Source organism: Aedes albopictus, chromosome 1 (assembly GCF_035046485.1).
Source record: "Aedes albopictus strain Foshan chromosome 1, AalbF5, whole genome shotgun sequence".
Lineage (NCBI taxonomy): Eukaryota > Metazoa > Arthropoda > Insecta > Diptera > Culicidae > Aedes > Aedes albopictus.
In genome coordinates, this window is record NC_085136.1 from 110,090,637 (window position 1) to 110,162,725 (window position 72,089).

The following is a 72,089-nucleotide window of genomic DNA, read 5'->3' on the forward strand; positions in this document are numbered from 1 at the left end:
CTGAAATTGAAATATCTAGAGTTGTTTGAAATCAATTCCGAGTAACCTGAAGCAGAAATTCGATATTGCATACGATATCCATACTCTTCCAAGGCTACAATTACAAACACAACAACTTAACTGCTCGTCTAGCAGAGCAACGCAACGTGCAGCAAGAAGCACCATCATCCGCCAGAAAGGAACCCCTCAACCAAATTCGACGTGGGTGAACTTAAGACAAGTCTTCCCTGTCTAGCCGTTGCACGACCGGCGATCACGACGCCAGTTTGAACGGAGCACTTGAACGGTGATGACATCGCCGCGCCTTCGGTCGCGAGTCCCGTTGTCGCGTGAAAAGTGAATTTATCTTGTGCGTTCTCGCGTCTCTAATCTATTTTTACCGGTATAAAACACGCTGCGCGCCGCTGCGTTGGTTCGCGACGAAAACATTGTCAGCGCGATCGAGTGCTAGTCAGCTCACTAAAATTAAAGGAAACATGCCCCCAACCGTGATTCGGATGCCGAATGGTTCCTCTGGAGTGGGCCGTGGTGGCGGCGGTCACTTCAATGAGCCGCGCAATCGAGGCATTCGGATAGGCTGCTGTCGGGTGTGCACCTGTATTAATTTGGAGTTTTTCATGTCCAAGAATGGGATACTGAAGATTTTCGAAGTCATCCTGGGGTCGTTCTGTCAGACGTTGTTGATCCAGTTCGGGATGGACAGTGCCAAGGATTTAGGGGAGGCGTTCCATGGGTTTTTGACGACCGTGTCGGCGTGTCTGACAACGACCACGATCCTGCTGTTGTGCTACGCTATTTCGGCGCGGACGTTTCATCTGGTGCGGCAGTCGATTTTCGTAAGTAGGATGCATTCCAGAGTAACGTGACACCATGAAGATCCTAATTTCATTGCAAAACATAGTAGCAGGATGTATTTGTGTATATGTAAAAAATACTGATCATTCTTACAAAATGTATTGATGAAGATTTTTTTGCCGTTGTGAAAGAATTTGAATCTAGAACAATAAGCAGAGCTGTGAAAAATGTTGATACAGTAGACGTTCGGTCGGTGCAAACGGTTTGACTGCAATGCTTTTTAACTGCAAAATCGGTAAGTGCAACAAATTTGCAATTAGACATTAGACCTTGCCAAACATGTTGCAGTTATCGAACGTCTACTGTATCCATTGAATCGATTCATAACAGATTTGTAATTCTAGTGTGGAAACAATGATAAAGGAAATTTAGGAAATGCTTTCCGCGAGTGTGCTCGCGGCATTGAATCCATGATCTAGCAGTAATGCGTTCCAAAGTTCATTGAGAAACTGTAAAATGAACTTATAGCAAAAATTTTCGAAAAGTTCAAAGTAAAACTTGTGACACAATCTACCGATTCGTTGTCGTTTTTCGAATTACCAAGAGAAATCTCAAAACGGATCCCCGCAATCACTGGAAAAGTTGATGGTCCACCACCATAAAGAATGAATACTTGTTGCAGAAACTTGTTCTAACGAACTGCTATGGGAGGATCTGGCGGCCTTTGAAAAGAATATTCCTCAAAACTATAAAATCAAAAAGAAAATTCTTACAGAAAAAGTTAAAGAAAGTGTAGTGGGAATACATGATAAGTTCCTGATGGAATTTCTGTCCTATTTCCAATAGAATTTCTCATTAAATTTCTTGAAAATCTTTAGCGGAAAACCCGGACAAATTTTGAGTCTGTTTCTCCACAAATTATTCCCGCATTTTTTCAAGAAATCTTTGGATTGTAGCAGGAGCTTGCTATGGATTCATCCTTATTTCAGTAATCAGAATCAACTCAAGAAATTTTGACTGAAACTTTTCTACATAATCTGCCTTAAATTCCTGCTAGATTTTCTCTAAAATATGTTTCAACACTTTTGATCCTCTCCGATTTGAGTAAGTCATAATCTATGTAGGTAAAATCAAACTTAAGAAGTCCAATAATACTTTCGAATTTCGAAAAAAAAATCCAGTGATTCATCCAAGAATTCTTCAAAATGTTTACAAAAAAATTTAAGACATAAAAAAACTAACAAATCCAGAATGAACTCTTTGGCTTTTCAATTTCTAGAGTGTTGGAGTTCATATTTAATTCACCAGTAACGGTAAAATGGATTTGGACATCGTCCGCAAACATATGAATCGAACAATAACGCAGGAAATTTGGAAGATCAATAATAAAAAGAGAAAATAATAAGGCTCCCAGAACAGATCCTTGTGGGACACCTGACTTTATTGAACTAAATGAAGATAAAACTATATTGAAAAACACGGTTTGACGTGAATAAAAAAATATGGATCAATATCATGCTGTTGCTTTTCTAGAATATTTTTTTCGTGTCCGGATTTAGGTGTGAACGGCCTTTATATACAGGGGGTGGCCAAAATGTTTGGAATATGCAACTTTTTTTTCTCTCACGAAAAAGTTCAACATACTGTAACTTATCATAGAGTGCATTAAATTTTGACTGTTTGTCAACCTATTATATGTGTATCATTGGTACAAATTTGAGCTGGATTGGTTAATATGTCACAAAGTTAGAACCATTCTAGTAAAACACTATTTTTAGACAACTAATTTTTGAATTGTCATGTCTCGGAAACCAGTGAACAGAATTGAACGAAATTTTTAACGTTTGTCAACAATTTATTGATAGATATAACGACGTTATAAAATGTAATATTTTCTCACGACTAATTGAGTTATACCGGTTTGATATTTTTACCCATATACAGGAAAATAAGTGAAATTTACAATACCACTCAAAAAACACTAAATGTGTTTTTTCTTTAATCCAAACAGACTCTAATATATCGTTTAAGAGATATCTCGAGAATAGAAGTAGAAAATCTTTGAATATCAAAACATATATTTAAGAACATTGACTTAAAAAAATACATTTTTTCGAAAAAGATCCGATAAGTGCCAATCTATGATGACTTTTTTCGTCGTTCAAATAGTACCTATATTTTAATAACTTGTGAAGCATTTATATATTGTTAATAAGCGTACAAAATTTCATTCAATTCGGTTCACTGGTTTCCGAGATATGACAGCTCGAAAATAAGTTGTTTTAAAAATAGTGTTTTACGAGAAGTGTTCTAACTTCGTGAAAGATTAACCAGTCAAGCTCAAATTTGTATCAACAATTTGATGCACTCAATGAAAAGTTACAGCATGTTGAACTTTTTTGTGAGAGAAAAAAAAGTTGCCTATCCCAAACATTTTGACCACCCCCTGTAATTATCATGTAGCAAGAATAAAAGATCCCAAGTAACAATTATACTTTTGTGGCAATCCTGAAGTAATTTCTGAGATTGAATAATAAAACTTAGCAATAAAGCTCTTTGTTCTGCAAATCCGAGATTAAACAGGCATAAAATATCCATAAGACTAATCTGGCCCACTCTTCGGGAGATCTTCAAGGCTGCTTTTGAAGACTGCTTTGAAACTAGTTGTATTTATGTACTTACACTGATGATTGATTATAAGAACTTCATAAAACTTTAACAAGAATAGCTTGAGGCATGTTGATCTTTTAGCTGTCTTTCTCAAAAGTTGCTAATAGTGCATAATAAATGAAATCTTTTGCCTAAGCATTATTCAGATGCGAACTAGTTTTGTTTCATGGATGAAACGTTAAACGAACTGTGAATTAATTTTCATCAAATTGAAATGGCTAAAGCATTAAAATTGCCTGACAGATCGTTGATGACAGGGAATCAAAATTTTCCGTGCCATACCCACTTTGTCTTTTATATGCCACCCAAAACATACGAAAATTACAAAGCGCCTCAAAAATAATATCATTCATTAATATACGAAGACATAAATTTCCTATAAAAACAAAAGTCTACGCCACTTTTTCAATTCTTTCTTAACATGGCTGCCGTTCCAAGCGAACAAAACTCATGCAGCCGCCATCAATTGTTATTACCTTTAATCCAAACCACCTCAAAAGAGGGATGGAACCAAGTCGCCTTGCACGAAATCTACAACATTTATTGAAGATTGATTTTACTAGTGATAATCTTAAGGCAGATTTGTTCGTCTTAAATGAAACTTATTCGTTTTATTCAAGAGTAACAGCCTTTGACAATTGTTTGTTTACCTTTTTGGAGCTAGAAAGTTGTTTCTGTACATTTTGCGTCAGGAAGTGCCGATTATATTATAGTTTCGTGTATTTAATTAGTGCATTACTAAAATTTATTAGTATTACACTATTTAGCATGAGCATGCGAAGAGTCACAGTAAGTACCCATTTCATTTTTGATTCAAGTTGCTGTGGCCTGTGTGAGTAACTGGCTGAAGGTTGAACGACAGCAGCAAGCTACTCGCATTTTTGATTGGCTATAAAATGAATATTTCGTCGATATGACTACTTTTGAGCACCAAAACGACTAAATTAACAGTGAGCAAAAATGTTTGAGTGTTTATATTTGCATAAGAAAGCCAATTTGTTGCATAATTTATCATTTGAAATAATAATAAGATAGTTCGTTGTTTCATTATTCCGCTTAGTTCTTGTTCCAGGGTAAAGGCTCTAGCTCAAGAATTGAAAGCTTTAAGAAGTTTTTAAAGGAGAACAACTCAGATGAATTGTACTTCAATAAACAAAGCATAAAGTTTTAATAAAAATGGTTGATGTTATGTGTTGAAAATAACTTCAAATACGTGTTAAAACTTATTATAAGATTAAATGCCTTAGTGAATCAAGTTGTGTTATGCGCGATTTTCATAATTAACTTGAAGAAAACTTAAAAACCGCATACGAATGGAGATTATTTTCTCTGGATAAAAACAACTATAAATGTTTCATGAATTCTTCATGCTATGATAAAGCTTCCATAGAAATAAACAAATCTATAAGGAATTTAAATTGTTACTTGGGATAGTTCAATAAATTAAGCAATTTGTCAGGATCAGTTAGCGTGAAGAAAAAAAAATCCAATCAATGATCTGAAATGCATCCTGCAGCAGAGTTGAGTCGAACCTTACATAATCGCGGTAAGCGACAATAGAATCCGTGTCTTTTTAAAACACACGCATGAAACAAAAAACAAATGGTTAGAAACCCCTGAAATAAGTAAAAAGCTGATTTTTTTCGTAACAATTTCAGGGGAATCAGTTATAATATAATAATATAGATCTAATTGAGAACAACCAGTTAGGTGAAACAAAATAGGTTCGGCATTATCACAAACATACGATAAACTGCCAAACGTTCTTGTTCGAAGAGACGAATTCAGTAAATCCGTATTGATATCACCCAATAAAAACCCAAATTAATCCACCTACTGGTGATAGTTCTCATGATCCTTCCGTAGACGTAAGCCGATGTGTTCGTGAATCCTGAGAATACTTTATTTTAAAAAGCAAGAATTTTATTAAAGCCATCATCGAATTGTGAATTTTTTTGATGGCACATATTCCGATCTTATGTTCAACGTGTAGGCATTGTGGAAAAATATCTGACTTCGTCAAAGTTTTTTCTGCACAATTTAGGCTATATTCAATTATAATTATTAACTTTACTTAACTGTACTTTAAGACGAATCGAAATTTTTGAACGATTATTTGAAATAACTCGTTAAATTTATGAAGAAATCAAACAAAACAAAAATGCTGATCAATTTTCACAGTATTGAACACAAATTAAATGATAAATAAACAAAAAAAAAAACAATCCGCTCTGGTAAAATTCGAAATCGCAGCTTATAGTTATTTATATAACTTTTGGATACATTTTGGAGAAACTCCAGGAAACATTATTGGAGAAAAATTTTTAGCAACTCTAAGTGAAATATATGGAGAAACTCAAATCATCCTGGAGAAAATAAACCTAAAGAAACTCAATGAGAAAGTTGTGGCGATACTGCATGGAAATTATAGGAGCAACTCCTAGAAAAATGTTCTAGTGTCACTATAACAGAAATTTCTTAAACAACTGTAGAATAAATTCCTCGAGCAACAAAAAGATAACTTTCAGGAGTAACTACAAACAAGATTCCAGGATAAACTGCATCAAGACACAAAAGATGCCTAGAACGCCTGAGGATAATTTGAACAATAAATTTGAAGCAACTTATGCAGCAACTTTAGAAGATAATGTTAAAGAAACAGTTGCTGATGTCACTCAACAGCAGGTAGCAGATATGAGGACCACGAGCAGCGACGATGATGAGACCGGCAGCTCGACTATTAAAACCGAGACAAATAAACGGCGATTGACAAGGCGGAATGCAAACGAACCAAAGAAGAAATGTATTCCAATGGGTCTGCAGCACGGCGTAGAAATCGTTCGCAATAACAGTAACACTCGTGTAACTAGAAGTATTTTTTTTTTTTTTTACTTATTCGTTTATTTGGAAGGCTCGGGCGCCACATGAGCATTACTGAGCCGAAATCTTTTGTTTTTTACAATGATTTTACATTTTACAATTTATTACTGCCTTAAGCTATGTTAGTTTGGGAAGCCGAAGTACTCGCGGCTGTTTCGAGGTTAAGGATTGAGAAAAAAAAAAAAAAATTTGGAAGGAGGGATTTATGGGTTTAAAACTAAATTATTTGCTAACTTATACTAAAACATTGATGGGACAAATTGTCCATATCTGTAACGGAACCAAAAAAAAAAGGACTTTATCGGTAGAAAACGACAAGAAGAGGACAAACGGAAGGGGGGTGACGACAGACAGGGGCGAACAACAAAACCAAAAGGCGGACAACGAAAACAAGGAACGTACTACATCAAACTCTGACATCAACACGTTTCAAAAACTGGTAAATCAGGTTCATGTATTCCAAATCAAGTCCTGCCAACACTTCTCTAACGGGTTTCTGTTGTTTTCCTCGGACCCGGAGAATTTCATGCAGCTCAGATCTGACCTCACGATACTCATTGCATTGCCACACGACATGTTCGATATCCTGGTAAGCTACGCTACAGACACAGAGATTGCTTTCTGAGAGCCCAATACGGAAGGTATGTGCATTCAACAAATAGTGGTTGGACATCAGCCGACACATTACACGAATGAAATCGCGGCCTAAATCCAACCCTTTGAACCATGGCTTCTTCGACACCTGTGGAATGATGGAGTGCAACCATCTACCCATCTCTCCATCTCTCCATTTGTGTTGCCAGCTGATCAAGGTCTCCTGACGGGCCAATGCAAAAAATTCGTCGAAGGCGATTTGACGCTCGTAAATATCGCCTCCGCTAGCGCCCACCTTAGCCAGAGAGTCTGCTTTCTCATTGCCCGGAATTGAGCAATGTGAAGGGACCCAAGCTATGGTGATGATGTATGAGCGTTTGGACAAAGCACTCAAGACTTGGCGTATTCCATTCAGGAAGTACGCTGAGTGCTTCATCGGTTTCATTGACCGAACAGCCTCCAGAGAGCTTAGACTGTCGGTAAAAATGAAGTAGTGCTCAGGTGGAAGAGTGCGAATGTACTCTAAGGTGTAGTATATAGCCGCTAGCTCAGCAATGTATACCGAACATGGCTTTTGAAGCATGTAGGTGGCGCTATGAAATTCGTTGTAGACACCGAAACCACTCGAATCATCGGTTTTCGAACCGTCTGTGAAGAACTGTCTGTCCCCGCTAACATGCCCGAACTTACTTGCAAAGATCTGTGGAATACCTACGGAACGAAAAGATTCCGGAATACCGGTGATCTCATCCTTCATAGAGAGATCAAAATCCACTGAGGAGCTGTCGAAGTTTGAGAAGTTGTCACGATTGGTGTTAACCGGAGATGGGCTTACCTGCAGCGTCATGTACCAGTAGTACACACTCATAAAACGAGTTTGAGGGTTCTGTTCGAGCAGCTTTTCGAAATTTTCTATGACCAATGGATTCACAACCTCGCATCGGATGAGGAACCGGAACGATAACTCCGCAAAGCGGTCTGTCAGAGGCTGTACACCAGCGAGTACCTCTAAACTCATAGTGTGAGTTGAGTTCATGCAACCTAACGCGATCCGAAGACAACGGTACTGAACCCGTTGAAGCTTCAGCAAGTGTGTTTTCGCCGCGGATTGAAAACAGAAGCTACCGTATTCTAAAACCGACAGAATGGTTGTTTGGTACAGCCTGATCAGATCTTCCGGATGTGCTCCCCACCATGTTCCGGTAATAGTTCGCATAAAGTTGATTCGCTTTTGGCATTTCTGTATCAGATACACAATGTGCTTTCCCCAGGTGCATTTGGAGTCGAACCAGACGCCGAGATATTGAGAAGACATGCTATGAGTGATTGTCTTACCCATCAGATGGAGCGGAAACTTTGCCGGTTTGTGTTTTTTAGAAAAGACAACCATCTCAGTTTTCTCCGGAGAGAATTCGATACCCAGCTTGAGAGCCCAAGTAGACAAATTGTCCAAAGTATCCTGTAGTGGTCCTTGCAGATCGACTGCTATTGATCCCGTTATAGAAACAACACAGTCATCCGCAAGCTGTCTTAACGTGCAATTTTCCATGAGACAATCATCTATGTCTCTAACATAAAAATTGTAAAGAAGGGGGCTTAGACATGAACCCTGGGGGAGACCCATGTAGCTAATTCGTGAAACTGTCAAGTCGCCATGAGTAAAACTCATCTGCTTCTCAAACAGCAAATTATACAAAAAGTTGTTCAAAATTGGTGAAAGGCCACTTCCGTGTAGTTTGTCGGAGAGAACATCGACACAAACTGAATCAAAAGCTCCCTTAATATCCAAAAACACTGAGCCCATTTGCTGCTTTTGAGCAAAGGCAAGCTGAATTTCTGAAGTAAGCAACGCAAGACAGTCGTTCGTTCCTTTGCCTCTGCGGAAACCAAATTGTGTATCAGACAACATGCCATTCGATTCAACCCATTTGTCCAGTCGAAAGAGAATCATCTTCTCTAACAACTTCCGCAGACAAGACAACATCGCGATTGGACGGTACGAATTATGATCCGACGCGGGTTTCCCGGGTTTTTGAATAGCTATCACTCTCACTTGCCTCCAATCATCCGGAATGATGTTGTTATCCAGGAACTGATTGAACAAGTTCAACAAGCGCCTCTTAGCGACGTCGGGGAGGTTTTTAAGCAAGTTGAACTTAATTCGATCCATTCCTGGAGCGGAATTGTTACATGAAAGAAGAGCAAGTGAGAATTCAACCATCGAAAACGGCCTATCCATGTCGTCCCTATCCTCGGAAACATCACGAATTATTCGCTCCACGGGTACGGAATCTGGACAAACTTTTTTTGCGAACTTGAGAATCCACCGAGGAGAGCTTTCTCGATCCTCGTTTACCGACGACGCGTTACGCATTCTTCTCCCGACGTTCCAAAGAGTTCTCATTGATGTCTCGCGCGATAAACCCTCGACGAACCGACGCCAGTAACCGCTTTTCTTCGCCTTGATCAAGTTCTTGAACTTGCTTTCAAGGGAAACGTACCGCTTAAAGTTTTCAACCGAACCGCGTTTCCGAAACTCTTTGAACGCAGCGGATTTCTCGCGATAGATTTCTGTACACTCGCTATCCCACCACGGATTGGGGGGTTTCCTACGAGCCGAAGGACCTGGAACTGGCCGACGTTGTGCCTGCAGCGCGCTACTGATGATCAGTTCTGATAGAAACTGATACTCTTCCCGCGGTGGAAGAATTTCTACCGATTGCTCACCGTCGATAATTGCTTCCGCGTACTTTCCCCAGTCAATGTGTTTCGTGAGGTCGTAGGAAATGTCAATAGATGGAGGTTGACGTGAACCATTGGAAATAGAAACAACGATCGGAAGGTGATCACTACCATGGGGATCCTGGATAACCTTCCATGTACACTCCAGCGATAGTGAGCTCGAACAGATTGAGAGGTCTAATCGGCTGTCTCTAGGACTGCCATCTTTAGCTGGAGGTGCCACTCGCGTAACTTCTCCGGTGTTCAAAATTGTCATGTTGAAGTCGTCGCAGAGGTCATATATCAAAGTTGAACGGCTGTCATCGTACAGTTTCCCCCAGCCTGTACCATGGGAGTTGAAATCTCCCATGAGCAGCCGAGGCTCAGGCATAACCGAGCAGATCTGGGCGAGATCCCTGCGAGATATCGCAGTTCTCGGTGGAAGATATATGGAGGCAACACTGAGGGTTTTACCTCGGATTGTCACCTCACATGCGACGGCTTCGATGCCTGTCATCGGTTGAAAATCGACTCTGTAAAATGAGTGCTGCTTTTTGATCCCTAAAAGCACCCCTCCGTACGAGTCGGACCGATCAAGACGGATAATGTTGAAATCGGGGAAAGGTAAGGTTACATCGGGTGTCAGCCATGTTTCGGATAGCGCAAAAACATCGCATTGTAAATTGTTAATTAAAAATTTGAAAGAGTCTAATTTTGGTACGATACTACGACAGTTCCAGTGTAGCACAGAAATCATATCTTCGACCTCGGTGGTTAAATTAGCCATCGAAAGATACGAATGTCGCAAGGAGGGGCATTTTAGAAGCCAACTGCTTCAAAAGAGGAGACACACAAGGAAGAAGTGCTTTGACAATGCTCTTCACTGAGTCAGAAGCATTAAAGAAGTTAAGGACGATGTCTACGATGCCAGAAAGCGTAAACATCGGAGCACCAAGAGGTTGTTCCTGGATCTCCGAATGCTGTCCCTCTGGCTGAGAAGTCGAAAAAATTGGGACATCTGGGATTTTTGATGTTCCCGGGAGCGAAGGAAAGTCTCGTTCATCTTGGATTTTGAATCCAGGAGGTGAACGTTTGTTACCTTTTTTAACACTCTTAGAATTTGTCACGGTGGGTTGGGGGTCACTGCTAGGCAGATTCCGAGGTTTTTTGGTGGGTCTCTGGAGCCTCACCCGTTTCCTCGTTTCACCCTTAAAAACAAAGGGAACCCCGTCCCCGACCTCAGAGTCAGAGCCCTGATCATCGAGAGACAAAGACGAGTAGATGTTGCGTGATTCAACGACCGGAGCAGCTTTTCTCAGCATTTCGGCGTAGCTTCGCCTTGAACGCTGCTGCAACGATCGTTTTTGATGTTGTTTTCGCTGTATGTACTTCGGGCAAACATTGAGATCGTGTGGACGGTCGCTACCACAATAAACACACTTGGGCGGCGTTTTACACGCACCGTCCACATGTCTCTCCCCGCATGTTGCACAGCGAGGTTTATTGCTGCAGTACTGGGCGGTGTGGCCCAGCTGCTTGCAATTGATGCAATTCATTACCTTCGGTACATACAGCCTCACAGGTAGCCGAAGTTTGCCAATCACCAGCAGATCTGGTAATGCAGATCCGGAGAAGGTCACACAAAATTCTTCAGATGGTGTGTAAACCTTCTTCTCGCCCTCCTGGGATACCGAATGCAGTTGCCGGCAATCCAGTATCTGGACAGGAGGTAGAGAAGGGTTATGGAAACGACCACAGCCTTGCATGATCGTTTCGCAGGTCAAAGATGCGTCGGCGACCTTCCCCGAAATCTCAATTGACGCGCTCGGAAGGTAGACAAAATACTCAAGAGTAAACAACTCGCAGGCCACAATCTCATTAGCGTGTTTTCGGTCGCCTACTGTTACCCGAAGCTTAGCTGTACCGACCATGTCAATGGAGACAACGGAAGAATACCGCTTAGTCAGATCCTTGCTGATATGAACGGTGTTCAAACGTTTGCCTTTGGGTCGGAAGAAAACAACATATGGCCCGCCAAAGTCGGGAGGGTAGGCCTTGAGGCGGGGGGACGTCGAAACAGATTTACTGTTGGTGTCCATTGGAGAAGCACCAGGGGGGGCAAAGGGGTTAGCATTTAAATCGCCTTGTTGGCTCGAGCAATCCGATGCCAATAACAAAGCTTCGTTGATGCGGTACGACGTACCCCCGCCATCGTCATCATCGCCCATTGTGGCAGCTAACTACCACCACGGGGCACTCAAAAATCTTAAACTAACACTTATCACGGGGACGAAATAATAAAAAAAAACCCGGATTTATCCACCTGGTGGTGATAGTGCCTTTCTCGTCGAATATGTAGTCATGAACTTTCTGTCGACGTTAGCCAAAATGTTCCTGAATCCTGATAATACTTTATAAAGAAAAACAAACAATTTTAACAAATCCATGATCGATTTTGGAAACTTATTCATGGTACATATTCCGATGTAATGTTCAAGAGCAAAGCAGAGCTGAAAAATATCAGACCTCTCAGTTGACTGCTTGACCACCTTAACCCTGGTCGTATATTGGGGTCAGAGATGCCAGATATACTGATTTTTCTGTATTATACAGATTTTCTACCTTCTATACAGACAAGATATAAAGTAGAGAAAAATACGGAATTTTGAAATGTTATACAGTTTTCTCATGAAAGCATGAAATTTGAAGCTTTTTGCAATAAATTTATTGAAAACTTTATAAATTGTTGCTTAAACTTTAAAGAATTTATGAAAATTTGAACGTTTTCACACATGTTTAAGAAAAATAAATACCTGCAAAAGTTTTAAACTGTCAGAAAGTAGTACATTTTTGTTAGTTCCTATTGAAATCTAGGACTCGCGGTGTCTGCTATACCCTCAAATACGGCGATACAGAAAAATATGTAATGATACAGATTTTTGATAAAAATAATCTGGCATCTCTGATTGGGGTCATTATGACTCCATTCCATGCACTACGGCAGCGGGGTGAGCGTCATGCTAATGCATGAAGAAGGTCAACTCTATTCACAATCGTAGATCACTTTGTGATCTTCGCCATTGTTTTTTTCAGTACACTTTAAGCTATATTTTATTACCAAATGTAACACGATTCATGTAAAATGTGATCTTCTTACGAGAAAAATGCAGAAAATGTAAAAATTTCCATTTAAATTTCAATTGCAATGAGAAGAGCGAGGGCTCAACCAGCCGCACCCAAATTTTTAGCAGTAATTTTAGAAGCAAAAGTAGATTGAAGATTAAAAATTGATAAGGTGTTGATGCGATTAGATTTTAATTTTTCCATAAAACGTTGGTGTGATTTGAAGATATCACTTTGGTCACGATTTTGTTCTCTAGCATATTTGAAGACTTTGACCATTTCTTCACTTGTAATCTTACCCAACGTTTACAGGCTATAAAAAAAGCCACGATTTGATTTTTCGCTTTGACATTTATTTTGTTCACTTTTATAATACCGCTATTTGATGTGAAGCTTGCATGGGTTTTGGTTTTGTTAAATTTTACGTTTACGTTTGACCACTTCCGGTGGGACACCTGAAACCAATTCTGCTTGTCTCAAATGTGGTCTGAGATTATGTTCTTGTTAACTGTTCATCGAGTTAACTAAAAAGCTGAAAATTAATGTGATCTGATGCTATTTTCTTGCTAACAGTTCAACAATTTTTTGAAAAACTACGATTTTATGTATCGCATGCATGATTTTGTTTTCTTCTTCTTCTTTATCCCCCACTGGGACTTGGCCTGCCTCACTTCAACTTAGTGTTCCTTGAGCACTTTTCCACAGTTATTAATTGTAGGGCTTTCTTTGCCTGCCATTGCATGAACTTGTATATTGTGAGGCAAGTATAATGATACACTATGCTCAGGGAGTCAAAGCCTTAACCACTAGGCTAACTGGAGACTTCTATTAAATCACTTCCGAAGGAACACCCGCAACTGATTCCGAAATATTATTACAAGTTCTAGATGAGGCCCATATAGCCGAGGCGGTAAACGCACGGGTATTCAGCATGACCATGCTGAGGGTGACGGGTTCGATTCCCGGTCGGTCCAGGATCTTTTCGTAAAGGAAATTTCCTTGACTTCCTTGGGCATAGAGTATCTTCGTGCCTGCCACACGATATACACATGCAAAATGGTCATTGGCAGAGGAAGCTCTCAGTTAATAACTGTGGAAGTGCTCATAGAACACTAAGCTGAGAAGCAGGCTTTGTCCCAATGAGGACGTTACGCCAAGAAGAGAGAGAGAGAGATGTGGCCTGAGACTATTTTCTTGTTGGCCATACATCAGATTATAAAAAACGCAGCTATGGTTCAGTTCTCTTCTATATTTTACCACTTCCGGTGGGCTACTCGTCCAGTCTCTAGTTCTGGAACACTACCGGTTCTCCCAAATATGGTCTGAGATTATTTGTTGGCTATCGTTTATCATGTTACTGAATACGTCATTGATATGTTACATGTATTGGTTCTCTTTTACATTTGACCATTTCTGGCGGGACAACCGGAATCGGTTCCGTAATACACTGATATGGCTTGCGTCTATATTTTTTTTGCAACTGTTCATCATGTTACCTAAATAGCCGTGATACCTCAATCGCATGCATGGGTTTGCTTTCACTTTCGGCTCGGAACCGGTTGCGGAACACTACTGATAGTCTCTTAAAATATCTGAGCATATTTGCTTGCAAACGTTTGTTAGGTTATCAAAAAAGCCGCGCTTTGCTATGTCACATGCATGGGTTTGGTACAATTTTATATTCAGCCGCTTTCGGAAAGGAACCCGGAACTAGTTTCGGAACTACTGGCAGTCCATAATGTGGTCTTAGCATAAAAGGTCATCAAGTTGTCGGAAAATCTGTGATCTGATGTGCCGCATGTAAAAACTATGTCAAATTTTATATACGGCCACTTCCGGCGGAACTCCCGGAACCGGTTCCGCAACACTACTGGCTCAGATATGGTCTGAGTCTATTTTATGCCACAAAAGCCGCCCTTTGATATGTCACATGCGTCAATTTGGTTCACTTTAATATTTGGCCACTTCCGGCAAGACACCCGGAGCCGGTTCCGGAACACAACCGGTTCAGATATGGTCTGGGACTGTTTTCTTGCTAACTGTTCATCAGGTTATCGAAATTGCCGCAGTTTGATGTGTCGCATGCATGGGTTCGGATCACTTTTTTATTTGACCACTCCCAGCGGGTCATCCGGAACCGGTTCCGAAACTCTACCGGTTCAGATATGGTCTGAGTCTTTTTTAATGCCAACCTGTCATTGGGTTATAAAAAAGTCGCGCTTTGATATGTCGCATGCATGGATTTGGTTCACTTTTATATTTGGCCACTTCCGGCGGGACATCCGGAACCAGTTCCGAAACACAACCGGTTCAGATATGGTCTGAGACTGTTTTCTTGCTAACTGTTCATCAGGTTATCGAAATTGCCGCAATTTGATGTGTCGCATGCGTGGCTTTAGTTCACTTTTATATTTGGCCACTTCCGGCGGGACATCCGGAACCGGTTCCGGAACACTACCGGTTCAGATATGGTCTGAGACTGTTTTCCGGCTAAACGTTCATCAGGTTATCCAAAGTGCCTCAGTTTGATGTGTCGCATGTATGTGTTTGTTACATTTTTATGTATGGCCCCTTCCAAGGGTACTGGTCCGGAACACCTAAATGGCCATAACTCCGGAACGGCTGGACCGATCCGAACCATTTTCAATAGGAAACAATGGGACCAGATTCCGCGTCGAATGACCCGTCGGTCATTAAAATCGGTTGAGGTTTACTGCCAAAAAGTGATGTGAGTTTTTTTGTACACATACACACACACATACACACACACATACACACACACATACACACACACATACATACACACAGACATCACCTCAATTCGTCGAGCTGAGTTGATTGGTATATGTGAGTCGACACTCCGGGCCTTCTATCAAAAAGTTATTTTTGGAGTGAACATATAGCCTTTCCAGTACACTTAGTGTACGAGAAAGGCAAAAACAAGGGACAAAATTAACTGTACAGGGAAAGTGAGGAAAAAAAAAAGAGAAAAAAACTGCTTATATACCAAATTAAATCTAATCAAAGAGTCAGTGGAGAGGGGGGAACAACGAGGGGTAACTTTGAATACTTAGCTTTGTGGTCTGTTTTGCCACAGGCTCGACGACGACAGGTCCAAGCGATGGGATCGCCCGCACTGGGAGGAGGCGAGCGGTGTGCGGCGGTTGAACGCTCTCTGCTCTTCTCTCGGTGGGCTGCTGCTGTCGACGACGATGAGCTTGGGTACTCACTGGAAGAAGCCGATCACGGCCGCGCGAGCGGCGCGGTATGCGGGGGGTGCTGCACTGCTGTGCTCGATAATCGGTCAATGCGCCACGTGATATAATGAAAACGTGAACTTTACTCAAACTAAACGAACTTTTGCGGCAAAAATTGTGGCCTCGCCAACCGCACGCGTCCCACTAGGGATAATTACTTAATAAACTTAATCACTCGGAAACACTAGCACGAAAATAGCCACCGAACTGGAGACAAACCGGACGAACGAAAAGTTGCGACTGTCTCGAACGAACGCTCGCCAAAGAGTGTGTAACTAGAAGTAGTTCCAAATCAAAATTGAAAAAGCTTTAGAATTGTTCTTTTTGTTGTTTTTGTGCATCGATGTTTTATGCGGCCCGCAGGTCGATCCCGAATTGCAAATTTGGCCCGCGATATCATCCAGCCTGAGCACCACTGATTTACACCCTAGGAGTCTGAAATGGCATAGTCGACGGCGTGGACTAGGATTGAACCTAGTCCACAGAGAACAGACTCCAGACAAGAACAAATTTCATTCAGAAAGTTGTGTAAGGATATGAGAAACACAAATTAAAAGCGAACAAGATCAAGTAAACGGTGACCAAAGCCATATCAAGAGCGATTAGTTTTCTTATACATTTATCCACTTCTGGCGGGAATCGGTTCTGGAACACTACCTGTTGTCCGAAACTAATTTCTTGCTAACCGTGCTTATCATGTTATCGTAAGAGCCGCGATTTGGGTTTGGTTCGCCAAATATAAAATGGCTACTTTCAGCGGGAAACTCTAGAATCAACGATTTAGTCTAGAAAAATTAAGATTGAAAATTAAATTTGAAATGTTTTTTGAAAGTTTGTCCCAGCAAAAATTTCTCTTTGGACCCCTCTGCGCCACCCCTTAATATAAACCAAAATCGCTCATTTTTTACAGCTCACTTATTTCGACAAGTAGTAAAAAAAAATCATATATCGGAGAGATTTTTTGAAATTAGCCCTACCCTAGTGGGACACCCTTAACCGGTTCCGGAAAATTTACATGGTTCATTTTTACATTTCACCAATTCCGGCGGGACACCTGAAACCGGTTGTGCAACACTACCGGTGGTCTCTATCGTAATCTGAGCTGATTTTCTTGATTGAAAACCGTTCATCAGCTTATCGAAAAAAACACCGCGATTTGTTGAAGCGCATGCATGGAGTTCGGTTCCCTTCTACATTTGACCACATCCGGAGGGACACCGGGAATCGATTCCGGGACACTACTAGTTTTCCCAAGCATGATATTTTTTCTTGGTAACCGTTCATCAGGATACATTAAAACCCATTTGATGTGTCGCGAATATTTTTTTAGTTCTCTTTTACATTCGGCCACTTTCAGCGAGACACCTCAAACCGATTCCGGAACACTATCAGTAGTTTCTAATGTGGGCTTATTTTCTTGCTGATCGTACAAGTTATCGAAAAGGCCACGATTTGATGTGTTGCATATATGAATTAGGCCCCTTCCGGCCACTTCAGATATGATTTGAGGCTATTTTCCTGCTTACCATTCCTCAGGTTATTGAAAAAGCGGCGTTTTGATGTGTCGCATGCATGGGTTTGATTCACTTTTATATTTGACCACTTCCGGCGGGACACCCGGGACCGGTTCCGGATACTACCTCATCAGATATGGTCTGAGACCATTTCCCTGTTTACCATTCATCAGGTTATAGAAATAGTGGTGATTTGATGTGTCGCATGCATGGGATTGGTTCACTTTTATATTTGGCCACTTCCGGCGGGACACCCGGAACCGGTTCCGCAACACTACCGGTTCAGATATAGTCTGCGACTATTTTCCTATTTACCGTTCATCAGGTTATAGAAAAAGCTGCGATTTGATGTGTCGCATGCATGGATTTGGATCACTTTTATATTTGGCCACTTCCGGCGGGATACCCGGAACCGGTTCCGGAACACTACCGGATCAGATATGGTCTGAGACTATTTTCCTGTCTACTGTTTATCAAGTTATACAAAAAGCTGCAATTTGATGTGTCGCATGCATGGGTTTAGTTCACTTTTATATTTGGCCACTTCCGGCGGGACACCCGGAACCGGTTCCAGAACACTACCGGTTCAGATATAGTCTGCGACTATTTTCCTGCTTACTGTTCATCAGATATTCGAAAATGCCGTGGTTTGATGGGTCACATGCATGGGTTTGTTGCAATTTCATACCTGGCCCCTTCCTGGGGTACCGGTCCGGAACACCTAAATGGCCATAACTCCAGAACGGCTGGACCGATTAAAACCATTTTCAATAGGAAACAATGAGACAATATACTGCGTCGATTGAAACCAAAAGCGTTGAAATCGGATGATATTTACTATCCAAAAGTGAGGTGACATTTTTGTACACATACACACATACACACGCACACACACACATACATACATACACACACATACACACACAGATATCATCTCCTCTCGTCGAGCTGAGTCGATTGGTATATAAGAGACTTAGCTACAACACGGTGACCAAAACTTGTTTTCAAACACACGCAAATACCACCGCCATGACGATTCCGAATCATTTTGTAGCCGTCAATTCCAATCATTGCGTCATTGGCTGTGTTATTAAGCCACGTTTCGGTGGAACATATTACATCATTCGTAGCTCATTCAATTTTGTGAAGTTTCTCGCAATAAGGCTTTGAACGTTAATGCGAACGACGTTCAAATGTTCATTTTTTAATGCAGAATTCAGAACAATTCGTGGAAATATAGTGCTCAGAGAAGCCATCTGGAACATTATCCATGGTCAATGGAAGTGATCAAACTTAGCTTTAAAGAAAGTCTGCTTGAAGAAACCACCCCACATGCAATAATGAACAATGATAAGAAAAAAAACTCTTATCTACAATCATTCTGTTTTGAAGTTCAGTTTTGGTTTTAAAAAGAATCGAATATAAATATCCCAATAAATTAACGAACAGTGAAAACACCACCAGCAGTGTGTATAAAAAGAACAACAATTTGAAATTGTTTCGAACAAAAAAAAATGGAAAAGTTTAGGGTCGCCTATTTTCCCGGAAAACTCAGGTGGAAATTCTTTGTTTCCCCTGACACTACTTACTTTGAAAAATCATAACTCAAGAACGAAGCCTCATAGAAACAAGGTTTTTTTAGAAAAAAGAAAGCAATTTTTCTCGGAAATCCAAAAAAATATGAACTGGAAAAAGTTTTCCACAAAATTTTCCACAGTTGAGAAAATTTGCAAAGAAAAGCCGGAAAAACAATGTCCGAACTCGTAAAAAAATATGAAAAAAATTTTTGAGAAGGTTATTTCATAAGCTTTAATCGCTGAAATTTTTGGAATGCACTTTTTTTTTCGTTTTTGAGTTATGGCCAATTTTGTTGAAAAATGTCAAAATGTATCATATAAGTCTTTTCTTTGAAAAATTATAACTCAAGAACGAAGCATCGTAGAAACAAAGTTTTTTTTTCAATGAAAATGAAAGCAAATTTTCTCAGGAATAAAAAAAATATGAAGTGGAAAAAGTTTTCCACAAAAATTTCCACCGTTGAGAAAATTCAAAAAGAAAAGCCGGAAAAACTATTCCCGAACTCACGGAAAACTTTTAAATTTATATTTTTGAGAAGGTAATTCCATAAGCTTTGATGGCTGAATTTTTTGGAATGGACTTTTTTTCAATTTTGTGAAAAATAAGCATGTACGCATATTATATAGGGCCATTTTTCACATAATTGGCCATAACTCAAAAACAAAAAACAAGTGCATTCCAAAAATTTCAGCTATCAAAGCTTATGAAACTACTTCCTCAATAATATTTTTTTGAAAATTTCCCGCTAGTTCGGGCATAGTTTTTCCAGCTTTTCTTTATAAATTTCCTCAACGGTGGAAAATTCCATATTTTTTTTGGATTTGCTTTCATTTTTCTAAAAAAACTTTGTTTCTAGATGCTACGTTCTTGAGTTATGATTTTTCAATAAAAAAGGCTTATTTGACATATTTGGACATTTTTCAACAAAATTGGCCATAACTCAAAAACGAAAAAAAGTGCATTCCAAAAATTTCAGCGATTAAAGCGTATGAAATAACCTTCTCAAATATATATATATATATTTTTATTGATATTTATTTACGAGTTCGAACATTGTTTTTCCGGCTTTTTATTACGATTTTTCTCAATTACGGAATAAATGCTGTTATTTCATGCAGAAGGTTATTATCGGATAAAATCTAACACTTTGCTCAATGAATAAATGCATTAATTGAGTAAAATACGAGTGCTGAGATATTTCCATTTTTCCTAAGAAGGGGCATACCTGTTTACCTACCCTACAGCAGCGGCAATACCTCCTACCGGCAAAGACTTAACAACAGCATCTAGCACCAACAGCAGCAGCAACAGTTTCGTATGAAAGCATACACTGTGACTTTCAGGACTGGAAGGAATCACAGGAATAACTTAAGGATGGAAGCATGGAAATATGCATATGAAGGAAAAGATAAGCTGTTTGGAAAAGGGTAAAACTTTCAGGAATGGCTGAAATGGCTAGATTCATGGAGTGTAAATGATGGGAGTCATGCAGTAGCGTAGCCAGAAATTGTCTCTGGGTGGGGTTTTCAACGGTCAATGATACCTTTTTTGATTATTTGGATAGGGTTGAAGATGTTTAAACGGTAAGTTTTTTTATGTCGACGACTGGCTCAGCATTGGATCCACGCTGGACAAAAACGACCCCATCACGAGAACTCCGGTTTTATTTAATTTTATAGCAGCCGCTCTGATGTCCCTATCATGCCGAGTAAGGTTTTCGTTGAGAAAAACCCTTCGATCGCTGTCAAAACCCAGGTGACGTAGTGATGAGTTTCTCGTTCGTAGATAGCGGCCGTAGAATTAATATCATGCATTTTTAAATACAAACTGGCAAACTATTGGTGGAGTCGCTCCAACTGGAATCGGAAGTCTCTGCAAATGCTAAAGGTCCACCAAGGGTCGATCCACGCCGATGTATCCAAGAATCGCAGCGAGCTTGCAGAACGAAACCATCAGGTTCTCATCGGTAGCATAGGGAATGCCGGATGTCATTAGATCGCTAGCCTTCTCAAAACGATCTTACCGTTGAACAGTTTAAACAAGCTCAGTACGAACCTTCGTTGCCGCCATCGAAAGATTGTTGATGTTTGACGTACACTCGACATTCAGCGCAACTAAAACATTTTTCACTTCTGTAATCCTGTTCTCGATCTTGGCATTTTTACTTGCATAAATTTTTGCCTCATTTTTTTGCGTTTGAGATTGAAAATCACAATTCTACGCACATTTTGCTCTTAAGGGTCCTAAAATTATCGGTTTTAGAAGAATAGCGTATTTTTTCGTCGAAAAAAATTTCATGTATTTTTAGTCCCATGCAATTTTTGACAACTTTAGGCCCCTTGAGGGACCACTTAGCCTTGAGATACGGACTTAAAATTTTGACACGATTATTTTTTAGCTAAAACGATCATTTTCCGCTAACGAACATAAAACATTTCCAATTTTTACAAAATAAGGGATGGCCTAATGCACAGAATACACTGTGTAAAACGCATAATGCAAAATTTAAACTAATTAACAACATCTTCATAATCCCGCCCTTATTCAGCCTCAAGTATGAGATTGAAGAAAGGCAGCTGATTGTCTCGGAGAAACACAACGTCCACCGCGCTATTGCTCCGGTTAGCACAGTAAGGGAAAATACTGTGGAGGGTGCCCTGGTACTCCACAGGCTTCGTTTGCGATAAGGTTTTTATAAGACCCCCTAACCATTCATTCCTAGGCACGGTAAGCGTAAAGCCGCATCACACCTTGAATTAGGGGTCACCTGATTAGTGGACTCCTACTACTGGAGCAGGCGGTCCGTAGTGCTGGTGCTATTCTTAGCCAGTTGAGCTAACCGCTACCGACACTACACAGCTATCTAGGCTGATCGGGAAAAGAAGTTAATATTGGTGATCAACTTCATACGGGCCCGAAAAGCCGATTTTTGTCAGAGATTTTTCCTTCTTTTAATCATGTGCTGTTCTTTCGAGATATACTGATATAGGAAACAGTGACATGATCATTTAAGTTCATCATTCCTTATTCGGCCAAACGGCATTCGGCCAAATGACCCAGACATGCCGAGTAAATTAAAAATCTCTTCTACGACATTTTCACCGGGCCGATAAGGTACTTTGTTGACTGCTAATCTAAAGTTGTTCACACTTTGATCCTTTGCTTCGTGGTTCCGATATGTTTCGAATACTTCGGGCTTCCTTTGCGGTGATACACAAATTATGTCACGCAAAAATCGACCATTTTCAACCATTTCCATAAACTCTGAATTGTGTTCCTACACGATAGCACGATAGAATAGCCGTCCTAAAAATCTAGTAGAAAAATCATTTTTTTATCGCGACTCCTGGCTAGAGGCAAAGAACAAACTAAGGATGAAATAATTACAAGTTTTGCCATCATATCTCTTTTTTATCATTCTTATTTTTTCAACAATAACACTAAATAGCTCGCCAATAACATAAATTTTATTATTTTAAACTTTTATTTTTCTTTGAATAACTAAGGAAAGGATAATAATAAATAATTATATAACAGTGTATAACTCAATTGTCCACGGGGTCTCTGCAGTAGAATCTAGCGGGATTTCAGAACTTCTTGCAGAATTCCTTCCGGAGATCTCCAACAAAAAATTATCAAAAAATCTTTTTAGAAATTTTCTTTATAAATTCCTAGATGTTTAGTAAAGATTTTTTTTTTACATTTTTTTCAGGAAGTTATGTACAACGGAATTTCGTGCTTTCTCTACCTGAGCACCTCGTCGTACTTGGGCTTTGCCGTCAACGTTTGGCTGTATCCCAAGTTTCTGGTGTTCAAAAACACCGGCGGAGTACACAGTGCCTATCCGGCCATGACGGCTGTCTATGTGAGTTTCGAATTGGTTTGGAAAAAGTCTATCTATAACTAATTTTTTTTTTTCAGTACATGGGTACAATCGTTGGAATCGTGTACGGTTTGGATGCGTTTGTTGCGTTCCGCCATTTGAAGGGCTTCTCTTAGAGAATTTCTTGCTTTTGCGTAAAATGTACTCAAACTGCTGTATTTATCATTCTATTATTAAGTTGCAACAGTGCAATATCTTTTAATTTTTAAATTAAAGACTTTTTATAACACGGAGAGTTTTTGTGACGGAACATACCAAAGATACTGTTTTCCTGCTACTTCATCAGAATATCACAGTCCTCTTTTTTCTATTTCCTTATTTTTTTTGGATGAGAAATTATGTTTTACCTGTACTGAAATTTCCGTGTTCCATTAAAATATTCTAATTTACAATAATTCTTTAAAGTTGAGTCAGTATGTAAAATTTTGTTTTTATTTTATCCTATTTTTATCAGTCTTATACCAAGCCGTGGAGCCTCTCTCATCGGACATAGTAAACAATACATTTAGGCAATACAGTGCGGAACTCATCTATATCTTCCGGCGTGATCATGCGACATTTGCTCACTTCCAGATATTGTATCGAAGTAAACACTGTCAATACATATTTGAGAGTGTTCCCCGTCACCCAGTGGCAGTTTTTGAGCTTGAGACGCCTCAAATTCTCCCGCGGCTGTTCATTCCAGTCTCCGTTGCACATCTTCTGGAAGTTGACAAACAGGCAGTTGTCTTTCGATGGCGGACAGTATCTGGCAACGAAGCGCACACAGCTGAGGGTAAGTTCTTGCAAGTTGGTCAGCCTCCTCAGATGGCTGAAGATGAGTGGCTCGACGAAATGAGTCATCGTCGATGTCGTCAGGTCGTTGCAGCTTACCTCGGATTCGATGAACAAGCATGTGATCTGGCTGAAGTGCTGGCCGATACCACTGATGAATTGGTTGCTCATTTCCAGTTCCTGGGTGAGGTCAACTTTTAGAATGCGCAGTCTTGGGAACAGGCGGGTCAGCTGCCCCATCGTAGCTCCAAAACTTAGGGGATTCTTTGTGAGGCTGAGGAACTTGACGCCGTTTAGAGGAGGGCAGGCCTCGATCATGTCATGCCTTATTTCGCCATCGATGATCAAATCCTAAAAACATAGACTGTTTATTTCACGTAAAGTAATTACCACTATTGACGCAGCCAGTTTTTTTTTCTGTAGAAGACCATCTATAAATGACGAAGTATTTTGAGGGAGAGGGGAGAGTCTCTGATGTTGAATCGTGTACTGATGGGCAAAGACATTTCGTCATCTTTCGTTGCCTCAGACGGGCTGAAGTAGGGCGACGCTCTTTCGAACTTATCAGAAGGCCGGTTCCAGAGGCACGTTATCCTCTTTTTGGGACATTTGTGCCATCGCCACATATTTAAGCCTATTTCATCATCTACTTGAGGATGAATAGGACAAGGGAATGGAATTAGGAATGGGAAAGGTGATGAAATAGGAAAAAGTGCCCTAGAAGCGGAAATGAACGCATAAGCGCAACGAGAGCTCATAGCCCATACCACAACGGGTTTAATCAGTGCCCTGAAAAGGACACTGTTAAACGCATAAGCGTAAAGAGAGCCTATAGCTCATTGTGACGTCATGCGACTTTCAATATGACATTGAAAGGCACGTCATCGAAAGCATCCTCAATATTCAGTAAATCACCCAAGCAAAAAGTACGTTTGAACGAGTGCTTTCTTGACAACGTGTTAAACTTTGTGTTAAAAAGTCACTGTGGACATCTCAAATTGGGAGGCATGTGAGTTCACTTGAATATGCATGTTAGCCATACGAACATCACAAATGTGATAATCGACAATGCGTTACAAGCATTTAAAAAAAAACGAGGTAACCTGATGAATCTGGAACCAGAGAAGAGAAGGTCATCTCCCATGACAGAAATTGATAAATATTTCATGCTGTGGGTCGCTACACCTAGCGGTTGACATCACACTTTTTACACGGGAAATTTCAACCGTGTTGACACGAAAGAGCAACGTATTTCTGAGGCAGGTACGCCAACTCAAAAACTGATTCGCAACAAGATGTCCCCCTGGAGTTCGCGGGAATTCATCCAGAAGTTATCCTCCAGTTCTTCATTCAGGAGATTATCAGGAATTCTTCCGGAGTTTCCCGGAAATTCCCGTGGGTGTTCCCCGGGAATTCCTCCAGGAGTTCTCCGGGAATTCCTCCAGGAGTTTACCGGAAATTCCTTCAGGCATTTCCCAGAAAATCATCCAGAAATTCTCAGGTGATTCCTCCAGGAAATCTCCTATAAAACTTCCGGGAGTTCGCTGGGAATGCCTCCATAAGTTCTCCGTTAATTCCTCCAGAAGTTCGCCGGGAGTATTTTCAGAAGTTCCCTGGAAATTTTTCCAGGAGTTCATCGGGAATTCGTCAAGAGGATTTTCGAGAATTTCTTCGGGAGTTCCCCATGAATTCTTGTAGGAGTTCCCCGGGAATTCCTGCAGAAATTTCCCTTTAATTCCACAATGAGTTTCCAGGAAATTCCTCCAGAAGTTTCCCAGGAACTCATTTAAAATAACCTCGGGAATTCCTTCAGAAGTTCACCAATAATTCCACCAGGAATTCTCCGGGAAGTTTCCCAGGTGTTCCTCTGAAATTCTCGTGCAATTCTTCCAGAAATTCATCGGGAATTCCTTCGAAGGAATTTCTGGAAGAATTCCTGAAGGAATCTTCGGAGAAATTCCTGGAGGAATCTCCGGAGGAATTCCTGGAGGAGTCTCCGGAGGAATTCCAGGAGGAGTCTCCGGAGAAATTCCTGGAGAAATCCCCGGAGGAATTCCTGGAGAAATCCCCGGAGGAATTGCTGGAGAAATCCCCGGATGAATTTCCGGAGGAATCTCCGGAGGTATTCCCGGAGGAATCTCCGGAGGAATTCCTGAAGGAATCTCCGGAGGAATTCCTGGAGGAATCTCCGGAGGAATTCCTGGAGGAATCTCCGGAGGAATTCCTGGAGGAATCTCCGGAGCAATTCCTGGAGGAATCTCCGGAGGAATTCCTGGAGGAATGTCCAGAGGAATTCCTGGAGGAATCTCCAGAGGAATTCCTGGAGGAATCTCCGGAGGAATTCCTGGAGGAATCTCCGGAGGAATTCCTGGAGGAATCTCCGGAGGAATTCCTGGAGGAATCTCCGGAGGAATTCCTGGAGGAATCTCCGGAGGAATTCCTGGAGGAATCTCCGGAGGAATTCCTGGAGGAATCTCCGGAGGAATTCCTGGAGGAATCTCCGGAGGAATTCCTGGAGGAATCTCCGGAGGAATTCCTGGAGGAATCTCCGGAGGAATTCCTGGAGGAATCTCCGGAGGAATTCCTGGAGGAATCTCCGGAGGAATTCCTGGAGGAATCTCCGGAGGAATTCCTGGAGGAATCTCCGGAGGAATTCCTGGAGGAATCTCCGGAGGAATTCCTGGAGGAATCTCCGGAGGAATTCCTGGAGGAATCTCCGGAGGAATTCCTGGAGAAATCTCCGGAGGAATTCCTGGAGGAATCTCCGGAGGAATTCCTGGAGGAATCTCTGGAGGAATTCCTGGAGGAATCTCCGGAGGAATTCCTGGAGGAATCTCCGGAGGAATTCCTGGAGGAATCTCCGGAGGAATTCCTGGAGGAATCTCCGGAGGAATTCCTGGAGGAATCTCCGGAGGAATTCCTGGAGGAATCTCCGGAGGAATTCCTGGAGGAATCTCCGGAGGAATTCCTGGAGGAATCTCCGGAGGAATTCCTGGAGGAATCTCCGGAGGAATTCCTGGAGGAATCTCCGGAGGAATTCCTGGAGGAATCTCCGGAGGAATTCCTGGAGGAATCTCCGGAGGAATTCCTGGAGGAATCTCCGGAGGAATTCCTGGAGGAATCTCCGGAGGAATTCCTGGAGGAATCTCCGGAGGAATTCCTGGAGGAATCTCCGGAGGAATTCCTGGAGGAATCTCCGGAGGAATTTCTAGAGGAATCTCCGGAGGAATTCCTGGAGGAATCTCCGGAGGAATTCCTGGAGGAATCTCCGGAGGAATTCCTGGAGGAATCTCCGGAGGAATTCCTGGAGGAATCTCCGGAGGAATTCCTGGAGGAATCTCCGGAGGAATTCCTGGAGGAATCTCCGGAGGAATTCCTGGAGGAATCTCCGAAGGAATTACTGGAGGAATCTCCGAAGGAATTCCTGGAGGAATCTCCGAAGGAATTCCTGGAGGAATCTCCGAAGGAATTCCTGGAGGAATCTCCGGAGGAATTCCTGGAGTAATCTTCGGAGGAATTCCTGGAGGAATCTCCGGAGGAATTCCTGGAGGAATCTCCGGAGGAATTCCTGGAGGAATCTCCGGAGGAATTCCTGGAGGAATCTCCGGAGGAATTCCTGGAGGAATCTCCGGAGGAATTCCTGGAGGAATCTCCGGAGGAATTCCTGGAGGAATCTCCGGAGGAATTCCTGGAGGAATCTCCGGAGGAATTCCTGGAGGAATCTCCGGAGGAATTCCTGGAGGAATTCCTGGAGGAATCTCCGGAGGAATTCCTGGAGGAATCTCCGGAGGAATTCCTGGAGGAATCTCCGGAGGAATTCCTGGAGGAATCTCCGGAGGAATTCCTGGAGGAATCTCCGGAGGAATTCCTGGAGGAATCTCCGGAGGAATTCCTGGAGGAATCTCCGGAGGAATTCCTGGAGGAATCTCCGGAGGAATTCCTGGAGGAATATCCGGAGGAATTCCTGGAGGAATATCCGGAGGAATTCCTGGAGGAATCTCCGGAGGAATTCCTGGAGGAATCTCCGGAGGAATTCCTCAAGGAATCTCCGGAGGAATTCCTGGAGGAATCTCCGGAGGAATTCCTGGAGGAATCTCCGGAGGAATTCCTGGAGGAATCTCCGGAGGAATTCCTGGAGGAATCTCCGGAGGAATTCCTGGAGGAATCTCCGGAGGAATTCCTGGAGGAATCTCCGGAGGAATTCCTGGAGGAATCTCCGGAGGAATCCCTGAAGGAATCTCCGGAGGAATCCCTGGAGGAATCTCCGGAGGAATCCCTGAAGGAATCTCCGGAGGAATTCCTGGAGGAATCTCCGGAGGAATTCCTGGAGGAATCTCCGGAGGAATTCCTGGAGGAATCTCCGGAGGAATTCCTGGAGGAATCTCCGGAGGAATTCCTGGAGGAATCTCCGGAGGAATTCCTGGAGGAATCTCCGGAGGAATTCCTGGAGGAATCTCCGGAGGAATTCCTGGAGGAATCTCCGGAGGAATTCCTGGAGGAATCTCCGGAGGAATTCCTGGAGGAATCTCCGGAGGAATTCCTGGAGGAATCTCCGGAGGAATTCCTGGAGGAATCTCCGGAGGAATTCCTGGAGGAATCTCCGGAGGAATTCCTGGAGGAATCTCCGGAGGAATTCCTGGAGGAATCTCCGGAGGAATTCCTGGAGGAATCTCCGGAGGAATTCCTGGAGGAATCTCCGGAGGAATTCCTGGAGGAATCTCCGGAGGAATTCCTGGAGGAATCTCCGGAGGAATTCCTGGAGGAATCTCCGGAGGAATTCCTGGAGGAATCTCCGGAGGAATTCCTGGAGGAATCTCCGGAGGAATTCCTGGAGGAATCTCCGGAGGAATTCCTGGAGGAATCTCCGGAGGAATTCCTGGAGGAATCTCCGGAGGAATTCCTGGAGGAATCTCCGGAGGAATTCCTGGAGGAATCTCCGGAGGAATTCCTGGAGGAATCTCCGGAGGAATTCCTGGAGGAATCTCCGGAGGAATTCCTGGAGGAATCTCCGGAGGAATTCCTGGAGGAATCTCCGGAGGAATTCCTGGAGGAATCTCCGGAGGAATTCCTGGAGGAATCTCCGGAGGAATTCCTGGAGGAATCTCCGGAGGAATTCCTGGAGGAATCTCCGGAGAAATTTCTGGAGGAATCTCCGGAGGAATTCCTGTAAGAATTCCTAGAGGAAACTCCGGAGGAATTCCTGGAGGAATCTTCGGAGGAATTCCTGGAGGAATGTTCAGAGGAATTCCTGGAGGAATCTCCTGAGGAATTCCTGAAGGAATCTCCAGAGGAATTCCTGTAGGAATTCCTGGAGGAATCTCCGGAGGAATTCCTGGAGAAATCTCCGGAGGAATTCCTGGAGGAATCTCCGGAGTAATTCCTGGAGGAATCTCCGGAGGAATTCCTGGAGGAATGTCCAGAGGAATTCCTGGAGGAATGTCCAGAGGAATTCCTGGAGGAATGTCCAGAGGAATTCCTGGAGGAATGTCCAGAGGAATTCCTGGAGGAATGTCCAGAGGAATTCCTGGAGGAATGTCCAGAGGAATTCCTGGAGGAATGTCCAGAGGAATTCCTGGAGTAATGTCCAGAGGAATTCCTGGAGGAATCTCCAGAGGAATTCCTGGGGGAATGTCCAGAGGAATTCCTGGAGGAATGTCCAGAGGAATTCCTGAAGGAATCTCCAGAGGAATTCCTGAAGGAATCTCCAGAGGAATTCCTGGAGAAATCTCCGGAGGAATTCCTGGAGGAATCTCCGGTGGTATCCCTGAAGGAATCTCCGGAGGAATCCCTGAAGGAATTTCCGGAGGAATTCCTGGAGGAATTTCCGGAGGAATTCCTGGAGGAATTTCCGGAGGAATTCCTGGAGGAATTTCCGGAGGAATTCCTGGAGGAATTTCCGGAGGAATTCCTGGAGGAATTTCCGGAGGAATTCCTGGAGGAATTTCCGGAGGAATTCCTGGAGGAATTTCCGGAGGAATTCCTGGAGGAATTTCCGGAGGAATTCCTGGAGGAATCTCCGGAGGAATTCCTGGAGGAATCTCCGGAGGAATTCCTGGAGGAATCTCCGGAGGAATTCCTGGAGGAATCTCCGGAGGAATTCCTGGAGGAATCTCCGGAGGAATTCCTGGAGGAATCTCCGGAGGAATTCCTGGAGGAATCTCCGGAGGAATTCCTGGAGGAATCTCCGGAGGAATTCCTGGAGGAATCTCCGGAGGAATTCCTGGAGGAATCTCCGGAGGAATTCCTGGAGGAATCTCCGGAGGAATTCCTGGAGGAATCTCCGGAGGAATTCCTGGAGGAATCTCCGGAGGAATTCCTGGAGGAATCTCCGGAGGAATTCCTGGAGGAATCTCCGGAGGAATTCCTGGAGGAATCTCCGGAGGAATCTCCAGAGGAATTCCTGGGGGAATCTCCGAAGGAATTCCTGGGGGAATCTCCGAAGAAATTACTGGAGGATATCCTGGAGGAATCTCCGGAGGAATTCCAGGAGGAATCTCCGGAGGAATTCCAGGAGGAAGCTCCGGAGGAATTCCAGGAGGAATCTCCGGAGGAATTCCAGGAGGAATCTCCGGAGGAATTCCAGGAGGAAGCTCCGGAGGAATTCAAGGAGGAATCGCCGGAGGAATTCCAGAAGGAATTTCCAGAGGAATTGCTGGAAGAATCTTCGGAGGAATTCCTGGAGAAATCCCCGGAGGAATTCCTGGAGAAATCCCCGGAGGAGTAAGAATGTCTGGAGGAATTCCTGGAGGAATTCCTGGAGGAATCCCCGGAGGAATTCCTGGAGGAATCCCCGGAGGAATTCCTGGAGGAATCTCCGGAGGAATTCCTGGAGGAATCTCCGGAGGAATTTCTGGAGGAATCTCCGGAGGAATTCCAGGAGGAAGCTCCGGAGGAATTCCAGGAGGAAGCTCCGGAGGAATTCCAGGAGGAATCTCCGGAGGAATTCCAGGAGGAATTTCCAGAAGAATTGCTGGAGGAATCTTCGGAGAAATTCATGGAAAAATCCCCGGAGGAATTCCTGGGGAAATCCCCGGAGGAGTAGAAATGTCTGGAGGAATTCCTGGAGGAATCCCCGGAGGAATCTCCGGAGGAATTCCTGGAGGAATCTCCGGAGGAATTCCTGGAGGAATCTCCGGAGGAATTCCTGAAGGAATCTCCGGAGGAATTCCTGGAGGAATCTCCGGAGGAATTCCTGGAGGAATCTCCGGAGGAATTCCTGGAGGAATCTCCGGAGGAATTCCTGGAGGAATCTCCGGAGGAATTCCTGGAGGAATCTCCGGAGGAATTCCTGGAGGAATCTCCGGAGGAATTCCTGGAGGAATCTCCGGAGGAATTCCTGGAGGAATCTCCGGAGGAATTCCTGGAGGAATCTCCGGAGGAATTCCTGGAGGAATCTCCGGAGGAATTCCTGGAGGAATCTCCGGAGGAATTCCTGGAGGAATCTCCGGAGGAATTCCTGGAGGAATCTCCGGAGGAATTCCTGGAGGAATCTCCGGAGGAATTCCTGGAGGAATCTCCGGAGGAATTCCTGGAGGATTCTCCGAAGGAAGTCCTGGGGGAATCTCCGAAGGAATTCCTGGAGCAATCTCCGGAGGAATCTCCAGAGGAATTCTTGGGGGAATCTCCGAAGGAATTCCTGGGGGAATCTCCGAAGGAATTCCTGGAGGAATTCCTGGAGGAATCTCCGGAGGAATTCCTGGAGGAATCTCCGGAGGAATTCCAGGAGGAAGCTCCGGAGGAATTCCAGGAGGAATCTCCGGAGGAATTTCCAGAGGAATTGCTGGAGGAATCTTCGGAGGAATTCCTGGAGAAATCCCCGGAGGAGTAGGAATGTCTGGAGGAATTCCTGGAGGAATCCCCGGAGGAATCTCCGAAGGAATTCCTGGAGGAATCTCCGGAGGAATTCCTGGATGAATCTCCGGAGGAATTCCTGGAGGAATCTCCGGATGAATTCCTGGAGGAATCTCTGGAGGAATTCCTGGAGGAATCTCTGGAGGAATTCCTGGAGGAATCTCCGGAGGAATTCCTGGATTATTCTCCGAAGGAAGTCCTGGGGGAATCTCCGAAGGAATTCCTGGAGCAATCTCCGGAGGAATTTCCAGAGGAATTCCTGGGGGAATCTCCGAAGGAATTCCTGGGGGAATCTCCGAATGAATTACTGGAGGAATTCCTGGAGGAATCTCCGGAGGAATTCCTGGAGGAATCTCCGGAGGAATTCCTGGAGGAATCTCCGGAGGAATTCCTGGAGGAATCTCCGGAGGAATTCCTGGAGGAATCTCCGGAGGAATTCCTGGAGGAATCTCCGGAGGAATTCCTGGAGGAATCTCCGGAGGAATTCCTGGAGGAATCTCCGGAGGAATTCCTGGAGGAATCTCCGGAGGAATTCCTGGAGGAATCTCCGGAGGAATTCCTGGAGGAATCTCCGGAGGAATCCCTGGAGGAATCTCCGGAGGAATTTCTGGAGGAATCTCCGGAGGAATTTCTGGAGGAATCTCCGGAGGAATTCCTGTAGGAATTCCTAGAGGAATCTCCGGAGGAATTCCTGGAGGAATCTTCGGAGGAATTCCTGGAGGAATGTTCAGAGGAATTCCTGGAGGAATCTCCTGAGGAATTCCTGAAGGAATCTCCAGAGGAATTCCTGTAGGAATTCCTGGAGGAATCTCCGGAGGAATTCCTGGAGGAATCTCCGGAGGAATTCCTGGAGGAATCTCCGGAGTAATTCCTGGAGGAATCTCCGGAGGAATTCCTGGAGGAATGTCCAGAGGAATTCCTGGAGGAATGTCCAGAGGAATTCCTGGAGGAATGTCCAGAGGAATTCCTGGAGGAATGTCCAGAGGAATTCCTGGAGGAATGTCCAGAGGAATTCCTGGAGGAATGTCCAGAGGAATTCCTGGAGGAATGTCCAGAGGAATTCCTGGAGGAATGTCCAGAGGAATTCCTGGAGGAATGTCCAGAGGAATTCCTGGAGGAATGTCCAGAGGAATTCCTGGAGGAATGTCCAGAGGAATTCCTGGAGTAATGTCCAGAGGAATTCCTGGAGGAATCTCCAGAGGAATTCCTGGGGGAATGTCCAGAGGAATTCCTGGAGGAATGTCCAGAGGAATTCCTGAAGGAATCTCCAGAGGAATTCCTGAAGGAATCTCCAGAGGAATTCCTGGAGAAATCTCCGGAGGAATTCCTGGAGGAATCTCCGGTGGTATCCCTGAAGGAATCTCCGGAGGAATCCCTGAAGGAATTTCCGGAGGAATTCCTGGAGGAATTTCCGGAGGAATTCCTGGAGGAATTTCCGGAGGAATTCCTGGAGGAATTTCCGGAGGAATTCCTGGAGGAATTTCCGGAGGAATTCCTGGAGGAATTTCCGGAGGAATTCCTGGAGGAATTTCCGGAGGAATTCCTGGAGGAATCTCCGGAGGAATTCCTGCAGGAATCTCCGGAGGAATTCCTGCAGGAATCTCCGGAGGAATTCCTGGAGGAATCTCCGGAGGAATTCCTGGAGGAATCTCCGGAGGAATTCCTGGAGGAATCTCCGGAGGAATTCCTGGAGGAATCTCCGGAGGAATTCCTGGAGGAATCTCCGGAGGAATTCCTGGAGGAATCTCCGGAGGAATTCCTGGAGGAATCTCCGGAGGAATTCCTGGAGGAATCTCCGGAGGAATTCCTGGAGGAATCTCCGGAGGAATTCCTGGAGGAATCTCCGGAGGAATTCCTGGAGGAATCTCCGGAGGAATTCCTGGAGGAATCTCCGGAGGAATTCCTGGAGGAATCTCCGGAGGAATTCCTGGAGGAATCTCCGGAGGAATTCCTGGAGGAATCTCCGGAGGAATTCCTGGAGGAATCTCCGGAGGAATTCCTGGAGGAATCTCCGGAGGAATCTCCAGAGGAATTCCTGGGGGAATCTCCGAAGGAATTCCTGGGGGAATCTCCGAAGAAATTACTGGAGGATATCCTGGAGGAATCTCCGGAGGAATTCCAGGAGGAATCTCCGGAGGAATTCCAGGAGGAAGCTCCGGAGGAATTCCAGGAGGAATCTCCGGAGGAATTCCAGGAGGAATCTCCGGAGGAATTCCAGGAGGAAGCTCCGGAGGAATTCAAGGAGGAATCGCCGGAGGAATTCCAGGAGGAATTTCCAGAGGAATTGCTGGAAGAATCTTCGGAGGAATTCCTGGAGAAATCCCCGGAGGAATTCCTGGAGAAATCCCCGGAGGAGTAAGAATGTCTGGAGGAATTCCTGGAGGAATTCCTGGAGGAATCCCCGGAGGAATTCCTGGAGGAATCCCCGGAGGAATTCCTGGAGGAATCTCCGGAGGAATTCCTGGAGGAATCTCCGGAGGAATTTCTGGAGGAATCTCCGGAGGAATTCCAGGAGGAAGCTCCGGAGGAATTCCAGGAGGAAGCTCCGGAGGAATTCCAGGAGGAATCTCCGGAGGAATTCCAGGAGGAATTTCCAGAGGAATTGCTGGAGGAATCTTCGGAGAAATTCATGGAAAAATCCCCGGAGGAATTCCTGGGGAAATCCCCGGAGGAGTAGGAATGTCTGGAGGAATTCCTGGAGGAATCCCCGGAGGAATCTCCGGAGGAATTCCTGGAGGAATCTCCGGAGGAATTCCTGGAGGAATCTCCGGAGGAATTCCTGAAGGAATCTCCGGAGGAATTCCTGGAGGAATCTCCGGAGGAATTCCTGGAGGAATCTCCGGAGGAATTCCTGGAGGAATCTCCGGAGGAATTCCTGGAGGAATCTCCGGAGGAATTCCTGGAGGAATCTCCGGAGGAATTCCTGGAGGAATCTCCGGAGGAATTCCTGGAGGAATCTCCGGAGGAATTCCTGGAGGAATCTCCGGAGGAATTCCTGGAGGAATCTCCGGAGGAATTCCTGGAGGAATCTCCGGAGGAATTCCTGGAGGAATCTCCGGAGGAATTCCTGGAGGAATCTCCGGAGGAATTCCTGGAGGAATCTCCGGAGGAATTCCTGGAGGAATCTCCGGAGGAATTCCTGGAGGAATCTCCGGAGGAATTCCTGGAGGAATCTCCGGAGGAATTCCTGGAGGAATCTCCGGAGGAATTCCTGGAGGATTCTCCGAAGGAAGTCCTGGGGGAATCTCCGAAGGAATTCCTGGAGCAATCTCCGGAGGAATCTCCAGAGGAATTCTTGGGGGAATCTCCGAAGGAATTCCTGGGGGAATCTCCGAAGGAATTCCTGGAGGAATTCCTGGAGGAATCTCCGGAGGAATTCCTGGAGGAATCTCCGGAGGAATTCCAGGAGGAAGCTCCGGAGGAATTCCAGGAGGAATCTCCGGAGGAATTTCCAGAGGAATTGCTGGAGGAATCTTCGGAGGAATTCCTGGAGAAATCCCCGGAGGAGTAGGAATGTCTGGAGGAATTCCTGGAGGAATCCCCGGAGGAATCTCCGAAGGAATTCCTGGAGGAATCTCCGGAGGAATTCCTGGATGAATCTCCGGAGGAATTCCTGGAGGAATCTCTGGATGAATTCCTGGAGGAATCTCTGGAGGAATTCCTGGAGGAATCTCTGGAGGAATTCCTGGAGGAATCTCCGGAGGAATTCCTGGATTATTCTCCGAAGGAAGTCCTGGGGGAATCTCCGAAGGAATTCCTGGAGCAATCTCCGGAGGAATTTCCAGAGGAATTCCTGGGGGAATCTCCGAAGGAATTCCTGGGGGAATCTCCGAATGAATTACTGGAGGAATTCCTGGAGGAATCTCCGGAGGAATTCCAGGAGGAATCTCCGGAGGAATTCCAGGAGGAAGCTCCGGAGGAATTCCTGGAGGAATCTCCGGAGGAATTCCAGGAGGAATTTCCAGAGGAATTGCTGGAGGAATCTTCGGAGGAATTCCTGGAGAAATCCCCGGAGGAATTCCTGGAGAAATCCCCGGAGGAATTTCTGGAGAAATCCCCGGAGGAGTAGGAATGTCTGGAGGAATTCCTGGAGAAATACCTGGACGAACTCCTGGAGGAATCTTGTTACTCGCAAGGTGAGAAGACAGATTGCGGCTGCGAATCGAGTCTAACTCGGTCTGCGAAACCATCTGAAGTCACTACGCTGCGGTGAACGAAGACAAAACTCACGTTTTGTAAGACTTTGATTCTTCTGGGAATAGAGATGAAACAGCCCAAGGCTGAAAGTCTTCAAAATAAAGTTAATGGAATTGAATTCTTCTGGTAATTTAATACGGACATGAATCGTGAACGTCGAGAAAAGTTGATCAGAATGCCCAGGAGTTTTCGAACGTAAAATGTTGCGAACAATATTCGGCAGTGAATTGGAGGGTGGGATTGTAACATAAGGCTGAATTTCAAAAAGCTGAATGCACAAAAGGCTCAATACGAAAGGCTGAAATCAAGAAAGTGTAACATAAGGCTGAAATTACAAAAGGCTAAAAATGAGAAAATTCATATATAAGTTATAGCACGTCTTCCTTTTCTTGGAGTAACGCCCGAACTGAGATCGAGTCTGCTTCTCAGCTTTGGCATATCGTGTAATATGCACGAGGATACTAAATGCCAAAGGGAGTCAAGAAAATTTTCATAATGAAAAGTTCTTGGTCCGAACGCGAATCGTATGCGTAGCCCTAAGCATGGGCCCTTGTTTAGAAACTAAGCTTATAGTGAAAAGGCTAATGGTGCATACCAACGAACACAAAAAGGAACTGATAATATTCATATCGTTAATTTATCCTTCTATAAATATAAGCCATTCTTTTGAGTCATGTTGTTTTGGAGATGGTTGTCATTACGGCTGCTAAAACAATATCATCAAAGATTTTCCCTTCTTTGCTATTCTTTTGAAAAACACTGTCTTAGTAATAATTGTAAAACTTTCCGATTCAGATCATAGTAACCGAAGCATGTTCCCACAAAATGGCTTAGTTTGGCCAACCATGAGCTAGGGACGGTAGGACGGTCAATCGTCGAGCTCAAGCAAAACCAACACGTGTGCCACGGCTGGGTAATCGACCAACAAGCAAATTTTCAAATAGATGGTAAAATCAATGAATGTATGTAATTATTCCCGACTGGCGTGATCTGTTTGTCTGAGTTGTTAGTGTTGAGGTTAGCCTTTAGGCTGGTGGTTTAGTCGAATCACTGTTTTAGCCTTATGTTATTTCAGCCTTTTGATGCATTCAGCCTTCTGTAATTAAGCCTTTCGTAAATCAGCCTTTTGTACGTAACCCTGGAGGGCGGCATCTGGCGGCGTCGCATGGACTACGAGTGGCACTAAGTATATGAAGAGATGGCATCCCTTTCGGGACGGAGCGCAAAAAAAGTGAAATTTTCATACAATTGGTTCAACTTTGGCTTTCCAGAACTTTTAGATTTCGCAACAAAATAACAATTGTTGTTCCTCATTTGGAAGAACTAATCGCTAATAAAACACGGCAGGCTGCGATAGGCTGAGCAGTGAGCATCTTACACGTGCTCTTGAAGAATGACAAGCTAGAACCATATTCAGTAGAGTACCAAGCAAAGGCCAACGGCTTTTTGCAGTTCAAGAGAGCCTTAGGACTTTATTGGATACCTCAGGCTGGTATTCTTCTTACCCGCGAACTACAGTTTATTGCGGGTTCTTTCCTCGCGTTTTGGGCTGCAAAACGGTGAATCGATAAGGAGAGCGTCCTACATAGCACTGGTCTTCACAAGTTCCTACCTCATGCTTCCAGGGGTCAAGCGATGACAAAGAGTTGTGCGTTTAGCTGGTGGTGCAGCCTGGGCACTGTTGTCCTTCTGACTTCAGCTAGATTGAGGAGGTATGTACGTCACGAGCGTCTCACACTGGGGCAGGATTGAAAATACATGGAAAAAACCTCTAGCTCGTCGAGATGTCGAGATACTCATTTGATGTCTTCAGAGAAAATATTTCTATGGACATGGTCGATATTTTGAGTGGTAGTCAATTTTTCTTACGTTATTCGCATAAAAGTCCTATAAGACCGATTTATAAAATACCTACCTAAAATCGATTTTTTTCATTAAAATACGTTTTTAAACAAATTTAATGTCCGTTTTCGAGTTATAATAATGAAAAATACTAAAATAAAACATATATTGAGGAAATTAGTTGGAAAAAATAAAATATGCATTGATTTTATATAGAAAGTTCCCGAAAATCACGCAAAATGTATATAGGACGTTCTTGCAGTCGGGCAAGTTTTTTCATCGGCAATCACCTAAAAAATACATTAGCTTTCATGTAAAAAATTTTCACAGACATGATATTTAATGATTTTTTCTAAATTGAGTTCAAAATTTACTGTTTTGGGTAAATTAGTACAAAATTTTTGTTCATAAAATACTACGTTTTAAGGTGCCAAGTGAACCATGAAAAGTATAGATACAATCTACACATAGATTTAGTTGTTTCTAATCTCCAAACAAATTGTAAAACACAAAAATGTCCCAAACGCCAATGAAAGTATGCTTTGGTTTTATAATTCGCCAATGCGTTATACAGTCACACATCATGAATATTTTTTGATTGTATGATTATTATCTTATTTAATACAGATATTCAAAAAAATGTAGGGAGTTATAAGCATAAATAAATGTATTCAATGATCTAAAAACTCAAAAGCATGTGAGTAAAAAAATGTTGAAAAGCTTTTCAATTATTTTAACCTAGTCGTACGTACTAAATATTTAAATATTTTGCGTACTAAGCAAAATAATAACAATTCATCAGAAATATACCAGTAAATAACTATTCTTTGATATTTGATTCCTCTATTATTTAGCTGTCTTTTAAATTAGTGGCCATCACAGGAAGCAAACATATGTCTTGATCTCTAAAAAACCTGGATATGTTGTAAAACAGTCACTGAATCATCACGCAAATACATTACGTGTGAATAAATCATAAACGAATGATTAAAACAAGGCATGCTTTTATTGGCGGCAGTTGGGACATTTTTGTGTTTTACAATTTGTTTGGAGATTTGAAACAACTAAACCTATGACTAAATTGTATCTATACTTTTCATGGTTCACTTGGCACCTTAAAACGTAGTATTTTATGAACAAAAATTTTGAACTAATTTACCCAAAACAGTAAACTTTGAACTCAATTTAAAAAAAAATCATTAAATATCATGTCTGTGAAAATTTTTTACAAGAAAGCTAATGTATTTTTTAGGTGATTGCCGATGAAAAAACTTGCCCGACTGCAAGAACGTCCTATATACATTTCGCGTGATTTTCGGGAACTTTCTATATAAAATCAATGCATATTTTATTTTTTCCAACTAATTTCCTCGATATATGTTTTATTTTAGTATTTTTCATTATTATAACTCGAAAACGGACATTAAATTTGTTTGAAAACGTATTTTAATGAAAAAAATCGATTTTAGGTAGGTATTTTATAAATCGGTCAATATCTCAAGTATAGTAGGCTTTGGAAATTTGACGTCTTCAGCAAACTTTTTCAGCATAAATAGCCGAACAACTTTGCCGAAGAAACCTAATCGCTAAAATGCAATTTGGCCAAAATGACTTATAGGACTTTTATGCGAATAACGTAAGAAAAATTTACTACCGCTCAAAATATCGACCATGTCCATAGAAATATTTTCTCTGAAGACACCAAATGAGTATCTCGACATCTCGACGAGCTAGAGGTTTTTTCCATGTATTTTCAGTTCTGCCCCAGTGTGCGTCTCTGTTCACCAAGGAAGTGCGGCTTAAACAGCGTCTGTTCTGGCATCCAGCGGCTGAGTATGAAATCCTCTTCCACATCGGAAGCTATACCTAAGGTAGCAGCCCTACCATGGTGGATAGGGGACCTTACGCCAACAACCTACTGATTCCAAAACCCAAAAACCGTTAGAGAAAACGAAAATGAAAGATTACGAACGATTAGTCAACGGCAACGACTTTTAGTGCGAAACAAAGGACAAGCAGGGTAAACTGACACAACTAGCCAATGAGGCTCGTATGAAGTATGAACCTTGAGATCCTAGGACTGAGCGAAGTCCGTTGGCCGAACTTTGGAGAACACAGATTGGCGACGGGTCAAATTCTGCTGTACTCTGAACGACGAGGTGAACATGCTCCTCGCCACTGTGGAGTTGGTTTCCTGCTCAGCGCTCACGCCCATGCTGCGCTCATGAAGTGGGAACCTTTTAATGAGTGGATAATTGTAGCCAGATTCAGAACACGGGTTCGAAACCTTGCCGTGACCAATGTTACGCGCCAACCGATGCTGCCGAATTACAAGACAAAGAGAACTTTCATAGTCAACTGAATACTGTCTTGGACAAGATTCCGAAAGGTGATATCAAGATCCTTATGGAAGACTTCAACGCGAAGGTTGGTTCCGACAACTCGGACTATGAGCACGTCATGGGACGCCATGGTCTCGGAGAAATGAGCGAAAGCGGAGAGCTGTTTGCAGAATTTTCTGGCAACAATGATATGGTGATTGGGGGATCACTCTTTCCTCATCAACCAGTTCACAAAGTGACTTGGGTTTCCCGTGATGGTGTCACGGAAAATCAAATCGACCGCATCGGCATCAGCTGAAAATGAAGACGGAGCCTTCTTGATGTGCGGAGCAATCGTAGCGCCGACATTGCGTCCGACCATCATCTTCTAATCGGCGAGATCCGACTGCGCATTGCTTGGATCCAGCGACAGGAGACACTGCATTGAAAAGGTCCTTCGTCGAGGAGCTAGATAACCGTGCTGCGAATATTCCATCAGGTGGAAGCATTGAAGATCAATGGAGCGCCAGCAGTGGACCACAGATGATACCTGGATGAAGATAGAGGAGCGAAGGAACACCAAAGCCGTGATAGAGCGAGCGAAAATACGAGGAGCTAAAGCCGTAGCCCGTCAGCGCTATTCGGCTCTCGAGAAGAAAGTGAAACGCTCATGTAGACGGGACAAAAGAGCGTGGGCGAACTCCCTAGCCGGCGAAGGCGAGAAAGCTGCAAACGCCGGTGACATTCGTCTCATCTACGATGTTTCACATCGCCTTAGTGGGACTAAGATAAATGCTACGATGCCCGTGAAAGTCACGCCTGGACAGTTACTAACCGACCCGGCTGACCAATTGAAACACTGGTTCGAGCACTTTGGAAACCTTTTTAAAGTGTCGGTAACGCCATCAACACCTCAGCATGATGCGCCAAGGGTTCGAAGCATTACCCGTGTCAACACCGAAGCTCCATCAGTGCAGGAGATAGAAACAGCCATCCGTAGCATGAAATCGAACAGGGTCCCAGGGGTCGATCGCATATCAGCTGAGATGCTCAAAGCTGACCCCGTAGTATCCGCACAACTACTTTTCAACAATTATTCTGCAGCATATGGGAAACCGCAACATTTCCGGCCGACTGGATGCAATGCGTCTTATTAACTGTACCCAAAAAGGGTGACCTGACTGTATGCGATAATTATTGGGGTATCATGTTGCTGTGCATCGTTCCCAAAGTGTTCTGCAAAGTGATCCTTAATCGGATACAAAAGAAGATTGACGCAACTCTCTGACAGCAGCAAGCAGGATTCCGTGCCTGACGATCATGTGTGGACCATATTGTCACGCTCCGTATCATTCTGGAGGAAATCAATGAATCACGAAAATGCTTTCGAATGTCTTAATCACGGAAATATGTGAGATGCCCTCAGGCGCAAGGGTCTCCCTCAGAAAATCGTCGGCCTCATTGAAGCACAGTACAGGGCATTTTCATGAAGAGTACTGCACAACGGTGTTTTACTCGATCCCATCCCATCCGGGTCGTTGCTGGAGTGAGGCAAGGATGTATCCTATCACCGCTACTGTTCCTCGTCGTAATGGACGAAATGAAAATTTCCATAAGGCCCAACTTATGAAACGGCCTTTAAATAATTCATAATGATTCGGATGAATGTCATTAGGTCACTCAATGAAGTAAAATCGTCTCGCAGCTTGACTTTTATTCATGTTTAGCAACATGATACTCTCAAGCGTCGGTAGCCGTGTGGATAAAACACGGGCTCGGTGATCCCGACGTTCATGGATCGAATCCAGTCTGCATCATTTTAAGATTTTTTTGTTCTTTTCATAAGTCTACCTTATGAGATTTGTCATAGCCAGCACGATCAATTTTCATAAGGTATTCTTATGGCATGCATAAGAATTAATTATAGCAAATTTTCATAAGGTGTTTCAATGAATTTCGCTAGTTTTTTTTCGCTGAGTGTATGGAAACACAACCAGATCAGTCGACGCACCAAAATCCGAATTTTCAACTCGATCGTGAAATCTGTGCTGATGTACGCCAATGAAACCTAGTGTGTATCAGTGGAGAACACTCAACGGTTGCAGGTCTTCATCAATAGATGCCTGCGGTGTATAGGGTAGCCAATATAATTTGGACCCCCATATATTTTGGACCCCCTGGGTCGCATTATCACAACTTACACAGGTTTAATGATAGGATGACGGAAATTTTTACAATCATTCGCTAAATAAGATTGCTCTGCACGGGCAGCAATCATTTCCTTACTAGAAATATTCTTATTTGCCTTGAAATTTTTTTTTGTCAATCTTGTCATCCGTGCGAGTGTCGTTCATGTTTACAAAAAGAGATTGCGGTGTTGAGGAAACTTGCAGATGTAAACAAAAATGTTTATCATTCTAGCGCATTAAATTCGCAATGTTCGTCTAATCAGCCTTTGTCAATCAAGTAATCAGGATGTGATCCAGCATATTCAAGCGGCAAAATGTTCCAAAATAGTTTCAAACGAGTTTAAACACCGGGTGTCCAAAATATATACTGAGGAGGGTCCAAAATATATTGGGGTGTCCAAAACAGTGAAAACTAATGCTTCAAAAATCAGTTATTTTCATCAAATTTTTAGCCAGAAATGACTTTGTGGGTATTTTTAACGGACAGTGGAGGCTTTTACGAATATACTAACATCATTATTATGTGTAAATACCCTCTGAATCTGTTTGATTTTGACTTAAATTCAAACTAATGTCCTCTGGGGGTCCAAAATTCAACCGTTACCCTAATTCGTGTATGATGGCCTCACAATTGGATCTACAACGTGGAGCGCCATCGTCGATGTCATCAAAAGCCGATAGCGAAAGAAATTCAGGGGCGAAAGTGAAGGTGGGTCGGCCACACTCTACGCAGGGGCGAAAACGAAGTCTGCAAGCAAGCGTTAGATTGGAACCCAGCAGGATATCGCAGCAGAGGCAGACCCAGAGGCTCATGGCTGCGCAGCCTCAATAACGAAAACGAGCAAGGCGATAGAAATTTGACCTGGCCACAGGTCAAGGCGATGGCTGGCAATCGCCCAGAATGGAAATCTTTCAATTCGGCCCTCTGCACCACCGTGGCTGTCCAGGACTGAAAGTAAATAAGTATTATAAGCTTGAAATTGCTAGTTGTGAAGAAGTCCAGGTAGAACGTTATTCCAACATAAAATAAGGGCATTCACAATGCAGAATTGAAATATGGGTTTTGTGTAGAAATTGTCCACTGGTGGAATTTCAGTTGTGGGACAGATATGTGTAGAAATTCCACAATTTTGACTTGATGATATCCTTTTCATGAGCTTTCGAGCAAAGTATGTTAATTTTCATGTTTGTTGAAAACATATGTCAGTTCTATCGCAGCTGTCGTCGGATACAGTCGCCAGCAAATGTGCTCTTTGCCGTTCGCTTTATCTTTGCCAACAGACTGTGTTGTATAGGCAAACGGTACCGTGCTTTGTACCCCGGTCATTCACCGTTGGTTCGTTTTGTGCTATCGAGATGTGCGAGATTATTAATACCGCACAATTTCGTTTCCCGCCGGGTAGCCCTCGGCCGTCATGGGCGGAGATAGCGATTTTTGTGAAATCGTTGGAGACGGATTTGCTGCTAATCGAGACAGCATACAAAACAGCGAAGGACCGTTCGCTGTTTTTAAAGTTTTCATCTATGGATGCTATGATGGAATGTCTGAGAAAAAACGCGGAACCTAGGAAGTTCGTTTATGCGAATGGGCTGCAAGTGGAAGTGCGTATGTGCATCGCTGGAGCAAACATGCAGTACGTCCGGGTTTTTGATTTGCCGCCGGAACTAAGCGATGAGTGTTTGTCGTCGGTACTACGAAAATACGGAAAAGTTGAGCAAGTGATCCACGAAAAGTTTCCCGCAGACTCGGGGCTTGGCCATGTTTTCAATGGCGTGCGTGGCGTATATATCGATGTGGAGTGCACCATACCACCAGAAATCGTAGTCGGAAACTGGAAGGCGCGTATTTTTTACGATGGTTTAAAAGACGTTTGCTTTTTGTGTCGCGCGGTAGGCCACCGCAGGAATTCTTGCCCTCAACGTGAGAATCGGAAACAGCCGGCGAAAAATCAAGAGAAGGAACAGGAACCCCATTCATATGCTGCTGTGGTTTCAGCGGACGACGCGGTTCCATCATCGATTGGGAAAACATCGGAAATAGAGATAATAGAAGTACTGGAAGACAACGATCAGCCATCGAATGAGCTAGGAGTGGAAGAATTAGTCGTTCGTGAAAGCGAAGCAGACTCGGAAGACGAATGGCGCCCGATGACACAGACGGAAAAGTTGGAGGAAGTCGCGAAGGCAATAAAGGAAGTGATGGGAAACCCGACTGCCGATCAACGCAGGGCTCAATTTGCCGCATCGGGTTCGAGCTCAGGTTCCGGACCGCGCGTTAAGAAGAAGTGCGCACGCAGAACTTTTTATTAGAATTTTCAATTGCTGTTAGAATAAGAAATTATTCATTAAGAATTTCGGCTCCGTAAAGTTTTTTATAAAACGAATGAGCCTTTAATAAACGATATAGAAAAAAAAAAAAACATATGTAAAAATAAAGCACTTGGCCTAAAAAAAAGTCTAATTCGTCTAAAAGTAACATGGGACATAAATGCCTAGAATGGCAGCAAGTTCTCAGCTTGAGGGTAGTTTGATCGACATGGCATATTCCAAAAGTATCTTGCAATAGCTTTTGAGATTCCAGAAGATTTGTAGATGCAGTGGTTGGATAATTGAACTATATAAAACGAGTACTCAAAAAGATGTTCAGCAATGTCGATGAAACACTTCTCCAGAAGTTTGGATGAAACCTCTTCGGGGTCGACGAATGACATCAGCATTAAAATAAATCCACCACCATCTCCCTTAGCCTAGCTGCGCCAAGGTTAAATTAAAAAACTTACCCTTAAGTGAATCAGACGCCTCAGAAACCGGAAACACTCGCTACCCAATGCATCGACCTTGAACCTGAGTTTGTACAAACAAGCACAATGGTTGCAAATAACTTTCAGCACAGCAGTCGTTACGTCAAAATGTAGCATTGCTACCTGCAATATAGGTAAATTCTTGAAAAATGTAATCAGCTCCTCTTCATCACGTTCACACTGAGCTTCGCTCAGATCCAGGGTGTGCAGCTGGCGTAGATTAAGTTTATTGTAGGATATCTTCAGGTGCTCTGGCGCCAACAGTCCGAACCATTCAAGTTGCTTTTGGTGTTGTGCGATGAAATTGAGAAACTGATCCTCTCCTTCTCTTCTGCCCGTCAAATTCACATACAACTTCCGAATATTTGAATTGGCTAAGGAACTGGTCAACCACGCCTCCAACAGCGTATTGTTGTTCATGCGAAGCTCTCTCAACTGCTGCATTGCTGGAAATTCGACCAAGCTATTCCCTACTGAAACCACATTTAAACTCAACATCTGCAAATTGGGTAAAAGGTCGACCAATTCTTTTAACTGCCCTAACGTGCACCTATTCAGCAGGACAAAACTCTGGATCTCCGATCCCAGCACCATGAGTGTGTACATTGTCATGTCAAAGTCGATTTCATTCAATGGATTTCTCGAGGAGTACACCAGATGACGATAGCGCCGTTCCGACCTGTACAGGCTTGGTCGATGCCGATGCTCATGCGCGGAACCCTTGATCCGCAGTCTGACGTAGTCCATATTTGCGTCGGAAAATGCATGTCCATTCCAAAGCGAAGAGACCATGGACAAGTTCTTGCGATCGCCTATCGGTAGATACTTCGTTATGGCTTGGATCATTTCATCTGGAAGGTCGTTGATGTGCAGACGTTGACCTTCCTGCCATGCTCGGACGTGGTCTGCCATTGTGGAGATTTAGTTTGGCCTAGAACAATAACAAGTTGTAATAGATTGTACATTCCACTAGTCCAGCTCTGCAGCGATTCATTTTACCTGGGCGGAGTTCCACCCACTGTCAATGAATGTTTTAATTTTTAGCGTGTGCTGTCAGCTATCCCCCCTTTTTGTCCAGAAAAATTTGATCACCGATATTCACTCCGTGCGTTCATGCAAAAACTCCATCTTTCGAATTATGGATTGTCTACGAAACCTGCATTGTTTACATATAGAAGATACTGTATTCTTGTCAGGTGTTAGCTATTAGTTTATTGTTCAACGGAAACAATGCCTGAAACAACTGTTATACATGGGTGCATTGTGCAGTAGAGGAACGTGGCATGAAATGAGTCAGCAAGGCGATACCGTTTTATGTAGCCTGCAGTGATTATCGTTTATTTTTAAACAGAAAGATGTTATATATAATTAGTTACATTCATGTAGGGATATAAACGTGAGGCTGCAAAACAACAGGTTTGTTGTGCTTGCATGCAGTATTTTTAGGAGTTGTATCATTGCACAGTGGTCCACGAACCAGATTTACGAGGAAAGATGCATTCAACGTCTTCAAATGAGTTTTTAGACGAATATGGTCTTCTATACAAAGTTGTCCCTAAAAATAAGGCCCTCTTTTCAATATACAAGAAAATTAGGGTGGTCCATATTTTCAAAGAAATTTGTAACCAAACTTTTTTATTTGCAAGAATAACTGTATACATTCTTCGGGAAAGTTGTAGATCTATCAATTTTGAACAAGTTTGCCGAGGACACTTTTTATGTAGCTTTTAAATTGACCGATCTAGAGGTATTTTTCTGAATAAGCTTAGGGTGGTTCAAGAAAAACCGGGTTTCTGGCGATAACTTTTTCAGTTACGATTTTTTCATCAAAGTTGCCGAAGAAACACTTGTAGAGCATTTGAAGACGCGTCGTTTCGTGCGCTGAGATGATCGTTATCTCTTTTGGTTCAAAAGAGGCATTTTTCTTAAAAAATCATAGTTTTTTAAAGATGTGTTTTGACGAGTTGGGGCAAACATAAAAAATATCTTTTGCCCGCATTTAAAAGAAGAAATGTTGTTATAAAACATACCAAAAAATTAGAGGGTGTTATTTTTGTAACTCAATTAAAAAATGTTTGAAAAGTGCCTATTTTTTTCTAGAAAATCATCAATATCTTTTGAACGGAATGACGAAGCAACTTTTTCAGCGCACGAAAATGTGCGTTTTTAGAAGCTCTAAAAGTGGTTCTCAGGCGACTTTGACGAGAAATTTGAAACAAAAAAGACATTTCTTCTTTTGAATGCGGGCAAAAGATATTTTTTATGTTTGCCCCAACCCATCAAAACACCTTTTTAAAAAACTACGTTTTTTTTAGAAAAATGCCTGTAACTTTTGAACCAAAAGAGATAACGATCATCTCAGCGCACGAAACGACGCGTCTTCAAATTCTCTACAAGTGTTTCTTGAGCGACTTTGATGAAAAATCGAAACTGAAAAAGTTAACGCCAGAAAACCGATTTTCTTGAACCACCCTAAGCTTATTCAGAAAAATACCTCTAGATCGGTCAATTTTAAAGCTACATAAAAAGTGTCTTCGGCAAACTTGTTCAAAATTGATAGATCTACAACTTTCCTGAAGAATGTATACAGTTATTCTTGCAAATAAAAAAGTTTGTTTACCAATTTCTTTGAAAATATGGACCACCCTAATTTTCATGTATATTAAAAAGAGGGCTTTATTTTTAGGGACAACTTTGTAGAAGACCATATTTGTCTAAAAAATCATTTGAAGGCGCTGCATGCATCTTTCCTCGTAAATCTGGTTCGTGGACCATTGTGCATTGCACCAAAGTGATTCTTGGCCTAACTCATCATTACGCTAAACGAGTTTGAAGTTTACAGTATGACCCATAAAAAACCAGATTGATCCACCTAGTGGTGATAGTGCCTTTCTCGTCGTATATGATCTTCTCGTTGACGTAAGCCGAAGTGTTTCTGAATCCTGAGAATTATTTTATTAAGAAAAGTAACCATTTTGAAGCCATCATCGAATTGGGAAACTTATTGACATATGTCGACGTTTTGTTCAACGACAAGACAGAGCTGCAAAGTAGGCCTCTCAGTTGACTGTTTGACCACATTCGCTATCACTAGAGGCCGATCAATATCAAGACGATAATTACATGCCGGGATAAACCTTTATATACAAACCCACATGGGCATAGCCAGAGGGGGGCAGAAGGGGCCGTGCCTCTAGAAACTTCTTCCGGGATTCCTCCTGGGGTTTCTTTAGAAACTCCTGCAGGGATTCTTTCAGGAACTGCTACATTACCCCCGTTCGCACAACAGTCCCATGTGAATAGGAAACCCAGCAAACATGGGACTGTTAGGCGAATAGGGGCAGTGCAGGGATGCCTCAAAGAGTTCCTCCACGAACTCTTCTTGGTATTCTCCAAGGATTCCATCTGCAATTTCTTCAGGAAATATTCCTAGGATTCCTTCAGGAATATCTCAAGAGATTCCTCCGCGAATTTCTTCAGAGATTGCTCCAGGAGTTATTCCAGGGATTCCTTCAGAAATGCCTCTAGAGAATCCTACATATATTCCGACAGGAGTTCTTCAAAGAGATTCCTCCGTTAATCACTTCAGGCATTTCTCTAAGATATCCTCCAGGGATTTCTCCATGGGTTCCTCCAAGAATTTCTGCAGGGCATTACTCGGGAATTTCTTCTGTGTTTCTTTCTGGGATTTTAAAAAATCCTCCAAAGAGCCTCCAGGAACTCTTCTTAGGATTCCTTCAGGAGTTTCTCCTTGTATTCTTTAAGGAACTCCTTCAGAACTTAACCCTTAACCGCCCGGGACGATTCTTTCTGACTTCAAATGGCTCGTTCTCCGAAACTAGGGCACCAAATTGCATTCGGTTTGAAGTATCATCGAGGGAAAGAGTGTAGCTTTACAATGGTTTGGCGGGGATCCCTCTATGACCCTCCCCCTTTTCTGCGGGACGGATCTAGGTGTGGCATGATCCGTAACATTACCATATGATCATAATTTCGACTGGAAAACAGCATGTTATTGTTGTTGTTAGTGTCAGATTATTCTAAACATGTAATTTCGGACCTGATTAGGTCAACCGGTCATCCGGTGACCTCGGAACAGGTTCTGGTGACCTTGGAATCTCCGGTATAAATGGCCATTTTTCGATCTAATAGAATCCCATCATGCGACACCTCAAGTTTCGCAGAATGCCGCGCGTAATCCAGTAAAACAAAGAAAAACTTTGTTGATCGATTCTGGTCACCCGCTGACCTCGGAACAGATTCTGGGGACCTTGGATCTCCGGTAGAAATTGCCATTTTTCTCGAGAAATTCCTCGAGAAATTCCTCTAGGCATTCCTCCAGGAATCCTCTAGCATTTATTTTTCAGGAGTTTCTTCAGGAATTCCTTCATGGATTCATCCATGAACATCTTCAGAAATTTCTCATCAATTCCTCCAGAAATTCATCCAGATGGGATTCTTTTAGACTCTGAAAATGGTCATTTCTGCCGGAGATTCCAAGGTCCCCAGGACCTGTTCCGAGGTCACCGGGTGACCAGAATCGATCAATAAAGTTTATCTTTGTTTTACTGGATTACGCGCGGCATTCTGCGAAATTTGAGGTGTCACATGATGGGAATCTATTAGAATCGAAAAATGGCAATTTCTACCGGAGATTCCAAGGTCTTTCTTCAGGTACTTCCGGTACTTCCTTCAGGGACTGTTTAGAGATTCCCTTAGGAATTCCTCTTGAAATTTCTTCCGTGTTTCTTCAGGAACTCTTCTAATCATTCCTCCAGAATTTCTCAAAGAATTCCATCTGCGATTTCTTCAGGAATTATTTCTGGTATTCCTCTACGAATTCCTTAAGAGATTTCGCTCCCTCCAAGAATTCCTACAAGGGTTTTTTCAGAGATTCCTCCAAGAAATCTTCCAGGGTTTCCTGAATGTATTCCTTCAGGACTTCCTTCAGGAATTCCTCCAAAGATTTCTCCAGGAATAACTTCAAGGAATCCTCCAAAAATTACACCAGGAATACTCCTAGGCATTCTTCCAGGAAATTTTCCAGGCATTCCTCCAGGGATTTCTCCTTGGATTCTTGCAGAGATTCCTCCAGGAATAGCTTCAGGCACTCCTTCAGGAGTTTCCCCTGGGATAGCTTCAGGAGTTTTTCCTGGGGTACTTCCAGAAATTCATGCACGCATTCCTGCAGGATTTCATTCAGGAATTTCTCCAGGGTCTCCTCGAGGAATTTTTCCAGTAATTTCTTGAGGTATTTCCCCAGGAATTAATCGAAGAATTCCATCATAAATTATGTCAGCAATTCATCCAGGAACTTCTTCAAAAGTTTTTAAGGAATTGGTTCAGGAATTCTTCCAGATTTTCCTCCAGGAATTGCTGCAGGGATTCCTCTAGGAATTCTGCTAAAAATTCTTCAAGGAACTTCTTCAGGGATTTATCCACAAATTTCTCCAAGGATTCTCCCTGGGATACCTTCAGAAATTCCTTCGAAGATTTCTCCAGGAATTCCACCAGAAATTTGTCTAGAAATTCCTCCAGGAATTTCTTAGGGGATTTTTCAGAAATTTCTCGCAGAGTTTTTCTAGAGATTCCCCCAGAAATTCATCCAGTAATTGTGGCAAGCATTCCTCCAAAGAATCCTCCAGGAATTACTTCAAGGATTCCTCCAGAAATTCCCAAAGCAACTTTTCCAGGAAATTCATCAGGAATCACCCCAAGAATTTCTTCAGGAATTCCTTCAGCAATTTCTCCAGGAATTTTTCCAAAAAATCTTCTAAGGATTTTTTTCAGAAATTTCCAGCAATTCCTTCCAGAATTCCTCTGGAGATTTCTCCAGGAATTCCTCTAGATTTTTTTCCAGGGATATTGCTTCAAGAAATTTATTAAGGAATTCGTGCTGGGTCTCATTCAATAATTCTTCCAGGAATTACGCCAGGAATTTGTTCAGAAGTTTCTCCAGGCATTCCTCCAGGATTCTTTCGAAAGATTTTCCCAGGAATTGCTTCATGGATTGCTCCAGCAATTCCTTCAGAGAATTCTTATGAATTCCTCCAAGGATTTCTTCAGAAATTTCTCTAAAATTTCCTCCAGGAATCCCTCAAGAGATTTCTTCTGATTTTTTTTTCTAGGGATATTTCTCGCAATTCTTCCAGGAATTTCTCCAAAGTTTTATTCAAGGAATCCTCCAGAAATTTATCTAGGATTTTTTCTAGGATTTCCACATGGAATGTCTTCAGATATTTCTCTAGGTATTCCTCGCTTAATTTATACAAAAATTCCTCCAGATAGACTTTCACAAATTCATCCAGGAATTCCTCCGGGAATTCATCCAGGGATTCAACAGGGCTTCTTCCAGGCATTCCTGTAGAAATTGCTCCAGGGGTTCATCCAGGTGTTTCTTTAGAGATTTATCCAGAAAATCTTCTATTGATTGCTCTGGGAATTCTTCCTAGGATTTTTCCAGGGATTCCTCTAAATAATCTTCCAGCAAATCCTCTAGGGATTTCTTCAGAAATTCTTCCAGGAAATTCTCCAGTAAACATTCAGCAATTTTTCAGAGATTCCACTAGAGATTTCTCCAGGGATTTTTTCAAAAAATTCTTCAAGGCTTCCCCTAGGGATTCCTTCGGAAATTTCTTCGAGGATTTCTCCAGGAATTACTCCAGAAATTCCGCTAGAAATTCCACCAGCATTTTCTCTAGGATTTTTTTTTTCAGAACTAGAATAATAATAGAAACCTCCCAGAACTCCTCTAGAGATGCTTCTAGAAATGTATCCAGTAATTATTTCAAGAACTCCTGAAGAAATTCCTCCAGCAATTTCATCATGGCTTCCTCCTGCGTTTTCCACAGGAATACTTCAAGAAATTCCTCCAGGCATTCCTCCAGGATTTTATTTAAGAATTTCACCACAAATTTCCTCAGGGATTTCCCTAGGAATTCCTTCAGGAATTCCTTCAAGGATTTCTCCAGGGAATCCTTCAGAAATTCCGCTAGAAATTCCTCCAGGAATTTATCAGAGATAGAAAAATAACACACATGGAAATCACCCAAAATTCCGCTGCAGATTCCTCTAGAAATTCATCAAGTAATTCTTTCAAGAATTCCTCGAGCGGTTCCTCCTACAATACTCCCAGAAATACCTCTAGGAATTCCTCCAGGTTTTTATCCAGGAATTTCTCCAGGAATCGCTCCTGGACATCCTCCAGAAACTATTTCAGCAATTCCTGCAGGAATTTCTTCAGGAAACCCTCTAGGAATTTCTTCAGAGATTCTTCCAAGAAATTCTCAAGTAATACTATCAGGCATTTTTCAGGGATTCCTCCAGACATTCTTCCACAGATTCGTTTAGGAATTGCTTCAGGGATTCATCCAGGGATTTCTCCAGGAATATTCCCAGAGATTCCTCCAGAGAATCCTCTAGAAATTCCTCCAAGGGTTCTTCCAGGGATTCCTCCTAGAATTTCTCATAGGATTTTTTTTCAGAAATTTCTCCAGCAATTCCTTCCAGAATTCCCCTGGAGATTTCTCCAGGAACTCCTCTAGGATTTTTTCCAGGGATATTGCTCCAAGAATTTTTCCAAGAAATTTATTAAGGAATTCGTGCTGGGTCTCATCCAAGAATTCTTCCAGGAATTACGCCAGGAATTTGTTCAGAAGTTTCTCCAGGCATTCCTCCAGGATTCTCTCTAAAGATCTTCCCAGGAATTGCTTCAGGGATTGCTCCAGCAATTCTCCATGAATGTCTCCAAGGATTTATTCAGAAATTTCCTCCAGGAATCCCTCAAGAGATTTCTTCTGTTTTTTTTTTCTAGGGATCCCTCTCACAATTCCTCCAGGATTATCTCCAAAGTTTTCTTCAAGGAATCCTCCAGAATTTTTTCTAGCGTTTTTTTTTTTCTAGGATTTCCGCATGGAATGTCTTCAGATATTTCTCCAGGTATTCCTCGCATAATTTATATCCAGGAATCCCTCCGAAAATTCATCCAGGGATTCAACAGGTGGAGGAAGCCCATTCCTGTAGAAATTGCTCCAGGGATTCATGCAGGTGTTTCTTTAGAGATTTACCCAGAAAATCTTCCAGGGATTGCTCCGGGAATTCTTCCAGGGATTTCCCCAGGAGTTCCTCAAATGGTTCCTTCAAAAATACCTCTGAGGTTTTCTTCAGAAATTCATTCAGGTGTTCATTTGTAAATTTAATTAATCCTTCAATCAACTTTTCAGGGATGTACTCAAGAACTACTCCAGGATTACCTGATGATTTTTTTTTTTCAAATTATTTGAAGAGTTTCTGGAGGAATTCGTTCAGCGAATAGTATTGGAAGATAATTTTAAAAGGACCCATACAGGAACCAGGAAATTTTAAGTTAGCCCTCAAAAGAGTTCGTGATTTCCAAAAGAGTTTAGTGATGATTTCTCATGAACGTTTTGTAGGCATAATAAGAAAAAATCAGAGCAAAATAATGCACGAGTGAATAAAAATCCTTAACCTTCCAGAAATTGGCCACCGCCACTAGCACCACGTTGATTTATGTAAGTCAGACGAGCTTTTTCAACGTATTGTACAAAATACAACAGCGTGACTGATGAAGGATTAAATACTGCAATTTCATTTTATTGCGTATTGCGTTTAGTTATAAAAGTTAGTAGGTACAAATTTCCTACGGGTGCTTGCCCTCCTGATCAAAAAACACAGATCACTTTAAGGTCTTCGACATAGTTTTTTTTACTGCACACTTTGATATAATTTTCCTTGGTCATATAATTTATGTTTAGTTTGACATAAATATGGGAAAAAATGCAGAAATGGGAAATTTTCCATATCAAGACCCATCCTAGTCAGGGGTCTCCAGTTAGCCTAGTGGTTAAGGCTATGGATCGCCAATCCGGAGACGGTGGGCTCGATTCCCAATCCGGTCGGGAAATTTTTCTCGACTCCCTGGGCATAGTGTATCATTGTCCTTGCCTCACAATATACGAATTCATGCAATGGCAGGGAAAGAAAGCCCTTCAACTAATAACTGTGGAAGTGCTCAAAGAACACTAAGTTGAAGCGAGGCAGGCCATGTCCCAGTGGGGACGTAGAGCCAGAAAGAAGAAGAAGAAGAAGAAGAACCCATCCAAGTGCAACCACTTGCCCTCAACTTTTTTCTCAGTAATTTAATACGAAAAAGGGGATTGAAAACTTAGTTTAATGTTGATGCGATCAACTTATAATTTTCCCATAAAAACGCATATCTACACCTCAGAAGTCTGAAATGATCATATCACACCATATGATCATATATCATCATAAGATCGCTTTGGTTTTGTCAAGATTTTGTTCTCTTTCATATATGAAGACTTCGACCATTTCTTTACTATGAGTCCTACCCAAAAAAGCATCGATTTCATGTATCGCTTGAATTGATTTTTTTCACTTTCATAATTTCGGCGAAGCACCCATAGCTGGTTATGCAACACCACTGGTTATCTACAATGTGGTATGAGCCCATTTTCTCGTCAGTCGTTCATCAGGTTACCAAAAAGCCATAATTTGATGTGTCGTATCCATGGGTTTAATTCGCTTTTATTTTTGACCACTTCCGGTGCGACACCCGGAACAAATTCCATGATACTACACGTTGTTCCAAATATGGCCTGAGACTATTTTCTTGTTAATTGTTCATTAGTTTGCCTTTAAATCCGCTAATTGATGTGTCGCATGCATAGGTTGACATTCGACTAATTCCGGCGGGACACTCGGAACTAATTCCGGTTATTTCTAATGTGATCTGGGGTTATTTTCTTGTGCCAATGTGCACCCTTCTACATTTTACTACATCCGGCGGGACACCCACAACCGGTTCCAGAAAACTATCATTTCTCCAGAAATATGGTCTGAGGCTATTTTCTGACTAACTGTTCATCAGGTTACCTAAAAACCGCGATTTGTTCTGTTGCATGCATAGGTTTGGTGCGCCTCTAAATTTGGCCACTTCCATCGGGGCAACTAGAAGCCTATTTTCTAATTAACTGGTCATTAGGTTGTCAAAGAGCCTTGATTTGATGTGTCGCATGCATGGGTTCGGTTCACATCTATATTTGGCCGGGTATACCGCTCGAAACCAATTCCAGAACACTACCGGCTGTCCAAATATGGTCTGTGACTATATTCTTGCTAACTGTTTATCACGTTACTAACTGATGTGTCACATGCATGTGTTTGCTTCACTTTTAGATTTGACCATTTCCGTCGGGACACCCGGAACCGGTTCCAGATAACAACCAGTAGTTTATAATGTGGTCTGAGTCAGCTTCCTTGATAACCGCTCATTAGTTTATCGAAAAAGCCGTGCTTTGATGAGTCACATGCATTGGTTAAGTTCACTATTGTGTTTGATCACTTTCGGTGGGACACCCGGAGCCGGTTCCGGAACACTAACGGTTCCGATATAGACTGAACCTATTTTCCTTCTAACCGTTCATCAGGTTATCTAAAAAGCCACTATTGGTCGCATGTAGTGCCACTATGTGTCGCATGTATGGGTTTGGCTCAATTGTATATTTGGCCACTTCCGGCTGGGCACCAAGAACCAGTTCCGGAGCACAACCGGTTCAGATAAAGATTGATCCTATTTTCCTGCTTATCTTTCATCAGGTTATCGAAAATGCCGCAGTTTGATGTGTCGCATGCATGTGTTTGTAGCATTTTCATATCTGACCATATTGCCTTTCCAATACACTACTACTACTACTACTACTACTACTACTACTACTACTACTACTACTACTACTACTACTACTACTACTACTACTACTACTACTACTACTACTACTACTACTACTACTACTACTACTACTACTACTACTACTACTACTACTACTACTACTACTACTACTACTACTACTACTACTACTACTACTACTACTACTACTACTACTACTACTACTACTACTACTACTACTACTACTACTACTACTACTACTACTACTACTACTACTACTACTACTACTACTACTACTACTACTACTACTACTACTACTACTACTACTACTACTATTGTATATTCTGGGATGTTCTAGGTGTTCCGATCTGTCCTATAGTGAAGTCCTTCAAATCTACAAGAATGATTTTATGTATTTTCACCACATATAAAAGCATTGCATAATCAACTGGGATCCGTGAAATTGTTAACATCTACAACGTCATTTATAGACACTGTAGGGATATTCCAGGTCAGCCAAACTACCTTGGAGTTCAGAACTTCAGGTCTACACTCGTAACAGTGGCCATACTGAGTAACGTTTCATAATTAACCGTAGTTAACCTGAAGTCTACAAGCTCATTATAAACCTTTGGGACATTCAGGGTTGTCCAAACTGTTCTATAATGAAGTCCTTCAAATCTACAAGAAAAACTTTATGTGTTTTCACCATTAATAGTAGTATTTCACAATCTGCTGGAATCCGCGAAGCTCTTGATATCTCAAATGTCATTTAGAGACACTACAGGGATATTCCAGGTCAGTTTAACTACCTTGGAATTCTGGACTTCAGATCTACACTCATAACAACAGCCATATCTGCTAAACTGAGTAACGTTCCATATTTGTCCGTGGTTACTGGACCAATCTGAATTCTACTTTTTATTATAAACCTTTGGGACATTCAAAGGTTTGTTTGAACTGTTCGCTTGAAGTCCTTCAAATCTACAAGAAAAACTTCACGTGTTTTTACCATAAATAAAAGCATATAATAATCTGCTGAGATCAGTGGAGGTCAAATGTCATTTAGAGACACTATGAGAATGTTCCAGATCAGCTAAACTATTATTGAGTTCAGAACTTCAGGTCACTCGTAACATCAGCTATATCTGACATACTGAGTAACATTCCATAATCAATCGCGGTGACTGGGCCATCCTTAAGCGTACGAACAATAAGCATTGTTATATATTTTAGGGATATGTATTATTACGGGCTTCCTTACTGTTGATAAAAACAACCACTGTAACTTTCAGAAGACGTAAATTTTAATGAAAGAAGTTACCGTTACACCCGCTGACCTTCGGATCTAAACTCAAGGACAGTTTGGATGACCTAGGATATTCCGACTGATCTGATACCGTCAACACCCGTTGGTTTGACCTCATCTATTCTGAACACTTTTTAATTTGACCCCCTCTAATCTGCCCGTCGTTGCTAGAGGAATTGCTTGAGGAATCCCTGGAGGAATTCCTTATAGAATTCCTGGTAGAATTCCTGATGGAATCCCTGGTGAAATTAATTGAGAAATTACTGATGGAATTCTTGGAAGAATTTTTGGAGGATTTCGTGGGGAAATTCAATAAGGTGTTCTGGAGAAATCTTTGGAGTAATCTCTAGAAAAATTCTTGGAGCTGTTAAGGGAAGAATTTATTGAAGAACCTTTGGAGGTATTAGTTGAGGAATTCCTGAAGGAGTTCCATGAAGAATTTCAAGTGGAAACATTGGAAGAATCTCTTGATGAATTTCTTGAGAAGGTTCCTGAAGTAAGATTTGAATGATTTTTTAATGGAAATCCTTAAGAAGTTTCTGGTTGTATCCGTAGTGGAATTTCTGGAGGAATCCCTAAAAGAAACCCTGGAGATATTCTCAGGGGAATTATTGAAGGAACTCTTGGAGGATTCCCTGGGGAAATCCCTGGAGGAATTCCTGGAGAAATCCCTTGAGGAATTCCTCTAGGAAACTTTGTAGGGATTCAGGGAGGAACTCCTGCAGGGATTCCCTGAGCAATTGTTGGGTAAATTCCTGGTTGAGTCAATGTTGGATTTCCTGGTGGAATTCCGTAATGAATTTCTGCAGGATTTCATAGAGAAATACTTGGGTTATTTCCAGGATCAATCCCTGGATGAATGTTTGGTTGAATCCTTGGGGAATCTATAGGTGCATCCCTGGAAGGATGCGAGGTGGAATCCTTTGGGCAATTCCTGCAGGAATTTTACAAAGAATCCCTTAAGGAATCTCAGGAGAAATCCCTGTGAGGAATTCCTGGAACAACCCACGTGAATTGCTGGAGGAAATCCTGGAAAAAATTGTGTGGACACCGTGGAGGGATTTCTGTAGAAATCTCTTGATGAATTCCTAGATGAATTAGCAGCTATTCCTGGAGAAGGTAGGGAGGATGACCGAGATCACCAAGGGAATGTTGCTAAGTTATCAGAATGGCACTCTGAGGCACTAAGAGTAGTGTAGGTTCCGCGAGCATTCGCTACAATAAAAATATCAAAAATTTTACAGATATTGCGACGACCAAAACTTCAGAATACATTGAAGTCCATTTACATGCCATTGGACACCTAATTAGCAACACACAGATGTACACGTAATATTATAAGATGCAACAGACACAATCGTAAAAGAATGATGCCGATAGAGTGAAGAGAAACTTGAGTATAGCATGTAGACCTTGAAGGTCCTAATTCCAGAATAGTTTGAAAGCCTGGGACATCTCATGAGTGTACCAAGAGCATTATAGTTGTGCACTGAGGCTCCATCAGCAGTATAGACTACATTTCACGAATATTTATTTCAAATTTTAGCATGATACAGTATGTAAATATCGTAACCCAAACTTCAAAGTGTATTGGAGGCCATTTGTATTTCACAGAATGTCCAACTACCACAATATCAAGTTGCTCGTAGCATTGCAAGGTGAAACGGGCATAAACGTGTTTGAATTTCTTGAACATGAATTTGACCTCCTCTAATCTGCACATTGTTTAAACTAAAAATGGTTCAAACGTCATTCTGCTTATGGAACGGGGTGAAACGGAACGCAGAATCAAAACAAAACGGCAAAAAGGGTAATCATCAGTGTGTTTTTAGAAGCCCACAGGGTTACTAAAAGTTCAAATTAGAAAATGAACCCCGTTGGTTTGCATGAGGTGTCGTACAAACCAACGGGGGTAGACGGTACTTTCTATTAAACTTTCAAAAGACTTATTGGACATGATAGATTACAAATCGTAGCTTTGTATAATGAAACAAGATACCGTTATACCCGTAGACTTTAGGATGTAAACTCAAGAACAGTTTGGATGACCTAGGATATCCCGACTGATCTGATACCGTCCATTGAACTTTCAAAATACTTACTGGACATGATAGATTACAAATCGTAGCTCTGTATAACGAAAGAAGTTACCGTTACACCCATAGACTTAAGGATCTAAACTCAAGAACAGTTTGGATCACCTAGGATATCCCGACTGATACGATACTGTCTATTGAACTTTCTGAAGAAATACTGGCCATAGTAGATATTACAAATCGCATCTTTGTATAATGAAATAAGTTACCGTTACACCCGCAGACTTTAGGATCTAAACACAAGAACAGTTTGGATGACCTAGGATATCCCGACTGATCTGATACTGTCTATTGAACTTTCAGAAGATTTACTGGACATAATAAATTACAAATCGTATCTTTGTATAGTTAAAGAAATTACCGATACACCCGTAGACTTTAGGTTCTAAACTCAAGAACAGTTTGGATGACCTAGGATATCCTGACTGATCTGATATTGTTAATTAACCATCCAGAAGACTTACTGGACATGATAGATTACAAATCGTAGCTTTGTATAATGAGTATACGACGTCAGCGTAGTAAGCGTCTCCTATTGCACGAAGAGGATTAAAGAACTTTATTCAAACTAGTGTTAGAAACCTTCTCTGATTTGGAGGTCCCCTGAACTAGGGGTTCCGGTGCAGACCGCACCCCCCTTGCTACGCCATTGCATTGGGGCTTCGCTGTCAACGTATAGCTGTATCCCAAGTTTCTGGTGTTCAAAAACACCGGTGGAGAGTACACAGTGCCTATCCGGCCATCTGGCCATGTGTGTTTCGGATTGGTTTGGAAAAAGTCTATCTATTACTTACTTTTATTTTTAGTTTCCTACTCATATGTGACTGTAATGTGAAAGGGGGCAGTATACATGAAATATTTTATTATCGTTTAAGTTTGAATTTCCGTGTAACACACATGTATCATGTTTATTGCAGTACTCTAGTGTAGATTAGTGTGGATATAGTGGAATACGCAATTAGGCAAAGCAGTGCGCCACATATTAATATCTTCGAGCCTGATCATCCGACATCTTCTAACTTCCAGATATTGCAACGCCGGGCACAAGGCTGATACATATTGGAAAAGGTGTCCCGTCACCCAGTTGCAGTTTTTGAGCTTAAGGCGCCTTAAATTCGTGAGTGGTGGTTCTTCAAAGTCTCCGTTACACAACTGCTGGAAGTTGATAAACAGGCAGTTTGCTTTCGATGCTTTGCCGCATTCAGCCATCAAGGGCATACAGCTGAGGGTAAGTTCTTGCAAGTTGGTCAGCTGCTTCAGATGCTTGAAAGCAAGCGGTAGGATGAGGTCCCCCGTCATGTTGCTGCACATACTCGCGGACTCCATGAACAAGCATGTGATCTGACTGAAGTAGTAGCCGACACCGAAGAGGAACTCGTTGTTCATGTCCAATCTACTGGAGATATTAATTTGTAGAGTGCGCAGTCTTGGGAAAAGGTGGCTCAGCTGCTCCATCGACGCTCCTGCTCGATCGGACTGTATGGGATTCGTTGAGAGACTCAAATACTCCACGTTGTTCAGAGGGGGGCAGTCTAGGATCATGTAACCTTTTATGCGGTCATCTATGAGCAACTCCTAAAAATATTATCTGATTATTTCACGTTTAGTCATTCGCGCAAGCAGATTTTTTTGTGGTGGTTAAGCTAGGGAAGTGATGATTTCAAGGCAGCACGGATGACGAATATTCAGACTGGAAAAGAAATATTCGAAGGAACTCTAGGAGGCATCACTAAAGAAATTCCAGAAGGAAATCTCGAAGGAATTCTAGGAGGAATCCCTGGAGGATCTCCGATAGAATTCCAGCCGGATTTCCCGAAGGATTGCTAGGAAAAATCCTCGAAGGAACTTGAGGAGGAATCCCTGAAGTAGTTCTAGGAGGAATCACAGTAGGAATTCCAACAGGAATCTCCGAAGGAAGTCCAGAAGAAAACCCTGAAGAAAGACGACGGAATTCTAGGAGGAATTCTTGAAGGAATTCCAGGAGAAATCCCCGAAGAAATTACAGGGGAAATTTCTGCAGGAATCCCAGGGGGAACTCCTGAAGGAATCTTAAAGGAATCTCAGGAGGAATCTCAGAAGGATTTTCAAGTGGAATACTCGAAGGGTTTTCAATAGGAAACCCCGAAGGAATTCCAATAGGAATTCCCATGTAAAGTTCAGGAGAAATATCCGAAGTAATTCCAGGAGGAATCCCCGAAGGAACTGTAGGAGATATCACAGAAGGAATTCCAGAAGGAAACCCCGAAGGAATTCCAGCAGCAATCTCTGAGAGAAATCCTGGGGGAAGCTCCGAAGGAATTCTAAGAGGAATCATCAAAGAAATTTCAAGGGGAATCCCCGAAAGATTTCAGAATAAATCCACGACAGAATATTAGAAGGAATCCCCGAAAGAATTCTTGGAGGAATTCCCAAAAAAAGTTCAGGAAGAATCCCTGAATGAAATCCACGAGGAATCGCCGGAGGAATTTCATGAGGAATCCCCGATGTAATTCAAGGAACAATCTCCGAAGGAATACCAAGAGGAATCACCAAAGGAATTCCAGGAGGAATCCACAACAGAATATCAGGAGAAATCCATGAACAAAAATTCAGGAGGAATCCATGAAGAAAATCAGGGGGAATCCTCGAAAGAAGTCTAGAAGCAAATCCTGAAAGAAAATCTAGGAAGAATCTCCGAAGGAACTCCAAGAGGAATCCCTGAAAGAATTCCAGCGGAAATTCCCGAAGGCATTCCAGGAGGAATCTTTGCAGAAATTACAGGATGTATTCCCGGAGGTAGTCCATGCAAAGAGAACCCCAAAGAAATTACAGGAAAACCCCCCGAAGAATTTCCAAGCGAAATCCTAGAAGGAGTTCCTGGAGGAACTCCTGAAGGAAATCCTGGAGCAGTACTTGCAGAAACTCCATGAAAGATCTCTCAAGAATATCCTGGAGATATGCCTGATTATAATCCTAAAGAAATGATTGAAGCAACTGCTACAAGATTCCCTGAAGGAACTTCTTTATGAATTCCTGAATGTGCTTCTGGACAAAACTCTGAAGTAACTCCTGGAGGCATCTGCGAGTCCTCCTGGAAAAACCTCAATCTCAATCTACAATCTGAAAGAATCCCGGTAGCGATCCCTGGAAGAACTTCTGGAAGAATCCCTAAAGAAACTTCCCGAGTAATCTCCTAAGAATATCCCAAAGGAATCTTAGAAGAAACTTTTGTATAGGAATCTCCAAATAAACTTCTGGGGGTATCCCTGAATTCTTCTTAAGATATTCTTAGATTCCAAAGATTCTCTCAAGAAACTCCTGCAGAGATTTCTGAAGAAATTCAGGAGGAATCTCTGAAGAAACATCTGCAAGAATCCCTGAAACTGCTGGAGAAATCTCTGAAGCAACTCCTGGACTAATTTCTACAGGAACTCCTGTAAGAATTTCAAAAGGAACTGCAGAAGGAATTTCTGCAGGAAGTTTCTAAAAACCTCCTGCAGGACTTCCTGAAAAAACTTCTTACGGAATTCTTGATGGATTTTCAGGTGGCATTTATGAATTCTCCTGAAAGAATCTCTGAACGGACTTCGTGAAGGATACCTGAGTAAACTCCTCTGTTGAAATAGCTTAGGGAGCTCCTGAAGGAATTTATAATGAACGCCTGGAGCCATCCGTGAATCCTTCTGGAGCTATTGTGGAGATCACTGAACGAACTCCTGGAGAGATCACTGAAAGAACTTCTGTTGCAATCCTAGAAAGAACTCCTGAAAGAATATCTGAAAAATTCCAACATGAATTCCAAGATGAATCCCCGTAGGAATTTCAGAAGGGATTCTTGAAGAAAGTCCAGGGGGGATGCTTGAAGGAATTCCTGTACGAACTCTTGATGAAATTCCCGGAGTGATTCCTGAAGGATCTCCCTGAACGATTCCTACAGAACATCAGAAGGTATCCCTTGTAAGAGCTCAAGAAGAATTTCTGAAGGATCTCCCGAAGGAATTACTGAAGGCACTTCAGAAGGAATGCCTGAAGGAACACTCAGACTAATCTCTGAAAGACCTCTTATGGAAATACCTGAAGGATCTTCTGGATGAATTCCTGATGTATCTCTAGGAGGCAACCCTGAATCCTCATGAAATAATTTCTGAAGAAATTCTGGAGTTTTCCCTAAAGGTACTCCTGTTTAGATCTCTAAGAGATCTTCTTGGAGGCATCCCTGAAGAACTTTCTGGAGGAATCCCTGATGAATCTCCTGAGGGCATCACTGAATCTTTCTGGAAGAATCTATGAAAAATGTGAAGGAACTCCTGGACTAATTACTATAAGAATCCTGCAAATTTAAAAAAATCAATGATGAAACTCCTGGAAGCATCCCTAAAGAAATATCTGGAGGAATCCCTGGTGGATCTCCTGGAGGCATCACTGAATCTTTCTGGAAGAATCTCTGAAGAAACGTCTAGAGAGATGAGAATCATTTATCTCAACTTTATGAAAACTTAATTTTGTTGTGAAGTAACCTCTGGAGAAAATCAAGAAACAATTTCTGAATAAGCTTCTAGAAAAAAATCTGAATTTCTAAATGAGGACACTAGAGCAATCTATGAAAGAATCTCCAAATCTTTGTGAAAAAATATCTACTTGAATTGCATCTTTTGAAGAAACGTTTGGAGGAATTCCTGGAGAAATGCCTTGAAGAAAAAAATACTTCAGGGATTACACCAGGGATTAATTACCCCAGGAACTACTCCAAAAATTTATCTCTGGATTGCTCCCAGAATTTCTCCAGACATTTTCCAGATATTTTTCCAGAAAATTCTCCAAAAAATCCTCCAGAAATGCCTACAGGAAACCTTCCTGGAATTCCTCCAAGAATTCCTTCAGGAATTCCTCCAAAAATTCTTCCCAAAATTTCTCCATGATTTCCTCCAGGAATTCCTCCATAAGTTCCTCCAATTTTTTTTCACAAATTCCTTCAAGACTTTCGCTCAGAATTCCTTAAAGAATCCCTCCAAGAATTCTTCCAAGAATTCTACCAAAAAAAAATCAGGAATTCCACCAGGAATTTCTCCAAGAATTTCCTCCAAGAATCCTCCAAAACTTCTGCCAAGAATTCCTCAAAGAATCCCTCTAGATATTCTGCCACGAATACTTCTGCCCAATACTCCTGCCAAGAAATTTTCCACGTATTTCTCCAGGAATTCCTTTAAGAATTTCTCAAGAAATGCCTCCAATAGAATCCCACTAGGATTTTTTTCAAAAATTCCTCGAAGAATTCCTCCAAAAATCTGCAGAAAATCCTCCAGAAATTCTTCTTTCAAAATATTACTTCAAGGATTCTTAAGAGATTTCTTTCAGGTATTTCTCCACAAATACCTCCAGATATTTGTCAAGAATTCTTTTTCCTACAGCAATTGCTTCAAAAATTCCTCAAGGAACTTCTTCAGGAATTCTTCGAAGAATTCTTCCACGAATTCCCCCAGGGATTTCCAAAGACTTTTTTTTTCAAGAATTCCTCCAGAATATCTCCATGAATACCTCAAGGGATCCTTTAGAAAACCTTTAGAAAATACCACTGGAATTACTCTAACAAATCCTCCCAAGAATTCCTTCGAGGATTTCTTCAGAAAGTCCTCCAAAAATTTCTTAAGCAACCACGCTAAAAACTCCTCCCGAAATTATTCCAGGAATGACTACTGAAATTCCTCCTCCTACAGGAATTCCTCCAGGAAATCCCTGATAAATTGTTTTTGGAATTATACCAGGAAATACTTCAGAAAGCACCCCAGAAATTACTCCGGAAGGACTCTTCAGGAAGTCCTGCAAGAATTCCTCCAATAATATCCTCAGGAATTCCACCAACATGTCTTTCAGGAGTTCCACCATGAAGGATTTTTTCCAAGAATTCATCCAGGAACTCCTTCAAGACCCAATCTGCCTAGATTCCCTCCAAGAATCCCTCCAGGAATTCCTCCGAAAATTTCCTCAGGAATTCCTGGAGTAATTCATTGAGGAATTCCTTCAATAATTTCCAGGAGGCATTCCTGGAGGAACTCATGGAGGAATATCTGGAATATTTCTTGTAGGAATTCCTGGAGTATTTCCTAGAGGAATTCCTGAAAGAAATCGTAGAGTAATCCAAATCCTTGTGAGAAAATATCTCCTTGAATTGCATCTTTTAAAGAAACGTTTGGAGGAATTCCTGGAGAATCTCCTGGAGAAATGCCTTGAAAGAAAACATCAGGGATTACACCAGGAATTGATGACCACAGGCACTACTCCAAAAATTTATCTCCGAATTGCTACGTGAATTTCTCCAGGGATTTTTTCGGGTATTTTTCAAGACAATTCTCCAAGAAATCCTCCAGAAATGCCTACACGAATCCATCCTGGAATTCCTCAAAGCTTTCGTCCAGAAATTCCTTCAAGAATTTCCTCAGAATTATCTCCAGAAATCCTTAAAGAACTCCTCCAGGTTTTTCTCCAGAAATTCATTCAGGAATTCCACCAGGAATTTCTCTAAGAATTTCCTCCAAGAATCATCCAAAACTTCCGCCAAGAATTCCTCAAAGAAGCCTTCTAGATATTCTGCCATAAAAATTTCTCCAGGAATTCCTCCAATACTTCTGCCAAGAAATTTTCCACGTATTTCTCCAAGAATTCTTTTAAGAATTTCTCAAAAAATGTCTCCAATAGAATCCCTCTAGGATTTTTTCCGAAAATTCCTAGAATTCCTCCAACAATCTGCAGGAAATCCTCCAGAAATTCTTCCAAAAACTACTCCAGGGATTCTTCCGAGATTTCTTTCAGGCATTTCTCCAGAAATACCTCCAGGAATTTGTCAATAAATTTTTCAAGAAATTCATACAGCAATTACTTCAGGAATGCCTCAAATAACTTCTTCCAGAAGACAATTCTCCAAGAAATCTTCCAGAAATGCCTACACGAATCCATCCTGGAATTCCTCAAAGCTTTCGTCCAGAAATTTCTCCAAAAGTTCCTCCAAATTTTTTTCACGAATTCTTGCAAGACTTTCGTCAAGAATTCCTCAAAGAATCCTTTTAGATATTCTGCCACAAAAATTTCTCCAGGAAGTCCTTCAATACTTCTGCAAAGAAATTTTCCACGTATTTCTCCGGGAATTCCTTTAAGAATTTCTCAAGAAATGCCTCCAATAGAATCCCTCTAGGATTTTTTTTTTAAATTTCTCGAAGAATTCCTTCAGAAAATTGCCTCCAGAAGTCCTCCAGAAGTTCTTCCAAAAATAACTCCACGGATTCCTTCGAGATTTATTTCAGGCATTTCTCCAAAAATACCACCAGTCAAAATTTTTTTTCAAGAAATTCCTACAGCAATTACTTCAGGAATTCCTCCAAAAGTTTATCAAAAAAAATTCAGTATTTCCTTCAAGACTTTCACTTAGAGTTCCGCAAAGAATCTCTCCAGAAATTCCTACAAGAACATTAACAAAAAATCCTACGAGAACTCTTCCAGGTTTTTCTCCATTAATTCATTCAGGGATTCCACTAGGAATTTCTCCAAAAATTCATCGGAGAATTTCTCCAGAAACCTGCAGGAAATTCCCCAGAAATTCTGCCAAAATTACTCCAGGGATTCTTCCGAGGTTTCTTTCAGGTATTTCTCCACAAATACCACCAGGAGTCTAGAAAATTTTCAAGAAATTCCTACAGAAATTACTTTAGGAATTCCTCAAGGAACTTCTTCAGGAAATCTTCGAAGAATTCTTCCAGGAATTCCCCCAGGGATTTTCAAAGATTTTGTGTTTCGAGAATTCCTCCAAAATACCTCTATGGATACCTCCAGGATCCTTTAGAAAACCTTTAGAAAATATCCCTGGAATTACTCTAAGAAATCGTCCGAGAATTCCTTCGAGGATTTCCTCAGAAAGTCCTCCAAAAATTTCCTAAGTAACCACGCCAAAAATTCCTCCCGAAATTATTCCAGGAATTACTACTGAAAATCCTCCTCCTTCAGGAATTCCTCCAGGAAATCTCTGATCAATTGTTTTTGGAATTATACCAGGAAATACTCCAGAAAGCACCCCAGAAATTACTTCGGAAATTCCTTCATGAAGTCCTGCAGGAATTCCTCCTATAATATCTTCAGGAATACCATCCAGGAACTCTTTCAAGACATCTGCCTAGATTTCCTCGAAGAATCCCTCCAGGAATTCCTCCAAAAATTCCCGCAGGAGTTCCTGGAGTAATTCTTTGAGGAATCCCTGTAATTATTGCTGGAGGATTTCCTGGAGGAACTCCTGGATGAATTCCTGGAGGAATATCTGGAATATTTCTTGTAGAAATACCTGGAGTATTTCCTAGAGGAATTCCTGTAATAATTCCTGAAAGAAATCGTAGAGTAATCCAAATCCTTGTGAGAAAATATCTCCTTGAATTGCATCTTTTAAAGAAACGTTTGGAGGAATTCCTGGAGAATCTCCTGGAGAAATGCCTTGAAAGAAAACATCAGGGATTACACCAGGAATTGATGACCACAGGCACTACTCCAAAAATTTATCTCTGAATTGCTACGTGAATTTCTCCAGGGATTTTTTCGGGTATTTTTCAAGACAATTCTCCAATAAATCCTCCAGAAATGCCTACAGGAATCCTTCCTGGAATTCCACCAAGAATTCCTTCAGGAATTCCTAAAAGCATACCTCCAGAAATTCTTCCAAGAATTTCTTCAGGATTTCCTTCAGGAATTCCTCCAAAAGTTCATAAAAAATCAGTATTTCCTTCAAGACTTTCGCTAAGAATTCCTCAAAGAATCCCTCCAGGAACTCCTCCAAGGATTCTCAAAAAAAAATCCTACAAGAACTCCTCCAGGTTTTTCTCCAGAAATTCATTCAGGAATTCCACCAGGAATTTCTCTAAGAACTTCCTCCAAGAATCATCCAAAACTTCTGCCAGGAATTCCTCAAAGAATCCTTCTAGATATTTTGCCACAAGAATTTCTCCAGGAAGTCTTTCAATACTTCTGCCAAGAAATTTTCCATGTATTTCTCCAGGATTTTTTTTTTAACTGATTGATTGATTTGTCTTTATTAAAGAGACTTTCAGCCCTCGGCTGGCTCGTCTCTCGTTTCTTTAAGAATTTCTTAAGAAATGCCTCCAATGGAATCCCTTAAGGAATTTCTCCAAAAAATCCTCGAAGAATTCCCCCAGAAACCTGCAGGAAATCCTCCAGAAATACTTCTAAAAATTACTCCAGGGATTCTTCCGAGATTTCTTTCAGGCATTTCTCCAGAAATACCTCCAGGAATTTGTCAAGATTTTTTTCAAGAAATTCCTACTACAATTGCTGAAGGGCCCATATAGCCGAGGCGGTAAACGCACGGGTATTCAGCATGACCATGCTGAGGGTGACGGGTTCGATTCCCGGTCGGTCCAGGATCTTTTCGTAAAGTAAATTTCCTTGACTTCCTTGGGCATAGAGTATCTTCGTGCCTGCCACACGATATACGCATGCAAAATGGTCATTGGCAGAGGAAGCTCTCAGTTAATAACTGTGGAAGTGCTCATAGAACACTAAGCTGAGAAGCAGGCTTTGTCCCAATGAGGACGTTACGCCAAGAAGAGAGAGAGAATTGCTTCAGAAATTCCTCAAGGAACATCTTCAGGAATTCTTCGATGAATTCTTCCAGGAATTCCCCCAGGCATTTTTAAAGATTTTTTGTTTCAAGAATTCCTCCAGAATATCTCCATGAATACCTTCAGGGATCCTTTAGAAAACCTTTAGAAAATACCCCTGGAATTACTCTAAGAAATCGTCCGAGAATTCGTTCGAGGATTTCCTCAGAAAGTCCTCCAAAATTTTCTTAAGTAACTACGCCAAAAATTATTACCGAAATTATTCCAGGAATGACTACTGAAATTCCTCCCCCTTCAGGAATTCCTCCAGGAAATCCCTGATAAATTGTTTTTGGAAATACCTCAGAAAGGAAATACTTCAGAAAGCACCCCAGAAATTACTCCGGAAATTCCTTCAGAAAGTCCTGCAGGAATTCCTCCTATAATATCCTCAGGAAGTCTACCAATATTTCATTCAGGAGTTGCACCAAGAAGGAATTTCTCCAAGAATTCATCCAAAAACTCCTTCAAGACATCTACCTAGATTTCCTCCAAGAATCCCTGCAGGAATTCCTCCAAAAATTCCGCCAGGAATTCCTGGAGTAATTCATTGAGGAATTTCTGCAATAATTCCAGGAGGAATTCCTGGAGGAACTCCTGGAGGAACTCCTGGAGGAATTCCTGGAGAAATATCTCTAATATTGCTTGTAGGAATTCCTGGAGTATTTTCCGGAATTGTCCCTAGAGAAATGCCTATAATAATTCCTGAAAGAATTCGTAGAGTAATCCCTGTAGAGATTCCTGGAATAATTTGTGAAAGAATTCTTGGAGTATTTGCTGGATGTCTTTCTGGAATATATACCGGAGTATAACCTGAAGGAGTTCCTAGAGAAATTCCTGGAAGAATCCCTGGAGGAATTCCTGGAAGAATTCCTAATGGAATCTCTGGGTGAAATTCCTTAAGGAATGACTGACGGAATTCCTGGAACAATTTTTGGAAGGTCTCGTGGGGGAAATTCATTAAGGAGTTCTGGAAGAATCTTTGGAGTAATCTCTAGAGAAATTCTTGGAGCAGTTAAGGGAAGAAATTTTTGAAGAATCTTTGGAGGTATTAGTCCTGGAAGAATAGCCAATTCTGCAATTCCTTGAGCAATGACTGATGGAATTCCTGGAAGAATTTTTAGAGGATCTCTTGGGGAAATTCATTAAGGAGTTCTGGAGATATCTCTGGAGTAATCTCTAGAGAAATCCTTGGATCTGTTAAGGGAAGAATTTATTGAAGAATCTTTGGAGGCATTAGTTGAGGAATTCCTGAAAGAATTCGATGAAGAATTCCAAGCGGAAGCCTTGGAAGAATCCCTTGATGAATTTCTTGAGAACTTCCTGAAGTAAGTTTTGAATCAATTTGTAATGGAATTCCTTAAGAAGTTTCTGGTTGTATCCGTAGTGGAATTTCTGGAGGAATCCCTGTGGGAAACCCTGGAGGAATTCCCAGGGGAATCATTGAAGGAATTCTTGGAGGATTCCCTGGTGAAATCCCTGGAGGAATTCCTTATGAAATCCCTAGTGAAATTCCTTGAGGAATGACTGATGGAATTCCTGGAAGAATTTCTGGAGGATCTCGTGGCGAAATTTATTAGGGAGTTCCTAGAGGAATTCCTTGAGGAATCTTTGGAGGAATCCCTGGAGGAATTCCTTATGGAATCCCAGGAAGAATTCCTGATAGAATCCCTGGCGAAATTCCTTGAGGAATGACTGATGGAATTCCTGGAAGAATTTCTGGAGGATCTCGTGGTGAAATTCATTAGGGAGTTCTTGAGAAATCTCGGGAGTAGTCTCTAGAGAAATCCTTGGAGCTGTTAAGGGAAGAATTTATTGAAGAATCTTTGGAGGCATTAGTTGAGGAATTCCTGAAGGAGTTCCATGACGAATTCCAAGCGGAAGGCTTGGAAGAATCCCTTGATAAAATTCTTGAGAAGTTCCTGAAGCAAAACTTCAATTTGTCAATTTGTCAATTTTTAATGGCATTCCTAAAGAAGTTCCTGGTTGTATCCGTAGTGGAATTTCTGGAGGAATCCCTATAGGAAACCCTGGAGGAATTCCCAGAGGAATCATTGGAGGAATTCTTGGAGAAATCCCTCGAAGAATTCCTGGAGAAATTCCTGGAGAAATCCCTCGAGGAATTCCTGGAGGAAACTTTGTAGGGATTCAGGGAGGAACTCCTGCAGGAATTCCCAGGGGAATTGCTGGAGAAATTCCTGGTGGAATCTCTGTAGGATTTCCGGGATGAATTCCTGCAGGATTTCATAGAGAAAGCCTTGGATTATTTCCAGGAGGAATCCCTTTATGAATGTTTGGTTGAATCCTGGAGGAATCTATCGAGGCATCTCTGGAAGGATGCGAGGTGGAATCCTTTGGACAATTCCTGCAAAGAATCCCTTGAGGAATTTCAGGAGGAATCCCTGTGAGGAATTCCTGGAAGAACCCATGTGAATTGCTGGAGGAAATCCTGGAAGAATTTGTGTGGACACCGTGAAGGAATTTCTGTAGAAATCTCTTGATGAATTCCTAGATGAATTAGCAGTTATTCCTGGTGAAAGTCCTGAAGGAGGATGATGGAGATCACCAAGGGAATATTATCAGAATGGCACTCTGAGGTACTAAGAGTAGCATAGGTACCGCGAACATTCGCTACAATAAAAATATCCAAAATTTTACAGATATCGCGACGACCAATACTTCAAAATACATTAAGGTCCATTTACATGCCAGTGGACACCTAATTAGCAACACACAGATGTACACGTAATATTATAAGATGCAACAGACACAATCGTAAAAGAATGATGCCGATTGAGTGAAAAGAAACTAGAGTATAGCCTGTAGACCTTGAAGGTCCTAATTCCAGAATAGTTTGAAAAGCCTGAAATATCTCATGAATGTACCAAAAGCATCATAGTTGTGCACTGAGGATCCATCAGCAGTATGGACTACACTCCACTCCATTTATTTTAAATTTAAGCATGATACGGTATGTAGATATCGTAACCCAAACTTCAAAGTGTATTGGAGGCCATTTGTATTTCACAGAATGTCCAACTACCACAATATTAAACTGCTCGTAGCATTGCGAGGTCCAATGGGCATAAACGTGATTGAATTTATTGAACAGAGTGAACACAGATGATGGTAGATCCAGTAGATCTTAAGAAAATTAATTCCAGAGTAGTTTGGATGACCTAGATGACCCAGTTCATGTACATACTGTGAGTTTTCTAGCGTTGCTTTGAGGTTTTTTGAGTACCGTAGACTATGTTCTGTGATCATTCATCGTGTATAAAATTTGGATTAGAATGTTGGATTTGTGACACAAACTTCGGAGTACTTTGGAGACCTTTTAAAAGCTCTGGTATGAAAACT

The 72,089-nt window shown here is 42.0% G+C and overlaps 3 protein-coding genes across 4 annotated transcripts in view; 1 reads left to right on the forward strand and 2 right to left on the reverse strand.

Annotated features, from left to right (window-relative positions):
- Nucleotides 1–230: 230 nt before the first annotated feature.
- Nucleotides 231–23,272, forward strand: LOC115269569 (protein singles bar). The gene is made up of 3 exons (XM_029878384.2): nucleotides 231–836; nucleotides 22,845–22,997; nucleotides 23,054–23,272. Exons 1-3 carry the CDS (start codon nucleotides 477–479, stop codon nucleotides 23,129–23,131), a joined length of 591 nt encoding a protein of 196 aa, XP_029734244.2. The 5' UTR covers nucleotides 231–476; the 3' UTR covers nucleotides 23,132–23,272.
- A 110-nt stretch (nucleotides 23,273–23,382) lies between these two features.
- LOC109397722 (uncharacterized) lies at nucleotides 23,383–46,217 on the reverse strand. Its single transcript, XM_029858461.2, has 3 exons — nucleotides 45,990–46,217; nucleotides 44,970–45,921; nucleotides 23,383–24,140 (listed from the first exon to the last, which is right to left on the reverse strand). Exons 2-3 carry the CDS (start codon nucleotides 45,900–45,902, stop codon nucleotides 23,496–23,498), a joined length of 1,578 nt encoding a protein of 525 aa, XP_029714321.1. The 5' UTR covers nucleotides 45,903–45,921; nucleotides 45,990–46,217; the 3' UTR covers nucleotides 23,383–23,495.
- Nucleotides 46,218–59,889: 13,672 nt separating this feature from the next.
- Nucleotides 59,890–72,089, reverse strand: part of LOC109433010 (uncharacterized) — a 13,759-nt gene continuing 1,559 nt past the window's right edge. For both annotated transcript variants that reach the window (XM_062845185.1, XM_029878383.2), the window contains exon 3: nucleotides 59,890–60,675. In XM_062845185.1, the coding sequence (XP_062701169.1) occupies nucleotides 60,022–60,675 (654 nt within the window). In that variant the 3' untranslated portion in view covers nucleotides 59,890–60,021. The remainder of the gene's footprint in view (nucleotides 60,676–72,089) is intronic.

Excerpts from the sequence above, each read along its gene's own strand:
- LOC109397722 (XM_029858461.2), bottom strand. The coding sequence starts at position 45,902 with ATGGCAGACCACGTCCGAGCATGGCAGGAAGGTCAACGTCTGCACATC. Across the intron at positions 24,141-44,969 it reads GGCGTCTGATTCACTTAAGG|GATTTGATCATCGATGGCGA; the intron begins GTAAGTTTTTTA and ends CTATGTTTTTAG.
- LOC115269569 (XM_029878384.2), top strand. The coding sequence starts at position 477 with ATGCCCCCAACCGTGATTCGGATGCCGAATGGTTCCTCTGGAGTGGGC. Across the intron at positions 837-22,844 it reads TGGTGCGGCAGTCGATTTTC|GAAGTTATGTACAACGGAAT; the intron begins GTAAGTAGGATG and ends CATTTTTTTCAG. Across the intron at positions 22,998-23,053 it reads CGGCCATGACGGCTGTCTAT|TACATGGGTACAATCGTTGG; the intron begins GTGAGTTTCGAA and ends TTTTTTTTTCAG.